This window comes from Halichoerus grypus, chromosome 3 (assembly GCF_964656455.1).
Source record: "Halichoerus grypus chromosome 3, mHalGry1.hap1.1, whole genome shotgun sequence".
In the NCBI taxonomy this organism is placed as follows: domain Eukaryota; kingdom Metazoa; phylum Chordata; class Mammalia; order Carnivora; family Phocidae; genus Halichoerus; species Halichoerus grypus.
The window spans coordinates 132,424,072-132,496,160 of record NC_135714.1 but is presented as its reverse complement, the minus strand read 5'-3'; the positions used below and the strand labels follow the sequence as shown (position 1 = coordinate 132,496,160).

At 40.1% G+C, this 72,089-nt stretch overlaps 1 protein-coding gene across 3 annotated transcripts; it reads right to left on the bottom strand.

Moving 5' to 3' along the window:
* Window positions 1-36,065: 36,065 nt before the first annotated feature.
* Window positions 36,066-47,559, bottom strand: LRAT (lecithin retinol acyltransferase). 3 transcript variants are annotated; one of them, XM_036086982.2, is made up of 3 exons: window positions 45,627-47,559; window positions 43,640-44,180; window positions 36,066-39,820 (listed from the first exon to the last, which is right to left on the bottom strand). In XM_036086982.2, the coding sequence occupies exons 2-3, from the start codon at window positions 44,177-44,179 to the stop codon at window positions 39,668-39,670; spliced, it is 693 nt and encodes a 230-aa protein (XP_035942875.1). In that variant the 5' UTR covers window position 44,180; window positions 45,627-47,559; the 3' UTR covers window positions 36,066-39,667. The 3 variants fall into 3 exon arrangements, with proteins under 3 accessions (XP_035942875.1, XP_035942872.1, XP_077925466.1); XM_036086979.2 differs by lacking the exon at window positions 45,627-47,559 and adding an exon at window positions 44,423-45,604; XM_078069340.1 differs by lacking the exon at window positions 45,627-47,559 and having other exon boundaries at window positions 43,640-44,404.
* Between the last annotated feature and the right edge of the window lie 24,530 nt (window positions 47,560-72,089).

The window sequence follows — 72,089 nt, the reverse complement described above, 5'->3', positions numbered from 1 at the left end:
TGTGAGTTCAAGCCCCACACTGGGTGTAGAGTTTACTTAAAAATCAAATCTTTAACAACAACAACAAAGGAGAGCAAAAGTGGAAGCAGGGAGACCAATGAGAAGACTATAATTAAAACTCAGGTGACAGATAATGGCAGCACGGACCAGAGAGGTTGGTGAAGGGGAAAAGAAGAAAAGTAGTCTCTGATATGAGATATATTTTGAAAATATATCCAACAGAATTCGCTGACAGACTAGATATGGATTGTGAGATAAACAGAGAAGTCAAGGATAAGACCCAAGTACTGGCCTGAGCAATGAGAAGAAGAAAGATGAGGAAGACAGAGTTAGAACAGATTTTAGGGACAGGATCAGAGTTCAGTTCTGGACATGTTAAGTTTTTGTATCTACTAAATGACCAACTCAAATGCCTACAAGGCCCTGGGAAAAAATGTTAAATGAGCAGAAAGGCCAAGGATAAAATTCTTAAGAAATGCTAAGCACCGTCTGAAAAGGGCATTGACTACCCAATTCTAGCAAACTGTTACCATGATCAAATCCAGTTTGCCAAATTTTTCAATTTTTCAGGAGGGAAGCCAGAAATCTGCAGATTTTTATGTGAAATCGCAATTTTTAAAATTTGAGAACCAAAGAGCTGCTTTTACCTACTAAAACGGCAAAACTGGTGGGAATGCAATTTGGTGCAGCCACCATTGGGGAAAACAGTGTGGAGGTTCCTTAAAAAATTAAAAATAGAATTACCATATGATTCAGTAATTCCATTACTGCGTATTTACCCAAAGAATACAAGAACACTAATTTAAAAAAGATATATGTGCCCCTGTGTTCACTGCAGCATTATTTATAATAACCAAGAAATGGAAGTAACCTAAGTGTCCACTGATAAATGAATGGATAAAGAAGATGTGGTACAGTGGAATATCACTCAGTCATAAAAAAGAATGAAATCGTGCCATCTGTGACAACATGGATGAACTCAGAGGGTATTATGCTGAGCAAAATAAGTCAGAGAAAGACAAATACCGTAAGATTTCACTCATATGTGGAATTTAAGAAATAAAACCAAATGGACAAACAAAAGAGACAAAACAGAGACCCTAAAAAATCCTCAAAACAAACTCTTAAATACAGAGAACCTGGTAGCTGCCAGAAGGGAGGTGGGTGAAACAGATAAAAGGGATTAACAGTATACTTAGTTAGATAAGCACTGAAAAATGTACAGAATTGCTGAATCACTATATTGTACACCTGAAACTAACATAACACTATATGTTATACTTTAATAAAAAATAAAGTAAAATATTGCAAAGCTACATAAATGTCATTTCTTTTCCATGTGCAAATACTCACAGGCATTAAAATGGCATGACTAAAAAGTAATCTGGTAGAAAATCATGTTCAAACTTAGTCCTGGGTATATATTAGTTCTAAATTCCAATTCAAAACTTAATGAGTCAAATTCTCACAATTCAGTACAATTCTCTTACATTTATTAAATGTTTTCTATGTCCGAGTCACTTTACTGGACTTTCAGTCATACTGATGACCCTGAAGGGTAGAACTACAATCATGAGTGTTTGGTGCTGGGGATAGAGAGTATGCCTTAATATAACTTTCTACTAAGCAGACAGAACTGTACTAAGTTAGAAAGGACTGCCACAGAAGGTAACTTCCTGCCAAGTGGAAGTATTCAAACATGGGCTAAACATGCTGTAGAGATTCAAGCAAAGGGGGCACTGCTGGACCATGTGGTTTTTACCATTCCTTCCAAAATTTAGTACAGAGTTAAAGCAATAGATGCTGCCTTAAAAGAACTTATAATCCAGGATATAGTAATATCATCATCATCCAGTTAGATGCGTTCTGTTTTAAGCCTGCATTTTCAAGAGCAATCTCTCTAAGAGATTCATGGTTCCTTAAAAACAGAGTATTGCATAGCCAAAACAAACCAAACAAAAAACTGAAAATTATTTCAAATATAAAAACAGTAACAAAAACTATACAGACCAAACAAAACACCTACAAATTTTCTATGGTTTTAACTCTGGGCTGCTTAAGGGCAGAGATTCCACCTGCCTTGAACACTTTGCCTGTTATCCATTACAGTGTTTGGTACACAGTAGGTACTCAATAATTATTTGTTGGATGTGGAGTCTAACAGAAAATTCAGAAAAATCCTTACCAGGACTTCATAGACTGTTAAGAGGCATGTATTTCATTGGAATTATCTTTTTAGAGGGAAATTTGGCAATATTTGTCAAAATCCAAAATGTTTATAAACTTAGTAATTACTAAAAAATTAACTACAGATATAGTTGCACAAGTATGCAAAATATATATGCGCAAGCATGTGGACTGAAACAATGTATGTAAAAGCAAAAATCTGGAGGGGCCCCTGGGTGGCTCGGTCCATTAAGCATCTGCCTTCCGCTCAGGGTCCTAGGATCAAGCCCCGCATCAGGCTCTCTTCAGCAGGGCATCTGCTTCTCTCTCTTCCTCTGTGCACTCTCTCGCTCTTGCTCTCTCTCAAGTAAATAAATAAAATCTTAAAAAAAAAGCAAAAATCTAGAAAATAGCTATTTGTCTATAAATAAAGTATTCAAAAATTATGGTATAACTACATAATGGAATATTATGTAACTGTCAGAGAATGTCAGATTTTTATGTACTGATATGGACAAATACTCAAGAAATATATGAGGAAAAAGTACGTTGGAGAACAACTGAATGCTTTGTTTAAAGATATTCACATATACATTCCCATGTTTGTAGAAGCGTAAAAAAATTTTAGAAAAATTTACAAGAAACTTTAACAGTAGTTATCATTGGTAAGTAGGAATGAGGAATCAAAGCACCCTAACTTCTCACTTTTCTGTGACTGTCAAGAACATGTGCTACTTGTATTGAAAGCAAGAAGCCTTTTCAGGGGCTTCCCACTGTTCCTTAAATATAAAATCTAAACTCTTTAAAAAGCCATAGGGGCGCCTGGGTGGCAGAGTCGGTTAAGCATCCAACTTTTGGTTTCAGCTCAGGTCTGATCTCAGGGTCTTGAGATCAAGTGCATATCCAGGGCTCTGCACTCAGCGAAGAGTCTTGCTTGGGTCTCTCCCTCCTCCTCTGCTCCTCCCCCTCATTGCAATAAATAAATCTTTAAAAAGAAAGAAAGAAAAAGAAAATAAAAAGTCATAAAGCTCCTTTCATAATCTGACCCAGCCTACCTCTCTAACTTCATTTCTTACTATATGTCAACAATACTTACCTATTTGCAATTTGTCAAATGTGCCAAGTTCTCACATACCAGCCTTTGTGTAGCTTGTTCCCACAGTCCTTTCTCACTCTCTTTGCCTTTCCCATTTCTAATATCCTTCAGGAAAACCACCCCGCGACCCTCCCTTCTCAATGCTAAATTAGGTATTCCTCTATTTGTACTACCATCACAGAACCCATCTCAGAGTGCTGGTCTGTCAATCCCTTCTACCTCCTCCTCCCCTAAATTCTGCCATCTATCAAGAAAGGTCTAGTCTTTTATTTCCAAATCTCTACCACCATGTACACTCCCTGGTATGTGATTACTGTTCAGTGAATGAGACAGAAAGGGAGGGATACTGTGATTTAGAAATAATAGGCTTGGATGAGAGAAGACCTGAGTGCTATGCTTAGTCAAGAGAACTTTGATGAATTACTTTACAACCTTTACCTTTCCTAATCTGTGAAATTCCATTTTATGTTTATTTCTGCATTCAGCTATTTATGCCTGCATAATGCATCATGCCTGCATGATGACAGGCACTTTATAAACATTATTTCATTTAGTACTTAAAATAACCCTGTGAGGTATTATTCTATTCCGTTTATAGTGCTAGTAAATTGGTAGAGTAAATATTCAAATCAGAGACCTGTCTGCCTAAATATTGGGCTCCTAAAGCCCTACTTTAGATTACCTTCATTTTAGATATTTAATAATCTGAGATCTCCAAAAAGTGATGTAATTTGCCTGAAATCATATAAATTGTGAAACTGAACCTAAATCCAGACTTTTTCCCATCAATAGTTTTCTTTAACACGACTATAACAACTATTCAATTACTCATGCCTCTTTTGAAAACTATAGCATCATTTAAAAAAAAACTGTATTAATTTAAGAGGGGGAAAGTCAATAAAAAAAACTTTTTGGAAAAACTCTAATAAAATAATTTCAGATTTATTAGAGACCTTAAAAATAATTTCATTTTATCACCCACCTGATGTTTGCATTTCCTTTACAAAATTGGTGCAAAGCAGTCACCTATTTTATTCTTGAATTCTTACAAGAAACTCACTGTTCTCTAGAACAACTTAACTTTGGCTAACTCTTTAAGAAAGTTCTTCCTTATAATGGATAATTTCTTCCTTTGTAACTTTCACATATAGATCCTCATTTTATTCTTCTGGCCAAACTGAACATGCCTCTTTCATAGAACTGCACGTGAAAAATGATTCTCCTCTTCTTCAAGCTAAACATTACCAGTTCCTTAAATCCAACATTTCCTAAAATGTTATGTCCCTTAGAATATTATTCCAGGAGCTATTAACAGGCCTCAAAAATGTGTTCCATACCTAAATACATCTGAGAATCACTATACCTCTCTCTTAAAAGTATCACAATGAGGGGCGTCTGGGTAGTTCAGTCGTTAAGCGTCTGCCTTCGGCTCAGGTCATGATCCCAGGGTCCTGGGATCGAGCCCTGCATCGGGCTCCCTGCTCCGCGGGAAGCCTGCTTCTCCCTCTCCCACTCCCCCTGCTTGTGTTCCCTCTCTCGTTGTGTCTCTCTCTGTCAAATAAATAAATAAAATCTTTAAAAAAAAAAAAAAAAAGTATCGCAATGAACATCAGCATATTTAAGGCCATGAAAAGTTTCAGTTAAAACAAACCTTTCACCTTTAACTCCTGTTTTTCAAACATTTCAACACAATACCCTAATTTTCCTTGCTACTTCTATTAACTTTCTATAAAATTATTTGGAAAATGCTGCCTTAACTGCTCTTTACATGGTAACAGTTTCATGTTCCCACACTATCCTGTCTCTTTTTCCTTTAAAAGCATAGTGGCCAAAATTACAGAGGAAAGATGACATTAGTGTTCTACACAGCTGCATGGCATTGATGGTTCAAATCAAGCACACCGTCAACAAAATACCCAAATCTTCCCTAGCCTATGTCAAAGTAACTGGATTTTAAAGCCATACTGAATTTCATATTAGATTCAACCCACAAGTTCTTCTTAACCTCCCCTGATCTTTTACCCACTTGTGTCCCAGCTATGAAATGGCCTGACTTAATCCCCTTTTTCAAGACATAACTTTTTTTTTAAGGGAGGGAGAGAGGCAAGAGAGGGGAGAGGGAGAAGGAGAGAGAGAATCCTAAGCAGGCTCCACACCCAGCACGGCCCCAAGATCATGACCTAAGCTGAAATCCAGAGTCGGACATTTAACCAACTGGCCCCCCAGGCGCCCCCAAGACATAACTTTCTTATTCATGCTTAATTAAGAGCAATCTTTCCAAATATAATCAGAAAATACCTAAAAACTGCCCTAGTTGGACCAGTGAATAGTAATGATTCTACATTTTCTTTTTAAATAGTCAACGTTCTGTCATCCTTGTAATGTGACTGATTATCCACCCATTAATACTATTTGGGTCCTGATAATCCATTTTAAAAATGTATTTACATCTGAAGAACAAGTATATGTGATATTCTGAAGAAACTTTTTTTTTTTAAATAATAAAGCTACCTTTCTCCATTTAAGATTGTTTTTACTAGGTTTCGACATTATACTATCATTGAAGATTTTCTACTAAGAGAATATTAGAATTGCAAGTGGACCTTAGACCACCTCCAATTTTACACATAAAAAACCAAGAGCAAATAAAGTAGAGACTTGCTTAAGGTCACAAAACTACTAACTGAAAAGACCTGTGGCTTAAACCCTCAAACATTTATAAACTCTGGCTCTCTTTCATAATTTAGTCCAGAGGGACCTTAATGGTCTAAACATCCCATGGGACACTGCACTAGGCCCCTTACACTAAAGACACCATGTTGATACAATGTGGAGAATAGGAAAATATGAGATTTATATATTTTATTTTTTTTTAAGATTTTATTTATTTGACAGAGAGAGACACAGCGGGAGAATGAACACAAGCAGGGGGAGTGGGAGAGGGAGAAGCAGGCTTCCCGCTGAGCAGGGAGCCCGATGCGGGGCTCGATCCCAGGACCCTGGGATCATGACCTGAGCCGAAGGCAGATGCCTAATGACTGAGCCACCCAGGCACCCCGATTTATATATTTTAAACATGCTACTAGTTTAATATGCTACCTTACATATATATTTACTGCTATAAAAACAACTGATATACCTTTTGTTTCCATTTTACCCAAAATGTAGAATTTAACTAATACACAGTTTTGTTTTGTTTTTCTGTAACTCATAGCTTACTCTAAATGGCCGATTTGTGCAATCCAACCCACCCCTGCAATTACTTACAGACATATACTTTGGGTCAATTCATGTCTCTAAAGTTTTATTTTTAAAGATATTACCTAGGGTGTCATGCTGAAATTGGTTAATCTACACATTAAAGACTCTTTTTTTAATAGATAATGACTAGAAAAATATGCTAGACTTAGTACATTTAAAGAAATCTCAATCAAAATATTTTAAAAACTTAAAATTACAGAAGTATAAGACATACAGAGAGTCACTAATCTCACCCTATTTTTTTTTTTGTCTCACCCTCTCTTTAGAAAGGAATGTGTTTTGGGGCACCTGGGTGGCTCAGTCAGTTAAGCATCTGCTTTTGGCTCGGGTCATGATCTTGGGGTCCTGGGATCCAGTTCCGCGTCAGGTTCCCTGCTTAGCAGGGAGTCTGCTTCTCCCTCTGTTCCTCCGCCCCCCAAGCTTGTGCTCTCTCTCTCTCTCTCAAATAAATCTTTTTAAAAAAAAAGAATGTAAAGTTTTATCTTAAAGCCTCCACAACAAAAGTAACATATACACATATCTAATTTAAAAATCTAAAAATATCTACCTTTAATACCACACTTAATTTAACAAAATACACTTCTAAAAAAGCCAGAATTCAAGAACCTCAACCAGAGAATTAAAAATCAAATCTAAAACAGGCATATAATATCTTTATATTTATTCTAAAACATTCCAGAATCAATCTGAGAATTACCAAAATTCCAAGGAAGCATAGCAGTCCTATACATTATAACAAAACGGACATACCACTGAAGCTTCTAGGCTCAATTAGTCTTGCTGAGCCAAGGAATCTGAGTAAAGGAAGGAGGGTCCTGAGCAAGAGAATGACATAAACAGAAAAAAAAAAAAAAGAAAGAAAAGAAAAAGTGGGGATGGCAGATTAAAAGTTGTCATACCCACATATAAACTCTAGTTGTCACAGATAAATCTTTTTTCCTAAACTTTGGACTTTCCTCTCCAGCTCAGTTTCAAAAGGAAAATTAGAAGAAAAGTTAAAGAAAAAACCTAAGCTATAAATTAGAAGGCCAAATGGCATAACCAATCAAAGGATAGGTATTCAAGGAACAGTTTGAATCAAGCCTTTAGCTTTAAATGCTAACTATATCCTCATTAATTTTAAGCATCTTAATAAGTTGACAAAAATACAAATTTTCAAATTCATACTTTCAAAATAGAAAATAATAAAAAAACTACTAGCACAATTTTAGCAAAATATACATGAAATTAATCACTTATCTAAAGGAATTTGTGTCAGCCGAATTCAAACTACTTAAATTGAAACTTCATCTTATGAATTACTGTAAAAATTTATGAAGTGAAAATGAACATTTTTATAAATTTTACTATAATTTTTAAAAAGTGAATGCAATAAGTGAAGAAAACATTAATTTTTAAGGTATCAAAATGCTTTTATAGAAAGCACATTAGATCTTTATGGAATTCCTTAAATTACATGGTATTAAATCCCTATTTGTTAGTTCAATTGTTATTGAGTAGGGTATGCTGAGACCACGGTTGCCAAGTCAGTGGAGGTTTTTTGGTGGCAACTCATTTTAGTGACAGACTGCACTATTTTCCACATGGTTGGAAACTGAGAAGGATTACTCAGAAGTGTATGGATTTAGAAGTCTAACATTGTTTCAAAATAAAAGGGTATAGATGGATCAATTCAATTCCATTTTAAGTTATTTTTATTAAAAAAATGAGGACACATTTTTGTTCCTAGAAGTTAAATATATAATGTATAAAAAGTGTTGGTACAGGGTGTTTCACAACTTTTAGTAATACTGTGGAAGGCAGTATTGTTTTTAATTATATAATTAAAAATAAATTTTTTAAATATTTTGTTGAACACAAAATTCTCTGAATTTAGGATAAAGATATCCACAATACAACCAAAATTCTTGTATGCCACTACACAATACACTGCTATTCCCTACATAAGGTCTTCTATAAGCTTTCATCCAAAATGTTACAATTTGAACACAGAAATCATATTTTCTTTCCTCATTTTTTTTTTTTGTTTTACCAACGATCAGACAGTAAAATAAAATAAGACACAACCCAGCATTAATATAGAAATCTGGACAGATTTTACAATTATTTGATTTGTATTCACAAACACTCCTTAAAACATGTCTGTTTCCTAACAACAAAAATGACAGCATTAAAAATACGAGGCTTAATTTCAGTCCATAAATTCGGCATACTCTCATAATTGTTAACTCATAATATATCCAATAATGCACGTTTATATTCCAGATGTTGATATGTATTATAATCTTTGGCAATAATGTTCAAGTCCAATACTCCACCCTCTAAAGTGAAAATTAGTAATTAAAGCAGTGTCTTAAACAGAAACTAAGGCGCTGCTAGTATTTAGCAATTGCAGCCATCTTTATGTCTATTATGGCATATAGGTGCAAACAAACAAATTTTTAAAAAGAAACTTTTAGATGTGTACCCTGGAAAGAAGGCAATCATTACAGCTGAGAAGGAGCTTTAATTCTGAAAATCTCTGAATGGAAGTTTGTCCAACTGCTCAACATCTGGACATTGTAGTGATTCTTGAAATGAAAATATCTTCCTATTATTCAAATAAGGAAAATTCTACCGACGTGTGCGTATGTTATTTATATATTAGTGTACTTAAATATTCAATATATCCTGCTTCCTGTTTCTAACGCCAGTCTCAAACACAAAGTGGAACAGATCTGTAAAGAGAAGCCAAGTCTTAAAAAGCTCCTCCTGATATTCCCTCGACAATACTGGCCTATATTAAAATCATCGTATATTATAAAGGCTACGTATTATTTGTCAAGAATCTAAAGAGAGAGCTTAACGAAACTTCAACATTAACTAAATTCACAAAGGAAGAAACTGGTGCCCAATTAACTGGTCCTGGCTTCCCAAGGATCTTAGAATTAACATCAGTGCCACGATTAAGTCCCGGGTCTCTGACTCCAGGTTTCGTGGTCTTTCCAGGACTCCAAAGAAAATACTCTAAAAAGTTTGTAATTAAAACTATCTGATGTTAGGAAACACAGATGATACTATTTCGTGTTATTACCGTCCATGGCTGCCTGCCGCGCGTGTCGGGGGAGAGCGGGTCAGTTATCTTTCCCACACACCCGCAACCTCCCACTGTTCAAAACCCTACACACGAGAGAGCACTTGGGGAATAAATAGAGTCAAAGAAAGTTCGAGGCTCATCCCCAGTTAGAACTCAGTGAAAACGACCTGATTGCCAAATCTCACCCAGCAGTCGGGACGCCCCGGACGTCGTCCCAAAGCCTCTAGAGGGGACGCGCGGGCGCGACAACGGCCAGACGCCCTTGACGTGTGGCGGTCGACGGACGTAGTGTTAGAACATGGAGGGCAGCAGGTGGGAAGCAGCCGGAAGGTGGCGGGGGAGAGCGGAAATAAGGCAGAGAGAGGGCAGGGCGCCGGGGGGCGGAAGGAGCCGCCAAAGGGCCCCCGACGACACGGGGAACTGGGGGCCAGACGGCTGGGACCACGCGACGCAAAGGATGACAGCAGGAGCTATCCAGTCAAAGATGCCCTCTGGGGCCGGGAAGACGAGCCTATGATGCTCGTCGGGGCAGGGGAGTGAGAAGGGCGAATCCCGCAGACACTGCCTCCAGTGGGGCGTGGGTCCCCACTGCGTATCTGGCGTGACAGTGTGTCGGACAGGGCCTTTTGCGGCCGGGAGGCAGGGTCTCCAGCCGTTACCAGAGGTTTGGCAGTGACCCCGCTGTCCCCATCCCCTCCTCACCCCTTCGGGTCTTCAAATGTTGGTCCTAAATCCCTGGGACCAACGACCACAAACCGCCACCACCGTATCGGGGACCAGTCGGTCGGAGCGGGAGGCGGGGGCGGGGGGGTTTGCCACAGGGGGAGGGGAGCCCACGAGGAGGAGCTCGCGCCGTCCTCGCGCCTAGGTTTGTCTCCCAGCAGGCGCTGCGGGCAGCGGCCTAGGCAGCCCCATGAGGAGTGGAGCCTCAACCAATCAGTGACCAGCCCCGGGGAGGAGTCAGGGAGGGGAGAGTGGGCGGGACCAAGGTTTTAATTAGAATGAGGCTCTCGAAAGGGGGTAAAAGCGGTTGGAGTGACAGGCACTTTAACCAATTGGGATTAGGAGAACGAGTTTTAGGGGGTGGGCGTACATGTAATGATGCCAAAAGAAAATCCTGCGTGTTTTGTTAAGGTGTTTAAAAACAAAGGCTATGATTTTGACATACTTTTTTTACATCGGGGAAAATATAGATACATGGTCATGGTTTTCTAACGACTGAGCCATGGTTCTTCTCATTTGACGGAGTTTTCAAGTCTTAAACTCCTAATTTAGACCACTTTTAATAAGGGCGTAGGGATGGAGGATGGGAAGGTATAAGGCTAACAGGCGGATGTGCAAACAGGACTAGACACATAAAAGTTAAGTGCTTTAAATGCCTAGGAGAATGGGCTAAATCAGGAGACCTCATAATAGGCCTGATTCCACCCGTAATCAGTTTGGGGGAGAGATGGCGGTGTCGGAGTTGAAGAACCAGGTATTATGCTTGTGTAAAACCAACTTTCGCAGATACAGTTGTGTGTTATTCTGCATACACGCCTTGAATTTTGCTTACTTTGAAGATAGAACATGAGTTTAAATTGCAAAGAAAATAAAAATGGCTTTAGGGACCTATTCTGTTGACTAATAGAAGAACAGGGCTGGAAAGAACCTCGATCACGTGCTTCTGCTTTAACAAATGAGGGACTTGATGCCCAGAATAATTCACTGGGTTACACAAAGACATAGGTGCCCTCATACCCAACCTCGAGGTGCTTTCTTCCACATTAACTAGCGATTTCAGTTTGTTGTCTCCATATGTTCAAGACACTAACAAATGTCTCAAATTTTAACAAGACATGCTTATGTACTTTTTACCCCTCCTCTCGTAGTAGGAATTAACAAGGACTTTGGAGTCTGACAGAGCTGGACTCAAACCCATGTTACCATTTTGTGGTTGTGTCATAACTTCTCTGAGCCTGTTTAAAATGGGGATTGGGAGGATTTTTTTTTTTTTTTTAAGATTTTATTATTTATTTATTTATTTATTTGTCAGAGAGAGAGAGGCAGAGGGAGAAGCAGGCTCCCCGCCCTGATGCAGGACTGCATCCCAGGACCCTGGGATCTTGACCTGAGCATAAGGCAGATGCTTAACCAACTGAGTCACCCAGGTGTCCCAGGGATTGGGAGGATTAATGATGAATAATGTTAACAAATACTGAGCACTTGGTTATGTGCCAGAAACAACTATAAGGTATTTTCACATATTAGTTCATTTAATTCTCACAATAACGTTGGCAAAGGTACTTGCCCCATGTAGCTGCACGTGTCAGATGAAGACAGCCAGACAAAGAGCTTGAGTAGTTTGTTCAAGGTCATACAGCAAGTAAGTTTATTTCTCCTCAGAACCCTGCAAACATAACCACTATGCTATACTGTCTCAAAATATGTCCAGAGAAACAAGTGGCATAATGCCCAGAGCATGTTAAGTAGAAGTTTAACAAATATCTTCCTAAACTGTCTGCCCTTCAGTCCATGAATACCACCAATCTCACATATATAGACTATATGCCTATATAAATGATAATGATATATAAAACAACTAGAAAATCTAGGCATAGAATGTAACTACTTGGCTGTTATTTTGTTTTGTTTTTTTAACATGTCAATTCTCTACCTCAAGAACTGCAAAGGTGGCAAGCTCTATCATACTGATTACCATTAGTGACTAAACTATTTCTAGGACTTGCTGTAACAGTTAAAGTATTTCTAGGAGTTGCTGTAAGATCCTTAAAACCTCACTAGGTGGAGATGTCACCTTGTGAGGTGCAAAAGATAGTTCCTGGAAGTGGCCTGAAGGGTTATTTTACATTTCTATCTTCCTTTTTAACTTCCACCAGACACCCTCCCCCACCCCCATATAAAGAAAACCAAATAAACAAAGGCTTCTCAACTGGCATTAGCCAGGCCATAGAACCTTGTTTAGATGAAGACAATGCTATTTAAAGACCCTTGCAGTACTTACATTGTATGTCCTTTTGGTCAGATTTCTTCTAAATTTTTTTACTATCCAAAATCTATTAATAGATGTATTTTTCAAATGCTATAAAAACTATATTCTCTGTATATAAAAGTAAAGGAATGACTTTTATTTCTCAAGGCTCCTAGAAAAGAGCCTCTTAAATACCTTTACCAACTAGAATTCTTTTTCAGGAATAAATTCCAAATTAGGGTTTGTTATAAGTTTGCAAGTTTATGGGGAAAGGAGATCCAAATTAATAGGAAGAATGAAGATAAGTGATATGGAGGTATTTTTTTTACTGAAAAGAAGCTTAAATTTGGATACTTGTTGGTAAGGGAAAAAAATAGAAAGGGAGCTCTCTCCATGACTATGGGACCTGGGAAGAAAAGTTATCAATAAAAATTGAAAGGGATGTAAAAAATATAGTTGGTTCAAGTAGTCTAGATATCATGTAAATGTGTTTTTTCTCATATGAAATGCAATTTTTCAGAATAAATATCTTCATATACCTTCTGTAAAAGACAAACCCCCCAAAAAGGAAGAAAAACAATAGGAAGTCTATATAAATGTTTAAAATCCAACTTAGTCCTGGGGCGCCTGGCCGGCTCAGTCGTTAAGCGTCTGCCTTTGGCTCAGGTCATGATCCCAGGGTCCCAGGATCGAGCTCCACATCGGGGTCCCTGCTCAGCAGGAAGCCTGCTTCTCCCTCTCCCGCTCCCCCTGCTTGTGCTCTCTCTGTCGCTGTGTCTCCCTCTGTCAAATAAATGAATAAAATCTTAAAAAAAAAAAAAAAAAAAAGCAACTTAGTCCTAACAAAAGAAATGGTGAATAGTTTCGTACAAAAAAGAGCATTGTATAGTGTTAGAGCTTCCTCCCTCTGTATCTGGCAGTGTTAGCACAGATCCACCAGGAACATAGCAACTGTTTGCGTGTTTATAGAATTAATGATCTTTCTACAGGACACAGCTTGGAAGCTAAAGACCATCCTTTAATCTGGTGACTCTCCAGTCTAGATGATATCTCAAAATGCTTTCAGAAGTATGGGGGCTTTTAAAAAAAAGTCTCAGAGTAAATATGTGTATTTCAATTCACTGACCCTCATTTGATACTTTCTGCTTAACAGATTAATTTGAACTTTTGATGTCTCCGGGGTGTAAATGTCAGCACCAAGATGATTATAAGGTGGAATAGGTGCTTTTTCCAATTGTGTGATAGGCTATCCCGAGCCATCTTTACATTCAGTCAGTGTACCTCCCGTGATTAACAACCTATCTTCCCAAGGCAACAAATTAGAAACAGAGATCTTTGTACATAAATTAATGGTCTCTACAGGGACCAAACCTGTAACTAAGGCCTCAGTTAACATAGGTGCTAACTAAAGGAAGCAGCAGTAAAGCCAACTTTTGCTGATTGGTATTAATTGTTAGTTAACATCAAGATCCAGTCATCCAATGGTTATTTTTTTAATCAACTACAGTATTAGAAACAGTGCTTGACAATCCTATAAAAATCATCTTTTTCCCCCTTTGAGAAACATAGACTTAACTCATATGAAATAACTAGCATATGTAAAAAATAACTTTCTCTCTCTCTCTCGCTCTCTCTCTCTCTCTCTCTCTTTTTAAGTAGGCTCCACACCCAGTGCAAAGCCCAATGCGGAGCCCAACCCCGGGCTTCAGCTCATGACCCTGGGCTTGGACTCATGACCCCGGAATCAAAACCTGAGCTGAGATCAAGAGTCGATGCTTAACCGCCTGGGCCACCCAGGCACCACTAAAAATTAACTTTCTGATTAAAAATTTAAACACTTGGTTGGGGAGAGAGTATGATGAACTCTTTCCTGTCTTATCTCACTGGAGAAGCTTTCTTAGGTAACAAATTACTGTGGAACTACGGCTGACCGTCACCCTAGCAGTTGTTCAGCGGGGAGAGCCAGAAGGGCTTGCCCCAAATCACAGAGCCAGGTAGTGGCAATACGGGATCTCCAGCTTCTCTTCTGACTTTCAGTCTTAACACGTGGCTCTCACAGAACTTTTAAATTGTGCTTTAAATTCTACAGTGGTTTAACAAACCCCATCATAAATATATTCAATGAAGAAAATTATTTTGGCTGAGGACAAGAGGGTCAGCTTTGGCTCAGGGATATTAATGCACCTGGCCATAAAGGATGTGTGAAGTAAAGCAGTTTCTTGGGTATTGACATTTCTTTCTTCACACTGCATGGGTGGTACCCTCCCAAGGTGACTCCAGCTACATCTATCTAACTCAGTTATTGTCTTAGCAAAAGAGGCAGAGGGAGACTCCCTCTCTTTGCCTAGGAGAACATTTTTGCATTTTCTCAAATGCAGGGAATAGAGTCCATGGAACTCTAAGGGGGAAGTAGAATACCATTACAATCCACAATCCAGCCGGTCAGTGTTTTAAATTAAAGCATCAGATCTTTCTAATAAATCATTATATTTGTTTTAATTTGCATTGATCTGCTTATATGTACAACCTCTAGGGCATCCTTGAAATCACTGACCTTTTAAGTTTCGCCAACTTTTACTTATTCCATTACAATCCTCATTCTTAATAAACGGGATACTTTCCCTTTTCATCTCAACCCACATCTTAGCACCACCGAATTACTAAGCCCTTTCAAGTTAAAAAACAAGAACAAAAAAAAACCCGAATCTTGTTCTGTCGAAATAATATATTTAAATGTAAACTGTGGAAAGAACTACAATGTGTAATTCTGATTTTCATCAGGACTGTCCTGTATATAAGAGGCAGGCTAACCAGACTGGGTTAGAACTGCTTCTTTGGTTCAGTCCAGCAGCCCTGTGTAACCCAAAGATAGGGCTTTAGTACTACAATAACTAAGAGACACAGGAAGTCCGTAGTATGTGTTTAGAGGGCTGGGAAGTGGCTGAGTAATATATACATCAATTAGCTAGATGTGGAGAAGTAAAGAAGGAATAGGTGTAGAATGACCATAAGGTCTAAATTCGTAATGACTGCTTTGTTTTAAGAACAAGTATTAATAGCATCAAATCATATTAAAATTTTACACAGGTTTGTTTTTCTCACTACTTATTTCTTACATGCAACAGTTAAATATATATCTTAGTTTATCTTTGTAGAAAAGCCTGTTTTTATATACATCTCATATGTAGGATGGTTTAAAAAACAAACAAACAAAGAAAACACTGGAATTAGAGCCAAAAAATCTATATGCCAATTTCAGCTCTTCTTTTTCCAGTTGTATATGGCCTTGGTCAGCTCAACATCTCTGAGCTTCAGTTTTCACGGTTGTCCAGTGGACAAAACACCAACTGTCTCACAGGCGGGTCATATAAGAGGAGGGAACAAGTGAGAGGCCTGTAGGGCCCATTTCATTTGTGGGATGTGAGATTTTTGAGTGTCATCTTTTGTATTGTTGGTTGTGTGTTATTGCAATTTTAGCAGTTTAAAAATAGACATTTAACAAATTAAGTGCAATGTACTTTCTCACAACTCAGAATTGATTGCTGTTAACATCCAGTCATCTTTGCTTTAATTCTTCTTTTATTAAAAAAAAAAAAGTGTATACATATTCACACGTATGATAAAAATTGAATCTCCTTTGGCCTCCCATTTATTCCCTTTGCCCATTGATAGGTTCCTTTATTCGACATACGTTTATGGAGTGCCTACTACGTGTCAGCCATAATGCCAGTTGCTAGGGTGGGGATTCATGGTGAACAAGACAGACAAATGTCCTTGCCTTCACTTTACTACAGCCACACTGACTTCCTGATTGTTCTTGATTATACGAGGCAAACTTCTGCCTCAGGGCCATTACTCTTGCTAGTCCATATTCCTGGAATGTGCTTCCTATACATGGCCAAGTAGAGGGCTATTTCATCTTCTTTAAGGCTTTATTCAAATTCCCCTTTCTCAGTAAGACCCTCCAAGGCCATACTATGTAAATTACATTCTTCTTCCTCATCACACATACAAGCTGTATCTATCTCTGCTTAATTTTTCTCCACAGTGCTTCTCGCCATCTACCTCTCCATATTTTATCTTACCATTATCTGTCTCTCCTCCTAAAATATAGGATTCAGGAAAGCAGAGATTTTTGACTATTTTATTCCTTGCCCCATCTCCAGTGCTTAGCACAGTGCCCCTAACAATTATTTGTCAAATGACACAAAGGAATGAATAAAAGTTTAAAAGTTAGAGGCAGCTAATTTCTTCTCAAATTTGAATGCTTAAAGTGACTGAATGAAAGGAAAGTATAATTCCTATGTGATTTACCAAATTCCTAAAATGTTCATAGACATTATCTCCATCTCCCTGCCTCTATAGAAAAACTAAAGTACTTATTTTCAAAATATGAGTGAAATGATTTTCATAATGTCAGGGTTTAGAGAAGTTATCGCTGAAGTATTTTGAAACTGATAGAAATGGGACTCCAAAATTAGCTTTCGCACAACTTAAGCTGCTCTGTTTATTTATCCCTGGATTTGAAATTACAGTGAAGCTTAAATTCCTGTAAACCCCAAGGGAAATTTTATAGTCAGCCTTCTCTTTGGCCTCTGGAAGTAGACTTGGCTGGCCCAATAGAGGACTCCCACCACAAGCATCACTGCAAGAGTAGTTCAAGGACCTAAGCAACACTGTTCAACAAATATTTGTCTACCGCCTACTGTTCTCTAAGCACTTAGGAAGTCTAATGAGCTGTGTTTCAAAATATTTTTTTAGTTACAGTAATAAAGCGGAAATACAGCGGGCTTTGGAATGACAGTTCAACTGCTGGCTGTGTTAAGTTTGGACACAAACAATTAGCCTCCCAAAGTCTCCATCTACATATCAATTACGCATACAGCAATCCTGGCCGCCTTGGATGTTGGTAGTCTAGATCAAATAAGATACTCTATCAGTCAGGATGAACTAGGTTATACTGCAATAATAAACAATCCCGCAGATCTCAGCTGAAAGTAACAGAGGTTTATTTCTCTCTTGAGCTACACTAGCTGTGGTTTGGTTCCCATGCAGTCATTCTGCAGCCCTTTACTCAAGAGCCCGGACTGATGGCGAACGGCTAGCTATTACATTGCAGGCTGCCATGGCAGAGGGAAAGGACCATCTCACACGGGCAATTAATTGCATGCCAGATGTCAGACTGACACATAGCCTTCCAGTCACATTGCATTAGCTGCGACTGGTGACATGGTGCCACTCACAAAGGGGCCTAAGAGGTATAATGCTAGGGACCCAGAATGTGAGCACCTGCATTTTGGCTGAGCAGCAAAATCAATGACTGCCATTCATGGTAAATATAAAGTGTTTAGTATAGATAGCATTCACCTCAGATCTGTCCCTTTCCTCTCTCAAGGTGACATCCTGTATGCCTTCTTGTTTACTAAGTAGAGATACCCGCATTTCAAAAACAGTATCTTTGAATTCACAAACCGTGTTCAGTACAATGCTTGAACTAGAAAATGCTCCATGAAAAAATAATAATGTGATCAAATTAATTTGAAAAACACCACTCCCAATACATCGCCCTTCTTAAGAATTCTTATTGTCTAGGAGCTTATTAGAAGTTCAGAAATGTCCTATGGTAAAGATAACTGTTAACTTCTGTTTAACCCAAGGTTTAACAAACTTATTTTTTCTAAAGATTTTATTTATTTGAGAGAGACAGAATGAGAGAGAGAGAGGGCACATGAGAGGGGGGAGGGTCAGAGAGAGAAGCAGGCTCCTCGCTGAGCAGGGAGCCCGATGCGGGACTCGATCCAGGGACTCCAGGATCATGACCTGAGCCGAAGGCAGTCGCTTAACCAACTGAGCCACCCAGGCGCCCCTTAACAAACTTATTTAATTACCAAACAGGTTCATATTGTTGGAAAATGCTACTCCAATGACTGTAAATTTAGCCTCACTAAATTTCCAGATGACAATGAAAAGGTCTTAGCATTTAAAAACAAAATGTCTTATTCTGAAATTTATTATAGATTTCCTAGTGTGTTAGTTGTTTAAAGTAGTTCTCTATCAGTATATCAGTAAAAGGATGTTAATGACTTTATTCAACAACTATTTATTGAGAATTTAATTCTACCTCCGGTACTACCAAGACTAACACTACTGTTTGCATTTATTGAACACCTCCTATGTACCAAATTGATATTCGACCCTCAAGAAACAAAACTGAAAAAGGCAGACAAGATCCTTGCTTTGATGGTGGTCGTGGTCTAAAAGAGGAATATCAGTCAGCATGGTTCTGAAGATTTTGCATGTGTTCATTCCTTTAATTCTCCTGACAACCCTTAAAGTTGGCATTATTATTGATCTCATTGTACAAATGAAGAAAAGAGAGGTTACACAGCTAGCAAAATGTCCAAAATCCAAGGATTGAATAAATAAATTGTAAAATATCCATATGGTGGTGTGTTTGATAGTCACTAAAAATTCTGTTATGGAAGAATATCTAAGAGGTGGAAAACACTGCTTATGATTTTAATGGCAAAAGGAGAGTCCCATTTTTATTAAAAGTAGAATATTCTTATGTAATATTAACAGAACGTTAAAAAAAAAAAAGAAGATAGCAGGAGGGGAAGAATGAAGGGGGGGAAATTGGAGGGGGAGATGAACCATGAGAGACTATGGACTCTGAGAAACAAACTGAGGGTTCTAGAGGGGAGGGGGTGGGAGGATGGGTTAGCCTGGTGATGGGTATTAAAGAGGGCGCGTTCTGCATGGAGCACTGGGTGTTACACGCAAACAATGAATCATGGAACACTACATCAAAAACTAATGTGTAATGTATGGTGATTAACATAACATAATAAAAAAAACTATATTCATTTTATTCTGCTATAGTGTACATGTAATATAATTCTTTTGTTAAAAGAAAAAAGATAATGTGATTTTTAAGGAAAAAAAATCGGATAATTTATTTTTCTTCCTGCACTGTGGTGGCAGCCGTTGAGTATGTCTGGGGTTCAGAAGAGGCTGGCTTCCAGCATCCTCCGTTATGCCAAGAAGAGGATCTAACTGCACTCCAATAAGACCAGTGAAATAGTCAATACCAACTCCGGTTGGCAGATCTGGAAGCTGACCACGTGCAAGCCTGTGACTGCCCGTTCCTGGGCTTAATGCCAGAAAAGGGCAGGCATCTGGGCATAGGTAAGCCAAAGGGTACTGCTGGTGCTCGAATGCCGAGAAGGTTACCTGGATGAGGAGAATGAGAACTCTGTACCAGCTGCTCAGAAGGCACTGCAAACCTTAAGGCTGGTGGTCACCTGTGTCACAGCCGGTACTTAGCAGTGAAGGGGAGCATGTCCGAGAGCAGGTGGATCCTCACGCAACACGTCACTAGCTGAGGGTTGAAGAAGCCCACAAGAAGCTCCTGGCTGACCAGGCTGAGACCCGCAGAGGTAGGCCAAGGAAGCACCCGGTGCCCTGAGGAGTCACTTCAGGCCAGGAGGAGCTCATCGAAGCTATCTGTCCAAGAAGAGACCAAGAAATTAACCTTCCCCTCCTTTGTGTGTACACTGTGACCAAGGCAATTATATAGATCAATCACTCAGTAAAATTAGCCTTCATCTGCCACAGAAGAAAAGAGAGATAACTTAGTAATCCGCCAAAGAAATATGTGTTGCATTTAGTTTTAATAAGGAATCTGTTACTTGATTATGCACCATTTGTCTTGTCTGAACACACCCTCCTGATAAATGTAAAGTTAAAAAAAAATCTAGGTACTGCTTACTCTGAGGAGTAGAATCACCATGGATGGGTCGGTTTCTTATTATGAAGTCTACGCTGTCAAATAAGGTTAACACGAGGTCAGCTAGAGTGTTATGTTGCACTTAGTAAATATTTAATGCTGGATTCCTCTTTACAGTAGAAATTTACCTCTTTAATTCAGATCAAAAGAGGGGAAAGAGCTTTTAGCTTAATTTAAGAAAAATTCAAATGTTTTACATGTCCAGACTGACAATAAGCATTTATTATTTTAATAATAGAAACTTGAGCATAAAATACTGACTGAAAGAATTCTTTTGAGAATCGACTTAATGAATACATAAGAGTGATTTATTTACCTTAGCGTATTTGCAAGTAAATGGGTGTGAGTAAATAACTGCTTTAGAAGTATTTGGGATCCTTAAAATGATTGTCTCAAGCAATTTAAATATTCTCCCTTGTAATCTTGAATACACTACTAGTTTTCTTAAATTCTTGCAGAATTAAGCCTTAACCCATCCTGTTAGTAGTGTCAAGGAATACAAAGTGTAGCTCTGAATTAATGAGGTTTTAGGTCTACTGGTATATAATTTAGCCTCATTTTATCTGCCTTTTGCAGCAACAAGGGAAATAACCAAATCGAGTATGTGACCAACTGTTAACTACTAATGAGATTGGCAACTTGTGCATGGTGAAATTAAGAATAAAGGAAGTAGGGATTTAACATGATGGACAAGAAAAGGATGGGGTTCTTTTATTCTTTCCCTTTCCCAACTTCTACTATAGATTATTTTTCTGTTGATATGAATATTATACATTCTATATGCCTAACTTAACTAAGACCTATACTCATCAACATTTTTATTTTTTCTATGATTAAGGCAAGGACTCTAGAACTCTCTCAGCTCCCTCTTTTCTTTACCTGCTCCCCAGCCAAACCACACACACATGCTTTGTTGCTGTTACATGGAATTTTCACTTTGGATTATCAGACATGTGTACACATGCACACATACACACATTCCTTTTCTTATCAATTATTTAATAAGTTATTTATTCACCCATTATTCCCATATATCTTATGGTGACTGGTTAGATTAATTTCTTTTTTTTTCTTAGGGTATTTCCTCCAATAGTCTTTTCAAAGTTGTCCTTTGAATACAATCTTTCTGAGCCCTGAATGCCTGACACCATCGTTCTTGCTCCATCATATTTAAATAATAGTTTTCCTGGATATAAAATTTTACTTTCTCAGCTCTCGTATTTCTTGAAATAGTACTTTGTTTTCTTCTTGTATCCAGTGTTATTGTGGAGATGTCTGATGTCAGTCTTGTTCCTTTGAAGGTGTTCTAGTCTATAAGTGCTTCTTTCTGGAAGCATTTATAATTTCTTTCTTTGACCTTAAATTTTATCATAATGTGTCTACATATAGTTTTTTTAAAAGATTTTATTTATTTATTTGAGACAGAGAGAGAGAAAGAGAATGAGCAGGGGATGGGGCAGAGGAAGAGGGAGAAGCAGACTCCCCGCTGAGCAGGGAGCCCGATGCGGGGCTCGATCCCAGGACCCAGGAATCATGACCTGAGCCGAAGGCAGACGCTTAACTGACTGAGCCACCCAGGTGCCCCTCTATGTATATTTTTTTTTCTTATCCATTTTGTTTAGCTCTCTCTGAGCTCCTTCACTCAGAGATATTTCATCTTTCTTTCATTCTGGAATAGTCGTAGGCTTTTCTTCAAACATTTTCTTTTTTCCACCTAATTGTTTTTCTCTTCAAGGATTCCTATTAATTGAATGTACTTCTCTCCTACATTTAAAATTGTTCTTTTATATATCCTATCCCTTAATAATAATAATAATAATAATTTATATTTATGTAGCATTTGCTATGTGCCAAAGACTCTTCTGTCCATTTTGCATATATTAACTAATTTAATCTTCACTACAAATCTATAGGGTAGGTCCTATTACTCTATCCATTTTACAGATGAGAAAATGGTTACAATTAAGTGACTTGCTCAGGGTCATTCAGCCAGTAAGTGGCAGAGCTGAGATTTGAACCTCTGCGTCTAGATCCAGAGTTCACATTTTTATTTAAAATCACTATGCCTTGGGCGCCTGGGTGGCTCAGATGGTTAAGCGTCTGCCTTCGGCTCAGGTCATGATCCCAGCGTCCTGGGATCGAGTCCTGCATCGGGCTCCCTGCTCCTTGGGAGCCTGCTTCTCCCTCTGCCTCTTTCTCTCTCTCTCTCTGTCTCTCATGAATAAATAAATAAAATCTTTAAAAAAAAAATAAAATAAAATAAAATCACTATGCCTTGAAGCTTGTCTTTATTTATCCCTAATGCTGTGGGTAGAGTTTTTTGACCTGTTTTATCCAGCTTCTTGTTAATTTTTAGTTATACGCATTGTACTATTTATCTCTCCCATTGAATTTTTATTTTAGATCATGTTTTTCATACTTAGCTATTTTTCTGTTTTTTTCTTCGTAAGTACTAGTTCTTGCTTCACGTTACCATTAGCCTCCCTTATTTCTTAGGGAATATGTATGATGCTTATTTTAAATTTGACAGCTATTTCATTAATGTAACTTCATCCACTACAGCTTGTCCAGTTCTTTGGTCGCTGTTGTGCTCCTCAGCTCTCTAATGTTCCTTGTGAGCTCAGGGTCACGTTGACGCTCTTCATTAGTAATGTGAACTGAGGCCCAGTCCCTATATTGTACCCTTGCTGGTGAGTTTAGGGGGTTGGCAGCTGGCCAGAGGCTCCCAGAGTAAAGGAGGAAGCAGGGAGAACTCCAGGACCCCCTCTTCACTGCAGCCACTACCGCCCTGATACACTCCTCCCACTAGGGGCTGCCATTTTTCTGCATCCCAGTGTCACAGTAGGGGTTCTATTCTTTCCAAGAGAATTTGAATGAATGAAATGATGCAACACTAACTCTTCCAAAAATTGTTCCCATGTTCTCCCAGGAACATAGGCGATATTAGGTCACCATTCTGTTAGTAATTTTGGAAATGTTAGAAGCGGGATCTGCAAAATGTCTGCATTCAAGGAAAGTGATTTTGGTTTTCCCTTATTAGAAACTTCAGAGAAGAGGTTTAAGAGAATATATTTAATAAAGTCTCACAGATGTTTTATCATCTAGTCAGAAACACACAATGAAGCTGAAACATTTAATAGAAGGAAAATTTACCAATTACAGCTAACACTTACTGAGCACTTACGTTGTTTTGGCACTGTGCTCAGAACTTTAAATGTGTTATCTTACTTATTCTTCACTACAATTTGATGTAAAAGTACTATTTTTATCTCTGTTTCATCAGGGAAGAAAACCAAAACTTAGAAAGTTTAGTTGTTCTTCTTTTTTAAAGTTTTATTTATTTTTTTAAGTAATCTCTACACCAAAAGAGGGCTCAAACTCACGACCTTGAGATCAAGAGTCACATGCTCTGCCAACTGAGACAGCCAGGCACGCCCCCCCCCCCACTTTTTTTTAACTTCAGTGTTCCTGATATGTAGAGATAAGAATTTAACAACCGGGCGCCTGAGTGGCTCAGTTGTTAAGCAACTGCCTTCGGCTCAGGTCATGGTCCCAGGGTCCTGGGATCGAGTCCCATATCGGGCTCTCTGCTCCGCGGGAAGCCTGCTTCTCCCTCTCCCACTCCCCCTGCTTGTGTTCCCTCTCTCACTGTGTCTCTCTCTGTCAAATAAATAAATAAAATCTTTAAAAAAAAAAAAAAGAATTTAACAACCACTTTATCGTCAAGCATTGCCTTGTGATAATAATTATGAAATCTCTGGCACTAGATCTCAGTAGCATATTCCAATACTCACAGAGCAAAAAGAAAAGATAATAACTTGGGTAAGTTGACAGATTCAGTGTCCGAGGGAATATGGAAATACAAACTAAAAGCTGGATTTTTTACACCCTTTTAGAAACGTTGGATAATCAATGTCTTGAAGCATGAGGTGGATTATTTCCAAAAATCTTGGTGAGAATCCCGTAGGTCATTAACATGCATCATCCTTGACTCCCTAGCACCACAGTTCTAAACGAAAGACATAACTTCTCATTCATATAACTGGCATTTTTCACTAGGGTGATTATCACAGTTAATAGTTACCATAATATAGGAGACCATAGAATGCCCAGGAACTTGTAAGTTTATTTTGTTCATAAAATGATGTGTGTGTCTATATAAAGATATAGATCACTAAAGCAATATGGTAAGCATTTAACTGCTTTGTGTTTAGAACTGGATTTACTCCTCATGGGGCTAGCCTCACTGAAGGACTAAGTAGGATCACCGGGCTCGTGCTATCCTGGGAACAAGTTCTGGAAAGGACTCCAGGGGCAGAAGAGGCACCACGCCGAGAAACTTGTCACTGCAAAGCTGTTCCTCACTGTGTGGCAGTGAGGTAGTATACTTCGGACTTTCAAAGCAGTAGAAAAAGATTTGACCTCCAAGTATTTCTTAAGTATTTCCACAGTAAAGAAGTATTTTCTCCGGTAGCTAAAGGAAGAAAATTAGGGGTGAAACAGAAGACAATATTCATTCTGTAGGCTTTGATGGACCATCTCCAGTATTTGTCAGAGTACTAAACCCTGAACGATAAGAGCGAAGGTGTCATGTACACCATTCCTGTCTGGTTGGTCCAAGAGGTAATTGTAAAACTATTGATGGACCTTATATATCATGGCAGTGATTCTTAAATTCAACTGTGTTTAAGAATTGTCTTGGGGGAGGGTCATTAAAAATGCAGATATTCAAGATCCCTGCCAAGATTTTGAATCAGCAAATTTAGCAATAGCAATTAGGTCAACTGCACCAAACAGAACATTCTAAAATAATTCCAACTGCCTGAATACATTAACAGCTTATTTGCTCTGAAGGAACACAGTCCTTTGGTCATCACAGGGACTCATGGTTCTTTCTTCCTGCTTCACCATTTTAGGTGCCTGGCTCCCATCCATAGAGTCACCTCATGACCCAGAATACCTGCTGGCCCTCAACCCATTATGTCCACTTCCAGGCTGGCAGTAAGAGAAATGGAAAAGAAAAAGAGCACTCCTTCCCTTTCAAGGTACCTTCCTGGAAATCCTACACAGCACATCTGTCTTCATTAGATTGGTCAGAACATTGTCCCGTGGAAATGGCAGACAGGAAATGTATTTTAATAGGTGTTTTGCTAGCCCCAACTAAATAAGGATCATGTTACCGAAGAGGAGAGGAACAATGCTGTTGTGATAGCCGACTAGGAATCCCAGCTCCACTGTATGGGGAATGTTGTCCAGGAATCTGCAATTTCAACACATTTCCTGGGTGATTCTGATGCAAGTGGCCCATGGAGTACACATTAGAGAACAGTACTGTAGACAATCATAATAAGGGAAAAAGTAGAATTGGATGATATTAAGGTTTATTTTTTTTTGGATGATACTAAGGATAAAAAAAAAAAAAGCAGTCCATTTAACAGAGGCACTCAGGCCTAATGAGATGTATACCTTGAAAAGAAAACTGACATTTATTAAGAATGCTGGAAATGGGGTGTGAGTGTTAATAAAAAAAAATTAGTTGGCTAAGTATTGTCATATTATTATATATGGACTATTATTCCCAAGTATTTGGAATAAACGAGAACACACACACACACACCCCCTCCCCACCCCGCATCCAGAGACTGATCGTAATCAAATCTTTCTTTCAGGTGGAATCTTGAGTTCTGTAAAATCCCAGTTATCAATATGATTGCTAATGAATCTGAACAGTTATTTTAGCTTTCCTAGGTTCCGATTTTAGAAAAGAGGTGCCCAGTGATGACCCAAGCTGTGGTTCACATTCATGGCCTCTATGTTCAGGCCACCCTTTCATTTTCCCTCCCTCCTCCTCTCCCTGGCTGCTTCCAGACTTTCTCTATTACCCAGATTCGACTTAAAAAAAAGCTTTTCACTGGCAGTAGCCCTTTCTCTTCATGAAAGAGCCACGCCAGCCTGGCTTACAGAATCTTCATGAAAGAGCTAGGCCAGCCTGGCCACTGCTGGGATTTCCAAGAGGTCAGCAGCTGGGTCACGTCATTGGAACGGGCAGACCAACTAAACAACCATTCGGGGACCTTGGGGCCTGAGCGCCCTGCTGGCCTAGAAACCTCATGCAGCGCCCCAGAACCTCACTGGCCAGGCCCTGCTCCACAAAAGCACCTCAGCAGGGGAGACAAACAGCTGCTTTGCTCCCTAGAGCTAAGGCGCAGAGCAGAAACTGAGAACAGAAGAATCCCTGTGGTAAACATTAACAGAAAGAATTGGTGTGTGGGTCCCAGAAGGAACTGTAAGCCTAGAAATTAGAGCTTACAGCTTAGAGCATGGAACTCTAGCCTCTTGGTTACCATGTTTTAAGCACATCTTTGGACTAAGCCCACTGAAAGGCTCGACATGCTGTAACCTTCACAATAAGCTTGAGAAGTACGAAATATCATCCCCCATTTGTACTGGAAAACATTAAGAATGAGCTAGTTTGCCAAAGACTCTCAGCTGGTCAGGAGCCAGACCCACAGCCCGACCTTTCCATTTTACCCCAGAGGATCCTTGATGAAGACTGAACACAATTGTGGGGGGCAAGTGAAATTACGGTGGGGAATCACAGATAAATGTGATAATGTTTATGAAACAACAGAAAAATTAAAGGATTAAAGGACACCAACATTTCCAGGATGAATACATGCTCTTCCCATGAAATCTAGAAATACAATTATACTGACAGTCTCCCATAGATTAGATGGTGGACAAACAGGAACACTTGCAAGACAGAACAGGCATTTGGCAGCTTCTCAGAGTCATTAAGGGAATGCGTCATGGAGCCAGTCTGCAAGCCTATGCACCTCGCTGACAGGTGCGGTGTGTCTGCTTGGGGCAGCGAGCTGGGCAACCGGCCCACGCCCTGGGAAGCAGAGCCAGCCAGAGACACTTGAAATCAGTGCGTGGCCCAGACTCTTTCTTGTACATTAGTTATCTGGGCAACAGAAGAAATTTAGCAAGGTGGAGAAAAGAAAGGCCATTTGTACCTTAAACCCAGAACCAAGTGCTAAGAAGCAAGATGTTAAACCATGGAATGAGAGGAACAAAGGATTAAACAAGAAATTTACAACAGTCATGATGTACTATATGTTGGCTAATTGAATTTAAGTTAAAAAAGAAAAGAAAAGAAAAAGAAAAAGAAATTGACAACACTGAGGGATAAGTGCCATGTTCATGCCTATAAAACCCAGCCTGATTAATATCACCATTAACACTGCCAGGCACCAGACTATGAGAGACAACACACGGCCACCCTTGGCCTTCTGGTGGTAAGGAAGACCTAGGGCCTCATCGTCCACATCCAGAGCACATAAAGCACCTTGCACTCAAATACTCAATGTATACTTGTTGAAAGAAAGAAAGTAAAAAGAAAAAGAAGCAAAGTGTGGCCGGTTAGATGTTTGAATGTAAGTCTGCTGCGGATCTAAAAGTGAAAGAATGCTCTTCCTTTGGCTGAATGTCTGTAGGGGGAAAATAAAAACATGGGAGACAGTGAAATCATACTCATTTTTTAGAATTTATTAAGCACTATACCAGACACTCAGAAACACTTTAAAAGAACTTATAATTTAATGCAGGAGCCTGGCAAACCAGCTGTCAACAAGGCACATGCATTGATTTCAAACCTGCAGCATGTGATGTTTTGGGTCATTTTAGCCTCTTGAACTTGGCCCTAGGCCCCATTTGAGAATCACAAAAAAGGCAGCTGCTGGGCCTGCATCCACCAGTTCACCTCGTGCACTCCAGGTGTAGTCTTTCTGTTTTTTCCCCTCACACTGCTACAAACATTCCGTCTGGGTCCTAACAGGTGCGCAGTGGGGCCACATGAAGCTGGGAGGCCTATACTTATGAGACCAGGCCAATCCTGTGGCTTTCCGAGGGGTGCCATCCCACATCGGGCTCCTTGCTCAGCGGGGAGTCCGCTTCTCCCTCTCCCTCTGCCTGCCGCTCCCCCTGCTTGTGCTCTCCCTCTCTCTCTCTCACAAATAAATAAATAAAATCTTAAAAAAAACCCAAATAAGTCAATCAGAGAAAGACATGTATCATATGATCTCACTGATAGGAGGAATTCTTAATCTCAGGAGACAAACTGAGGGTTGCTGGAGTGGTGGGGGGTGGGAGGGATGGGGTGGCTGGGTGATAGACATTGGGGAGGGTATGTGCTATGGTGAGTGCTGTGAATTGTGTAAGACTGTTGAATCACAGACCTGTACCTCTGAAACAAATAATACATTATATGTTAAAAAAAAAAAAAAAAAGAAGAAGATAGTAGGAAGGGAAAAATGAAGGGGGGGAAATCGGAAGGAGAGACAAACCATGAGAGACTATGGACTCTGAGAAACAAACTGAGGGTTCTACAGGGGAGGGGGTGGGGGGATGGGTTAGCCTGGTGATGGGTATTAAAGAGGGCACGTTCTGCATGGAGCGCTGGGTATTATAGGCAAACAATGAATCATGGAACCCTACATCCAAAAAATAAATAAATAGGAAAAACAAAAAACAAAAAACAAACACCTAGGAGCTCTGGCCCTGGGACATTCTTGCTTCCCACCTCACCTTACCTTCCCTCTCCACAGCCTAAGGAGTTGGTTCACCCTGGTTACCAATCTAAAAGATGGTCTTTTAAAGAAAAAGCAAAAACAAAAACCTGTCTCTCCCCCCCACCTGTCTCTCACTTTGCCTTCTGACACATGTCCCTCTCCTAAGCTCATCCTCTATAGGGCCTCACCCTTCAGACCCATCACCTCTGTCCTGCTTATCCAGTGGTGCCGTCAGCAAGGATTCTAAGGCATAGTTAGTAAGAATAGAGACTGGAGGAAAAATGTTTAGAACTATAGGAGGATCTTCAGTCCTGTCTGTTCTCAGAAAATGGCCAAGACAGATTTCTGCTGAATCAACAATATTAGATATATCACACATGTAAATAATGTCCTTCAATCTGTAAACTAGGCCTGTCATTATTTGTGATTCTACCACTCACGATAAACCTCTTGTTTGAAAAGGCTTTTCACCATTCCCCACTGGTGGAGAGCCAGGATGGTTCATTTGCCACCCCTCTTTCTCAGCTTTTCAATATTCACCAGTTGAGCTGGTCTATAATTTGGAATATGAATCGCATAGCCCAAATAATAAGTCCCAAATAAGATGTGCAGTTTAGGGAACTGTGTGTGCATCTGTGTGTTTACCAACAAACAGATGGTAGAGGGACATACCTGTTGTTATTATTGCAGGCTTTTGTTTTATCTTTGTATCTGCCTTGGCATTGCTTTACAAAGGGAAGCTGCCTTATAAATAGCTCGCTATGGAATTTAGAGTGTTCACCACGGTGTCAGTTTAGAAGCTCTGTATTGCCCACATCAGAAGGCTGCTGAGCACGAACAGTACCCCGGCTGTAACTGGGTACACTCAGCATACCGTAACAGAACTAACACCAGACATCAGCTGTGTTAGTGAAACTCTCCCATTCCAGGGACAGGGACCAGCTTGCCTTTCCATATCACTTTCTTGTGAGGATTTAAGATCTTCAGAACAGTTACATCATATTGAACTTTAAGCTCTACAACCAAAAAGCAGAGGTGAAGGCTAGGCAAGTAAATGCGCCCCCTTCTCGTGACAAGACTGCCGGCTAGATGCCTCAGTATGATCTCGGAAAAAAACTGATGACCTCGTTTACTTGGTTGCCCACAATTAGGGCAATGGGATATGATTCTACAGAATTTAGAGTAAAAACACCAAGGCTCGAGTCCTGATACTACATTGCTGACTACAGGATCATGAACATTGAACCCGCTTAGCCTCAATTTCCCGGACTATAAAACGAGAATAACACCTTTGTGGTTAAAAACGAAGTCATTTAATATTTATAGGCCCTGTTTCTTCTTTATGGGGTAATAGTTATTAAATAAGCAAATGTGTGTCACAGCACTTTATAAAATAATAAATGAGAAAAATGTTAGGTATTTTCTCAAGCCACCTTCGACTCAGATAGTTCTAAGACTATGGTCACAACATGCCTTCTCATTTGAGAGTGAAAACTTTTATCTTTCAGCTCTGTAGCCCCTTTCCAAGCTCAGTGATTACTATATGATGGACACTCAGTACAGGTGAGCTGAATGAGAGGAATGCAGCGGAATCCGAATTCTCTGCCACGGGAATGAGTTGACTGCCTTGCCCTGCCAAAAAGTAGTTAGTATACTAAGCCCATAAGTAGAAATGTGGAGTGGTTGGTAAGTGAGCCCCCAGATGCTGGGTACCTAAGAGAGACCTCCCTGACTGCACCCTGTCGCCCTCATACCAGGAAGAAAAAAAATGTGTCCTTAGGAGCACATCCTAACGTGCTGACTTCAGAGCACATGTTGTGAATGAGGTGCCGTGTTGGTCACTGTCACCGCAGGTCAGTTGCCACATGGAGGCCGTCTGACTGCAGATCAGCTTGCACAGACGCCACGACATACCATCGTTTCAGCATACTACTTAAATAAACCTTAAAACTTTCATGTTCTGGTCTCTTGCTAAGTGTCCGTTCTGCATGTCGCATCAGGTCACCTTGCGTTGAAAAGTCTGGATGAGCAGGTGAAGCCACTGAGATCTGCAGTGCCTGAGTCCAGACACGATGGAAAGATGAACAACTCCTACATAGGGAAAAATAAAGATGAAGCGCCAAGAATGAAAACGGACTCATGTCCCTAAGTAAAATAATAATAATAATAATGATAATAATAAATAAATAAAATAATAATAAAAGATAAAAAGGAAACCAGCAAATTTACAAATTATATTTAATCATACTTAATGACACAGCAAGGGGGTAAACTCTGAAACGCTCACGCGAAGCCAAGATTATGACTCCTTCAGTTCATGCCCATTCAAGCCACATAGCCCTCTCGCACAGTGACTTAAACTTTTATTTCTGCCTCGTTATAAGAAGACAAAGACTGCAGTTCATCAATCCCACCCATTCCCACTTTCTAGTACGAACCAATGGATGGACCTACTTTGGGGGGGATCAGTTTGAGGCCTGGCAGGAAAACCAAGGAAAAGGCCATATTCAGAGAATCACTGCTCTGAAAGAAAGTCTTCTTGTTGGTTCGTCCACCTATTGCTGAGGTGTCTAAAGAATAAATGCAAAAAGTACATTTTCTCAAAACCTCAAGATATCCATAGCTCTTGGTTTCAGAGTGGTCAGGGGAAGGAGCACCAGCAATGTGGAGAAATCGAAGCTACGGAAGGAGGGGTGCCGGTCCCCCACAGCAGCCACAAAGAGAAACACGGATGGAGTGGCTGCTTACCTCCTGAGGAGCTAGTCCCTCAGACGGCTGTGGTGCTCTAAAGCCATTTCCTTCATTCTCCTTATTTTCAGTTTTTCCTGTCTTATGTCTTAAATTCCTTTATAGCTTTTACGGTAACTGTGGCAAATAATGTTATTGACATTTGAAGTCCTTTCCCTGGAAAAATTAGATGTAAGGACGAAACAAAGAGAATTGACCACTGTTAATTTCTCCGACAGTCCTTTGTGACTTGCCAGAGGTGAAGTGGAGAGAGATGTGTGTGCACTTGTGGAGTGTGGAGCTGAGTTGGGGAGTCTCAAAGAGGAAATAAATCTTGATGATGCTTCAGCATGTAGCAATTGCTACATTTTGGTTTTCCACCCAGCAGTGAGGCACCTGGTCAGATCAGGTGTCTGGACCAACAGGGAGCTTACAGCTCTGGTTCTTCTGCTTGAGCAGATCCTTAGGGGGCGGCTGCAGGCTGAGCCAGGCTTAGCAGACAAGAGCGGTTTAGCTGATAAATTTTGGAGTTTCAGCTCATTGATTTACTCAGTACAAACAAGAAGATTTACTTAGGAATACTAACACATTCTTCTTCAAAGAATAGATGATTCAGCCAAGTAGCAGACAAAATGATCTCAAAACTCTACATTCATTGAGATCAATATAGATCTAATGGATAAGAAACCATTATTTTGTATAATATTCGTTGAACATGTTAGCAGCTTGGATTGGTTTAATCTTCCATTATGGTTTTTATGACTTTTATTTTTTATTTTTTTTTAAGATTTTATTTACTTATTTGACAGAGAGAGACTGCGGGAGAGGGAACACAAACTGGGGAAGTGGGAGAGGGAGAAGCAAGCAGGCTTCCCGCTGAGCAGGGAGCCTGATGTGGGGCTCAATCCCAGGACCTTGGGATCATGACCTGAGCCGAAGGCAGACGCTTAACGACTGAGCCACCCAGGCGCCCCTGACTATTTTAATCTGTAGAGAATCTGAAGTACCTATGAGGTTATGATGCCCCCCAAAATTCCAATAGCATTTGAATCTGAGTCTTACACTGTGTCTTAATCTCTCCATCATTCTGTGAGAGAGAAGAAATGGTAATGGACTCCCCTCGACAGGTTGTTTGAATGAGAGCCCAAGACTCTAGAGTCCTATGCCATATGGTTTTTGTTTTTACTCCTTCCCATCCACCCCCCTCCCCGACCTTATCAGACTTTCCATCTGAACATGTGTTCTTTTCAAAGAAGACAATAGAAATGGGAATGTTCATTGATTTGATCTCTGATACTAATCACTGCTCTGAAAGAAAAGTGCAGTTCTAATATCCCAAAAAGAGTGTTTGTTCCTCAGAAAATAATTATGAAAATTAACTTGATTTATGCTTCTTAAATGAGGCATAAAGCAGTTCACAGTATGTTCCCTTCTAAAGAATGCTGAAGGGGAAACAGAGATGTCAGATATTATGCTGTTTTTTGAATCGTTGGGCTTTATTTGTTTACTTCCTTTTCCCACCAAGCTATGACAAAAGGAAGCCCACACTCATTTTCCATTTACATTTCAACCCATAATTTGCCTTCTCCCTTAACCTCCTGAACACCCCCGTACCTAACAATAGTGGGATACTTATTCATCAAGGCCACTCAATCCCCTTATTGGTCAAATCCACTGTGTGATGAGAGTCCCTATCTCTCTTCTATATCGCGATGCTATTCAGATTTTTAGCTTCTAAAACTCACTCCTTCCTGGCCTCCTCACACAGTCTCTCCTTGTTCTACTCTTAACATTTGTTCCACTATTCCTCAGTCTTCTTCTAGAACTGTTCTTGATCTTTCTTCTTCCCTCTTATATTTTTGTGACCTTAATCTCACCTCCTTCCACTTTTGAAAAATTCTGCATAGACTCCTCCAGATGGTCTAATTCATATCCTTGGCTTCAACCAGCACCGTTATGACTCCTAAATATATCCCCATCCCTGAGCTCTGTCTTGAGCATGAGACTCCAGTCTCCAGTTGTCTACTCTGTATTTCTACCTATGAGACCAGAGACTTCTCAAACTTATATATCCAGACCAGGCTTGTCCTACTTCTCCCAAGGCAGACTCCCCCAAATTAGCCAGTATGTCACATACAACCAGTTACACTTATCCCAGTGCCCAATCGCAGGCTGTTACGCCTCAGACGCATTTCTTGCCTTTCTTGGCAGGCTCTTCTGCCAGCTGGCTTCTGGCTTGGTTGGCCAATGTGAGGCCTTTGCGGGAGATTGGACGGTGAGAAGAAAGGGGAAACCAGGGTATTACACGCATATACATATACATCCTGCCCGACAAGACTTAGAATGGTTTCTGTTTTCTTCATTGGACTTGTCTGAAACCCCCTCCTTCTCACCCCTCAAATCAATCCATTCTCTCTTCTGCATCCTCATTGCCATTGAATTACTGCTGGTCTTCATCATTTCTCTCCTACATTTTGGTGATAGAATTTATGTCCTTTAAATTACATCTCCTCATCTAATCCACTCTCTACATACTTGCAGAACGAGCTGTGATGATAATGAGATGTTACTCTCTTCTTTAAATTAAAACTGATAGCTATCTTCAAAGGAAAATCAGTCACAAGTAGCCCCGTTAGAATAGATCGCCATCCCTTGGAGCATGTCATTGTGCAACTTGGCAACAACTGATTGGCCCAAGGATGTCATCTGATCTGAAAGGAACAGACCTAAAGGATATGGGCCTCAATGGCCATGAGGTAGCCCGGCAGAGAACTTTGTTCATGACCACCAATATTGCATAATGACTGGTCAGCTTAATTAGATCCTTTGGAAATTTTAAATGAGAGAGACAGAGGCCCAGCAGAGTGGAGAAGTAGAAGAAACACAAAATCAAGGTGTAAGGAAAACCATGAGGCAGCAGAAGCGTCAATACACCAAAGGTTAGGAGCAGTAGGTGGGCAGCAATAGGAGTAGCAGCCATAAGCTCAGCGGAATGATGTATCTGGGACAAAATCTGGATTCAAGAGGAGGGTGGCACCAGGGTTGTTGTTGGAACGTGGGAGCAGTTGTGAGCTGATTGGGGAGATGTGACCTTTCATCCTTTGATTCCTATATTCCCACTTCTCCATGTACCCTTAAATAAACCCCCGTCCATAAACCTTACATTTCTCTTCCTAACAACCTAATCCCACCCCTATTCATCATGTGTTTGACAAAACTGCATGCTCATAAGGCTCACCTGAGGTACTTGGAAAGTTTAGGAAATGCTTTCTTTCCACTTCAGACTCTCAGTGTCAAGTTCTCCATGATCTTGCCTCTTGTCTCTAACATCACCTGAGGCTAGTGTTGTCTTCCTCAAAGGAATGGTGGAACAGTAGGGGTACTTTTCTCTCAAAGCAACAATATAAACACAGGTACTTGTTCTCAGGGACTGGTAGTAATCCAACCATGCTTTGGATTCTCCTGGCTCTGTCCTTTGTATGTGCTTCTCCAGGTGCCTGTACTGGCCTGGAGAAAGGTCTCTTTCACTTCAAATGTTTGTACTCTTTACAACTCAATTAAGGTATCATTGAAAACTTGTTTCACATCTCTCTCCTCCACTGGCCCCCAACGGACAGGTATAGGTTTTGTCTCTTCCCTTCTGACACTTGTACAAGCTTATCATTGTTTTGAAACCTATTTGCTTGCCATTCTTTCTCATGAGACTGAGTAACTATAGGACTAAGATTCCAACTAGTTCATTCTTTTGTGGCCCTGCTTGGAGCACACAAAAGGTCTGCAAGAAACTAATACATTCACTGGATGAAAGCTTGCCTTATTTACGGGAGGCCACAGGAAGCCAAGGTCATATAGAGGAAAGAAAACTGGAGTCAAATTGTGGCTCTGCCTCTGGTTATTTGTGTAATAGCGAAGTATCTCAACCTCTGTGCCTGATTTTCCATGTCTGACACGTGGTTAGATGTTTAAGGGTTTGGCTCAGTAACCTCTGTGGTTCTTTGCAATGTTGTAAATGTATCTCAAGACTGACCCTGGGATTTGCTGCTACTCACATTGCATCCCTGCTCGACCCATAGCCAGAGTAAAATGGCAGGCCACACTGGTAGTGTTAAATATCTGGTGATTGAGTTCATGCGCAGGGCTCTATGCATTGTTGCTGCTTGGCTTTGTGGAATGGAGAGGAGAATTGTTATTTCCTATCATGCAGAACCTTTTTCTACATAATCAAGGTCAGCTTCCAGATGTAGATAACATAGATCATATCAATGTGAAGGCAGATCCACATAGTTTTAATTTCAAATATGTAAAGCTAGCTATGTTCAGTAAAGGAAGCCTTGAAAGACAAAATTCTTCAGGCTACCATGTTTAGAAAAATATTTATGTATATCAAATTCAAAGACAAGAGAGGATAGTATATAAAATTGATTTTATTTCATGCACATATATACCAAATATAAAACTAGTTGAGCTAACAGATCTCGGTTAGATAAAAATCTCTAAACAGATTATATAAAACACAATATTGGCAATCAGCATTTCTTATATGCTTCTCATCTATCACAACAAGACTTTGCCATTGACATAACTGTGATATCACTGGAAAACTTTTTTTTTTTTTAAATATTTGACAGTAATAGTATAAAACAGAAATGGAAAAATAAGAAATACATCTCTATTCTGAAAAAAAATTTTTAAACAACAAATCTGTAATTCTTTGCTTGTCCTTGCAAAGACAACAGAACTAGCAGAACAACGATCTGGAATATCCAATATACATGCAGTCACCACATGAAGTTATATTTCAGGAACTAACTTTTTGGCAGGAAGGGATGCACGACTCCTCCCTGACACCCTACCAACAGTTACTCATGAGTCAAATAGAAGGATTTGGCTAGTCTGCTGAGATTTCCTTGACATGTTTGCTCCCCACCCTCACAATTACAGGCCCTGATTTGAGAGATTAAGGACCATAACTAGTCTCCTAAGAGAGCCCCTTGTTTTGTCTTGCCCCATGCCCTATCCTTCCTCTATACTTTTGGGAGTTACCTTGCTGAACTCAAACCTCCACTGCCTGTTCATAAAGTCTAAACTTCTTGGTCTGCACAAAACTTGTACCCACCTGATCATTTTCTCTTTTTCCAACCTCTCCTTATCAACCTTGCTCCACTCTAGCCTCTGAACCACTTGCCTCTGCCTGAATGCCCCATGCAGTTCCATGCTTCAGTCATCAGTCGAGTGCCTCCCACTTGTGTGCTAGGCATGGTGTGGGTAGTTTTCCTGCATTCGCTCATACTGTTCCCAATGTGTAGAACGTCCTACCCAAAATCTGTACCCCTGGAAAACATCCCAGGTTTCCAAGTCTCAGTACGCAGTCGCTATAATTTTGGCCTTATCGGTTAAAACTAACCAGGTCATCTTCTGTGCTTTACACCAGCTCTGTTGCATGGTCTTAATGCCTCTACATCAGTGCGGCCATAAACTGTGAGGTCCACGTCTCCTTCTTCTTTTCATTCCTATTACCTGCATGGTACTTGACACATTATTTCATCTCAGCCCCAGCTAGTTCTTTGGCCTTCATCTACATATGACAACAAAAGAAGCAACAAAAAGCTGCCTTAGACAGTAATCATTTCACAAGTTAGAAGGGAAATTTGGAACTGTAAGGAACTTGCAGAATCCTAAGGATGAATCTTAACTAATGAAGCCCAGAAGCATTCATCAGAGACACAGGAATGGCTCAGTTTCTTCCACAACCACAATCAGGGATCTGTGCTTCTTCTACCTTGTTAAGCAACTAATCAAACTGGGCACAACAAAACAAAACTTTCCTTTGTCCTAAGTTCAACAAATTCTAGTGTTGTGGAATATTGGATAAATAAAACCTTCCTTCCAGTTTCCTCTTCCTGTAAATAGTAGAACATCGGTGTGATGAAATCACCTCCTACTGCTTCTCAACCTAATGCCAGATTGCCTACTTCAGATTGCTCTGACCTTCGGGAAGATTTAATTGCTTCTCCCTCCGTATTCCTGCAGCACTGTATACATTCTATTATAGGTAGTTTAGAAATAAGAATATTAATTCCAGACCATGAAATTACAACAGGTCAGTGCCTGGCATATAATGAACACTCAAATGAATGAGGAATCGGATCTTACTTTAAGGATATGAAGTAAGACTAATTATGTTAATTCTAACCTTAATACTTCCCTCAGCATTTAATAAGGGATTATTATTGTGAAAACAGATTTAACATCAGGCAGTGCTTTTTGCTACCTGAAATACTGAAATCTGCAAAAAAGGTATTTATTTAGGAGGACACCATATGTTTAAAAAAATCGATTTATTTAAACAGATGCTACAAAGGTAATATACAGTAAGTAAAAAACCACTAATACAATAGAATTGTTTTCATGTATACATACTTAAGATAATTTTAAGTGGTTGGAATAGGCCCAGAGAACCTTTATTCTGTGGTGTTGCCATTTTGTGTTTTGACTATTTAAAAACATTCTAAATGACTAAACACAAAGTTCAATTATTATTAAACTCCAACTGAATTTGTTGTAAATTAGTGGCAGTAAAACATCAGCTACACTAAAATCTGCTCTTAAATTTGTTCTGGTTAAATCACTGAGTAACCGACTCTAGTCTCCCCATATCACTCATTATGTGACTCATTATCTTGTGATTCCTGATAGTTTATAAAGCAATTTTAGTACTTGAAATGCAAGTCTAGCTTATGACCTAGTTTTTATAATTTGGTAATTCTACAAAAGTATTTGAAGCTTGCTTTAACAGTGCTACATCTCAACCCTGATATTAAAACAGCCTCAGTGTAATCAATTTACACGCCTGGTGGCACTAAGACACTCAGGAACTACTTCAGACAGTTATTTCCTTGTGGCATCCTTCTTTTAAGGATGGAAACTATACTTTGCAATGAAATGAAGAAATCTGTTAGAAGACAAATCTGAGGACTTTTAAAAATTATACAGTACATTAGTAAGTGCTTTAAAAGGTAAACCATCCAATGACATATATGAAAGTTATACCATGGATGCAAGGTCATAAGAAAACAGATTAAACTTGTTTTTACATTCGCTTCTACAAATGCTCTCTAGTAACCACACTGGTATTATAAAGCAATCAAGAACAACGTTTGTCTCTCATCAGTCCGTGTATATGCAGACATTTGCATATTTAATTGGCACATACACACTCCAGGTATACAAATTACTTCAATCCTATATCCATTTACCTCTCACAGTGGTTTAATGTCACCACAGTGACACATAAAAGGAAAAAAAGAAAACATGAATGCCAGGCTTCCGAGTAAGTAAAGCCAAATCAGATTGTTCAACTGATGCTATAGTAGCTTATTTCTGCAGGAAAACACAGATTTCTATAGTTCTGGTCAGTTACTTTATCATTAAACTCTAACTTCGCCAACGTGGTTTCAAGTAATGAAAGTATTTTTGACTTATTGGGAATTATATGTAATACATGGGGAAAAAAAACAGATCATGAATTTTTTTTGCCAATCATCAAACATGTTCTCATCTGAACGAGGGAAATTCTCTTAGTTTAATATAAGTTTTTCAATGAAACAAAAATTTACAACGAAGTTAGTGGTCTCATTCAATAAGTCTTCTAATCTTCAAATTCAGGCCTAAGAGAGAAGAACAATGATTACAGGAGAAAAAAAATAAATAAATACTCTCCTGCGGCCATCATCTTAGGGGCCGGTTCTCTTGTAATGATGAATTCTATCACAAGTTGTCACGTTTCCAAGATCTGCACAGGGCTTTAAAATGGAACTGCCTGAGAAGATTCAGAAAGCCTTTGTTCTTGGGCTTACACAGTAAGCACTTTGCGTGATTCTTAGTCACATTTTTATCCAGAACACAGTGTTACAGGTCACATTTTTCTCGACGATGCTTATACTGACTTGTGCTCTATAAATATAAACATATTTATACACAGAATACAACATGACACGGGGATATGAAGTTAGCCAGCCATCCATAAGAAGAATGGGATAAAAATTGCAGGAAGGGTAGTATAGGATGCCAAGCCCAGACAGACTATAGATGCCAATCCCAAGACCGCTGAAGCGAGAACACTTCTCTGATCACGAATAATTATCTTCACATTCTCACAGAACTGGAAAATAAAATTTAAGAATATTAGAAAAGGGGGCTGAGTCTAAAAAGAATGACATGTACCAAATAGTAAAGCATAATTTTCTCACCTATTTTCTGTCTAACAGAAAAACCAGAATTTCTCTTATGACTTCAGAAAGAATTTAAGGTATGAATAGTTCAGTTTCTTGATTCCACATCCCATAGTAACTGAAATGATGCTTCAGGCAACTAGGTTCACAAAGGCAGCTGCCTTTGTAAATACAGACTTTTTATAGAAAACTACAGAGAATGTAACCACATAAAAGTTATTCAGGATTAAAGGTTAAAACTTTAAACTGCCTGTCAATAACAATAACATATTCTACAATTTCATAAGCAAAGGAATCTCTAATCTTGAGTGATAAAATTTAGCCTATTATTATTGGTGAATTCAGTTCCTACAACTCATCATTTGAAAATTTGATGATACCAATGAAAACTGTCCTCATAGGTCTCAAAATCTAAAGGCATAGAAAGTCTAATTTTTTGGTCATATCCCATTCTCTGAGTAAATTAAATTCAATCAATTATGTGACATAAAACTGGCTGCTGGAGATAAAGGTAAATTAAATATGATCCCTACTCCTGAGGAAGACATTCTTCTAATATGTGAAATTGTTCTTCTTTAAAAACCAAATTTACTCAGAAGTGATGGCTTATATTTGAGTCCTGGTTCACCTCTTACTAGCTCCAGTAAATCTCATGTAAATCATTTAACTTGTCCAGACTACCCTCTTCTCTTCCATGGGAATAAGAAGGTTGCTGTGAGGATCAAATGAGATCTTTAATGCAAAAGTATTCTTCTACATGCTGCATAAATGTAAGGCATTACGATGATTACTATTACTGCTACATCTGTTGACAATTAGCTCTACCTCATCACTGTCTGGGCAAAATTTAGCAATGAACTGCTCCGTTTTTGTATGTGACTTGTGCTACTCATACTAGTTTTAAGCTCCTTTTCTAGACATGACATTGTATATGCTTTGAGGGTCTCCTCCAGTGGCCTATACGGTCCTGGACAGCTAGGTTTCTAAATTCTTAATGGGCAGAGTATACAAGCCCAGTATATTTTAATGCACTATCTTGACTGTAAGGTTGTCTCTATCCATACTTTTATACAATTTCTAGACAAATTCCTGTTCCTGTTAGTTATCCAGATGTTGTTTTCTTACATGTCAAACAAATGATTTGTCTCTTTCTGCGAAACAAAAACATTGAGTCCCAAATACACAATCTTAAAGTGGTGAAGATCAAACTAAATGAAGTTTTCAGGACACTGAGAAAAGGTGCTTGGCAAATAATGGGAAGATATGCCTTTAGGTAAATGAGTAAGCTGTCTTCGTACAGTTACGCTCTATTTGTCTTTTTCCCAATAATTGTTAATTAAGGAAAACGGAGAAGCATGGTGGACTCCTTTCCCCAAAAGCAGATTTTCTCAAGGAGCATCTTATTTCTAATGTCCTGTTCTTGTTCACTTGGCCATTAGCCCAAGGAGGCATCTCTGGTGGTGCTCAACGGGAGGGAATGTCCTGCATTGCTAGAAGGTAGCCTGTTGGGGCACTTTTTGAGTACGGAAACCCCAGAAATTAAAAGGGGTATTTGCATTCATTTTTTGGCAATAAAAAGCAGTACCAGCAACATTAAAAAAAAGAGTTGAAAAAGCATAAGGCATAATAAGAGTAATTAAGGGCTTTACAATTTACAGAACACTGAAATTGTTAATAGTAATATAAAACTCCCTTAATTTTAAGATTTCTAAACTTGTTAAAAAGAGCTTCACATCACAAAAAAGCAAAATGTTTTCTTCCAATTTATTTTCAAATCAGTTGCTGTGCTTTCATGAGGGAAAGTGCTCTTCAAAGTGTTTATAAACTTAAATTTAAATTTAAGTAAGAGACAACTTGCAACTCTCAGTGTTAGGCTTACAATAGTATACATAGATGGAGAACTCAACAATCGGACCCTGAATCAAGTAATTCCTTACATCTCTGAAAAGTAGAAATCAGTCCTCCTTCAGTATTAATGACCTACTTCTCTCAAGGCATGTTCAAAAAAACAGTTCTTAGAATTGGAAATTTGGGGATGGGGATTTTTTTTTTTCCACGGGAAATCTACTCTGGCCAAATTGTTTGTTACACCATTCAAAGTGAAGACAAAAACTCAGTTTCACAAGAGGTGCTATGCAGCAACAGCAATTAAAATATTTCTCTACTTCTGTAAAACCTTACAAAGTTTCCAAAGATGAAAAACTACTCCAGCTAGTTATTTATGCAGATTAAGTATTTTATTACCTCAAAAAAGCACTTGTGACGTGTTTTTTGTTTGTTTGTTTGTTTGTTTTTGGTCAAAATACAGAATACAGCGCTATATGTGTTCCATGAAAGGGTAACTGCTAATTACTGGATAGAAGTACAGTTTTTCCTTAGAGAAATAATTTGCTTGGTTCCTAAGTAAATCTGACCTGCTTCCTTTTGTACACTTTTGGAGCCAGTGTTTGTAAATGTAGTGAAGTTCATTTCTAATCAGGCCTGGACTGGGGCTGTGATTCTTAAATCATTGCACACTGCTCAAACTATAGTTTTATCTTACTAAATTGAGTCTGTTGTGGCTCTATAAATAATCTATAAAAAGTTTCATATACTGATGTATAAAAAGCATAGTACTTGTATGTTCTGCCACAGAGGAGAAAAAGATTTTCCCAGATGGGTCAAAAAATTAATCAAGATGTGGAGCAATACAAAATCGGTTGCATGGACTCATTCTTTTGGTCCAAAAAGTATCTGAACATGAAGGCTAAAATGTGAAGCTCATTAGGTGATGGCCCAGGTTTCAGTTAAGAGTGAACATTAACAATAACCTCTTTAACAACTACAGTGAAGCCTGAGAAAGCTACTAATTGCAAATGCAGTTGCAGGCTTAAAAAGTTAATTATCTTTAAGTTAAGAGGTTTCAAAAGGAAATAAAAAATCCACCCTCCCCCCCCCCCCCCCGACCCCTTTGGATTTGTGGCTAATTTAATCATCTTCAATGCTAATACTGTTTGTTCGGTTTTTTTTAAGTGCTCATAAAAATTACAACATTGAACGGACCTTCTTGAAAACCAATTGTTTTTATCTCTGAGGGACCCATAAACAATCCCACCTTTGGAGCTAAGGGTTAAAGGATGCCTAACGATGAGGAAGTCTAGATGGGGATTAAAGCCTTCAAAGAAAGAATTCAGAATACCAAGGAAATGACTTCTCTGAAGCCAGACACCGGAGTAAGGGATCTACCAGGGAGGTCTTCCTACTGGGAATTTTGATAGTTTATATTAAGCAAAGGGAATTCACTCTGCAGCTTACAGACGGAGAAACCTGCATGCTTCCTTAATTTTAAAGGCACAACAATTTGTACACAGGGTTATAGATAAAATACAAACTCTGAACGCCTTTCTTCCAATTGCAATTCTTGGGAAAATTTGCAAGCACACAGCGACAGATTTTCTCTTGACCCCCCCAACCCCCACCTGTCCTTTTGTCATTTCGATGACGCTGGGTGGACACCCTGACGACCTCTGCAGCAATAACTGGGTAGATTTGGAATCGCTGGCAGCGGTACTGCATTGTCATACTCTTTAATCCCGCATTTTGAGGTTACCTTGCAAGGGACAACGCTATTTATTTACTTGGCCTCCTTTAGGAACACCAGAGAGATCGTTACTCATTCTAGAACTCAATCCCTGATCCCAGAGTATAGAAAAAGGTTAGGGATGGGAAAGGGCGTCCCCACCGAACCCACCGGCGAGTCACACGTGTACCTTGTCGGCCTGGGGGCTGATCGAGGTGCCGAATCTGCAGTAGGTCACAAAGTGCTCACAGTTGTTCCACAGTAGGCTGTAGGGAGTTATGCCCAGCAGCTTCTCCGCCCTCTGCGCCACCTCTTCGTTGAGCAGCGCCTTCTTCTTGAGGGACTTGTCCAGGTGATTGACCAGGATGTCGGCTCCGTAGGCGAAGTCCTCCACTGTGTCCACACGGATGCTGGCTACCCTGCCAATGACGCCCAGGATGAGACGCTTATTGGAGACCACCTTCTGCGTGCGCCCCTTGTCTTTGGTCAGGGCCAACAGGATGTCGGGCATCATGTGGGCGACACGGTTGTCGCCCAGGTAGATGCCGTAGTGGGTCAGGTGGGTCCGGGACACTTCCAGCACGTCGCCGCGAAGGAAGGAGCTGATCTCATTGTAACTATTCCTCGTCTTGTCTTCGCCCGGGGTGCCCGAACTGAAGAACTTGAAGTTGGAGATGAGCAGCAGCTTCTCCAGCAATTGGGACAGCGCCTCCAGCATTGGGTTCTTCATCCTGCAGGGGAAAGGGAGCGTTGGGGGGACCGCCGCTGCTCGGGCACTGGCCGGGCTAGGTGAGGTCGCCGGACTGGGGCGCTGCGCTGCTCCTCACCTGCAGGCCGGTAGCCCCGGAAAGGAGAGAAGCCTGGATATTAGCTTGGCCGCCCGCCCTGGGGACTGAGGAGAATGAGGACCTGACCGAGGCAGACCGCGGGGACAGTGGCACCGGCGCTGAGAGCAACAAGCTACGAAACCCACCTGGGGTCCGTGTCGGGGCGCAGGGCCGCGCGCGGAGCTCCGGGCTGAAGCCTTCTCCGAGGCCTTTTAGCCCAGTCAAGGGGGCGGGGCCGAACGCCGTCACAGACCCGGCGAGAGCGCTGATTGGGCGCCGGTTACCAGCGCCGCTCGCCGCGAGGGGCGCGCGGGTCCGCGGGTTCTTTGGAACGGGGCTGACGGGCCCCCCGGGTACGGTGTTCTTCCTTGAGACCCGCTTCCAGATGCAGGTTGCCCTTGGCACTCGCGACCTAAGCTCTTGCGGCCTCTAAGCGGCCGTTTAGAGCAGTGGCCGAGGCGCGGCCGCGCAAAAGTTCCTGCACCTGTCTGGACTGGGGCGCATTCTGGACAAAGTTTTCAGTGGAAAAGTCCCCTCCGGCGAGATTTCTGAGCCAGACCACCTCCCTCTAAAGGGTTGGATACCCAGAGACCTCGGTTTACTAAAGTGTTTGCATTTACTCTGCGAAGCGTGCGCACCTCCAAAGCCTGCGGAGTCCTTCCTAAATTCCCTAGAGACGTAGTCCCACGCGCCGCGGATCGTCCTCCCTTTTACAGGCCCCGAATCCTCTCTGCTCTCAGCTGGCGCGCGGGTCGGCTAGAGACCCGCGCGTCCAGGTCCCGCGCTCTGGCGATTGGAACCCAAGGCGCCTCTGCGCTCGGACGTACCAGTGACCGTTGAGCGCGCGGCTCTCAACGGTCCCCTGAAAAACGGCGAAGCCCCCAACGACCGCCTGGAAAGCCAGATTAATGTCAAGTTTATTCCTTAGGCTTCAGGGTCAGATGGACCCTGCGCGGTTCACCCCCCAAAACGTTGCCGCCTTCAAAGCGCAGCCGCCCGGGCTTGGCCAAGAACGGATGTGGCACTGCGTTCCTTGCCAGAGCAGAGCGCCTGCAGCGTGACCCAGGCGCAACGGCGAGGGTGGTCCCCGGGAGCAGCCGGGTGAGGGAGCTGCAGACGCGCGGTCCGCGCCAGGCTCGGCACGCGGTGTCCCGACCCTGCGCGGAGTTCGATGCTAATGCATTATGTAAATGCTTAAATTCCGCAGACAAAGGCCACAATAGAGGGCCTCGGTTGGCTCCACAAAGCTGCCCAATTCGGGGCTAATAGGTTTCTTCGGGAAGCAGATTCTCCGCTCGCCTGGGGGAGGAGGCTGCCTGTGGATGATGAATGAAGGGCCATTCATCTTACCTGGAAGAAGAAGGGGACCATGGAGACCAGGCGGGGAGGAGGCTGGCTCCCAATTATCCTCGGAGGCCCGGCCTTTGCTCCTACCCCGGGTCTGCCATCAGCGTTCTGCCCCAGTCGTCCCGTTTGCCCGTGACTTTTGTTCATCTCACAGATGATCCCGAATCACATTAGAGTCCCAGCAAAGAGAAGTAAACTCCATTTCCCACAACCGAATCGAAAGAGGACGATGGCGAAGGGGAGAGAGGCAGTGCACTGGAAATTTTAAATCGTTATTTCCCCAGTCTGCCCCCAAAATTTAAAGCGCAGAGCTACGGAGTTGCTGAAATTAATCAAACACCTCCGCACGTGGGCGTCTGTTAGCTTCCAGCCACACACCAGCTCAGCCGCTGGATTTAAAATCTGGGGAGTCTGTGGAAATTTTCAAAAATCTGATCCAGATCTCCGCGCACACGTTAAACTGCAGATCCCACGTCTGACTCTAAGGCTCTGGACACACTAGGCTGGTACAGTTCTAAGAAAGCATAGATGCCGGAACCTCCAGTGTCAGGAGCCAAACGGCTGGGGGGAGATCAAAGGAGACTTAGTAATTAGTGATTTCCGTCTCTGGTGGTCACTAATGCGGCTTATTAACGCCTACGACTGTCTCCACCTGGGGAATTTGCGGAGACAAAAGTATGGAGGACTGCCTGCCGGCTCCAAAAGAGAACTCTTTTAGAGCAAAAAATATTAAGTAAGAAATCACCTCTAGACCTTCAATAGCCTCATCCCCACACAGGGTTTTGTGAAAAATAGGCAGTGCCAAGCTGATTTGCATTTCCCCTGCCCCGCCTGAGGAAACTCGGCCTTGGATAACCCAAAGGAGGCTGTAGAACATTTCCGTTTGTCGTGTTTTTGAAGTCGTCTGAGACCTCTTAAGCGGGGAGTGGTTTAGGGAAGATTAGGCTGCTTCTCAACTGAAAAAATGCAGCGTCCTCGAATGAGCTCTTGTAGGCTCAACTGATTTGCCCTCCCCATGGTAACCCTACCTTACAAAAGGCAACTCTCGACGTTCTCAGACTTGTATATATTTTTGTGGCTGAGCGGTCAGTTTTTGATTGCTCCCTAGAGGTACACTTCATAAATATGCTTATATGCTAATAGTCACACTCCCACTAATAGTCTGCATCAGTTTTAGCTAAACTGGGAAGGGACAATGCCGTTAGAAGGAAAGGCCCAAGAAAAATCTAACATTAGAAATTTCTCCTTGGGGGTGCCTGGGTGGCGGAATCGGTTTAAGCGTGGGACTCCTGGTTTCTGCTGGGGTTGGAATCTCATGGTCCTGAGATGCAGCCCGGTGTGGGGCTCGGCGCTCGGTGTGGGGTCTGCTTAAGGCTCTCTCTCTGCCCCTCCCCCCTCACTTTCTAAACTCTCTGTCTCTCTAAAATAAATAAATAAATCTAAAAAAAGAAAAGAAAAGAAAAAAGAAATTTCTCCTTCCTAAACCAGAAACCGTTCCTTTAGAAGAAGGAGCAACCCCATGGGTTGCTAGAAAGACCTCCTGTTTTCCAGACTGTATGAAAGTCAGCTACATTCAACAAGTCTCCATGTGCAAATGCCTTAAATGTGCGCAAATGGGTCGCCAGGTCTGGCCTGGGGATTCTAAAAGAGCTGAGGCTTTCCAGGTCAACACACAGACTTCACTGAAAGGTCCACCGACTCTCACCTCAGCCACCGCTTCCCTATCCTCCCACTAGACAGTGATAGCATCCCCACCTGCAGTTCTCAAACCTGGGTCCATTTCTCCCAGCTGTACAGGCCAAGACTCTGCTAGGTTTCTGTGCAAAGGAGGCTGAAATTGGGCTCGTAGAGCCCACCTGACTTCTGGGCTTCATCTAGGAGCCCTTGATCTCATCATGGGTCCCAGGAGAAAGAGGTCCCACTCTCAGAGACAAGGTGCAGAGTCCAGCAGAAATCTGGAAGGCTAACGGATTTCCTACCTGCACACTTCTTGCCTCTGGAGACTCCTTGTTCCTCAGAGGAGTCTTTAGAGTAGAGGATATGATCACAAAATTCTGTGCTTCTTATGTGCTGGGCCCTGAAAGCATTTTCTCACTTCATCATTACCCTGTGAAGTATCATCTCCATTTTACACAGGAAGAAATTGATGCTTATAATTTTGCCTCCATCACTGTGTTGGTGTGGATCAGGACTCAACCACATGTTTCTTTGCCCCCAGGTCCATCACCACTGGGGAAGGACTGACCTTCCATTGGTCCATCCACCTGTCATCCATTCATTTATTCAATACCTTCTGTATGTCAGGTGCTGTGCTTGCCTTGGAAGTTCAATGAAATACCTAACCCTAAACTGAGATCCCACGCCTTTTCTTTTTAATTTGGACTTCATTTCCCTGCTTCTCTAGTGGGGGTCTAATTTTTAGCGTCAGTTATTTTACTGCAATGGTGAGGAAGGTCTGATGAAGATTCTGGTTAATAGCATTCTCTCGCCAGTAAGACCCCAGCACTTGAGTGGCCATGTAGTTCCACACCCTCACTAGACCTAGGTGTTCAGGTCTTGCCCAAGGGCATGAGCTCAGAAGCAGCATCTCGGTTATCCCAGACTTCTTACCTCTTACACCTTCTTTCCCCTGGCCCCTAAGACTGATAAATGCGGTTTTCTAAACTTCATGTTTCAAAATTATTGCCCTCCTTTAGGATTATTTTGTTGTTGTTCTTAGATTTTAAAGATTATTAAATTTAGGGGCACATAAATAACAATAATCTTACCATTTGTTTTTCTTCTGAGCTATCCTTCTGCCTTCAGTTCATTTACAAAATGCTCAGGTCTGGCCCCATGGACACATAGGCCCTGACTGGCTAATTCTAAGGGAGTGGGGAGAATAAAGGCGTTGTGCACTTCCCTCTGGAAACAGGGGGAAAGAGCAGACACCTTTTCATGGAGCCTCCAGACTCAGTGCTACCTAGAGTGTTAGGAATTACCTCCTGGGAGGAGGACTTCCTTCCCCAGCTTCCTTCCTGGTTGGCTAGCACCTTATTATGAGGGCCTCAGTCCTGCCTATTGTCTTTAGAAAGATTAAAGGCTGCAGTTCCAGCCAGACAGGATTTAGGGGTTTTTTGTTTCTTTGTTTTGCTAACCATAAAATAAGAACATTGAGCAAAAAACGAAGAATGTACATTTACTATCAAGAATCATGACCAAAGTAAATACAGCTTCATATAAATGAATAACAGGTTGAGGCAGCTGTGACATAGAGGAAGAAGGCAAAAATCCCAAGTTGAAGGCCTTATAGTGCCATTTACAGCTAAATGAACTCAGACAAGTCACTTGTCACCTCTGAGCCTCAATGTCATTTTCTAAAATGGGAATCCTATTTCAAAGGGATGCTTGGAGGATTAAACACTATCAAATATACTGTATCAATATATGAAGATCCATAACATAATGCATCATCTAGCATATCATTTGTATTATTCTTCAGAAAAACAAAATAAGGCAGGGGTGCTTTTCCTTTCTGCTTTGACAGCACAGTTATCCAAGAATGCAGTGCAGACAAAGAATATGCTTCCACTCAGAGGCCCTCCTGATGACTCAACCCAGAGCCACAGTGTGAGCAGAAAGTAGGCACATAAGAGCTCTGGCGTTGAGCGCAACCACAGAGGGACAGTCAGTATGACAGTGGGCCTGGGGAGAATCACACTGGGGAGATCCGGAAGCTTCCACAGAGCTCGGCTCCTCCAGCTGCTCACCACCAACGAAGTCGTTTATAATTCATAAAAACAGAGACAAAGGCCAGTCTTTTGTTTGAAGATGCCTCTCAAAACATACAAACCCCCCAAATGTCCATGTTTGAAACGATCAAATGACATAATACCAAGGAATGACTAAAAATTTCGAGATGCCGCACGGCATGTAAAGCACATTTCATTTCAAAATACAAATGATAAATGGCAAGTCATGGGACTTCTTCATAACTTCTTCTTGCTTCCTTTCAATTTTAACTTGTCATTGTGAGGCAATAGTAAATATCAACATTTGGTGACCCACATTTGTTAACAATAGACTTTGGCTGCATATTTGAAAGGCAAATACACCACCACTGTATTCATATATAAAATATACAGAGAAATGAGGGATTGCTATCACCCAAACAGGACAGTATTGGCGATCACCAGTAATGCTAAGTACTAGGAACAGTGATAAATGCCATGTTATTAATTATATTTCAAAAATCCTTTGTAAATGCATAGACATTCTAAGGATATAAAGACAGGTAACTGAATGCTGAACTTTCTTAATATCAGCCTTAGCTTTAGATGCTCCTATCTGATGGTGTGTGAGATCTCAGAGGCTCCTGGGGCCTAGAGGGCCTCAAATATAAAGTGTCCTGAACTAGAATAGAATGAGATGCTCTCTAAACCCTCCAAGTGTGAATGGTCCTGGGGCTTATAAAAATCAGATTACTCAGGCCCTTCAGAGAGTTTTAACTATTGTTCTTGGTGAATTTTCACAGGAAGTAATTACCAGAAAAAGAAGGTAAATCACTGTCCGGTACTTAGAAAATCTAAATAGAATTCACAAATAACTGCTTTAAACAATGCAATGCCTCATTGAATTAAAAAAAAAAAAAGTGAGAGAAATCACTCATACTCCAGTGAAGCAGTCATTCCATAAGAAGGGCAGGAGACAGGGCAAAAGTTTGGTCGCAGTTGGTGCTGATAATCAGTGGCTCCTTTGATTACGTATGTTTGATCGTACAGAAACTTTAAATGATATAAACACACTGCTTCATCAATATTTTGTAGCAATATATATTACTGATATGTTCTTGAAAAGAATAATATCTCTTTGATTTCTAAACTGAATTTGAAGGGAAGTAAGCATATCATTCTGGTATTTTTGTAATTACATTGACTCTTAACCCACCCCACACTAAAAAAATTCAGTGTGGTTCAGCTAAAGCTGACTCATACCTAAATAGCTCAAGCAACTATAAAAAAAAGGGGGGGGGATTTGATTTTAAATTGTTGCAAACTTCTTAACTGAAAGACGTCCAAGTGGATAGATCTCTCTTTAAGAACCAGGCTGCCTGTGTTCTCTGTAGGTACAAACCTTCATGTTTGAACTAAGTTCACTTATTTTTTTCCGGGTTGCCCTCTACAGTGACTTCCCATTAAGTTAGATTACTTGCATTTTATTTACACCATTCTTTACATGGAAAGCACAGGCGTGGGGGGTGCCTGCCTGGCCCTGTCAGTAGAGCATGAGACTCTTGATCTCCGGGTTGTGAGTTCAAGTCCCATGTTGGGTGCAGAGATTACTTAAAAAAAAACAAACAAAAAAAGCATATGAGTGGAGCCGAACTTGGATCACACAGAATTAACACAGAAAATAAATTCAATAAATTTTTCTTTAAAAATGAATTAAAATCTGTGTAATTGTTTTCATCCAATAGAAGTTTAAATCAGAAATCACTGTAATTTTAATGTTCAATTAGTTTAACTTTCAAAAAGAATAAACCAAGATATTTGCCCTTTGGTCATATCTATTTCGTGTTCTAACACATATCTATTACACTTTCTCTTTTCCTGTTATTCTTTTATCTCTCTTATTTAATTCTGGAAGGTGCTAATCTTGAAGGGAGGGTTCTGATATTTTTCTATGGTATCCTTTAAGGGCACCATCCCCACTGGCTCTAATCTTTGCGGATCAGATGGCATCCAGAAAATCAGAATCCTAAATGCATTCTGGAACCTGAGAATGCAGGCTTACAGTCAGCATGAGAGTGGCCTGTGAGATGACTTGTCTTTTCCACTGATGACCTTCCTCCACAGAAGGGTAAATAACCAAACCAGCCATGCTGTGAACCTCAGGGTGTCAGGCCACAGTCAGCAGGCCATACCAATGGGGGAGCCATTAGAGAGTGATGTTGGTGCCAGACCCAAAGGTTTAGCCAAACTTAGACATCCTTGACTTCATTAGATTTCCTACATTCAGTCCAGTTTCACCCAAAATATTGTCACAACTCACTTTGTGATTCTAAGTAAATTGGTTCAATTCCTGTCCTGTCACCTCATGTACAAAAGTGGTGACAGTATCCATTTACCCTCCCTGCTGATGACTCTCATTGTCTCTTCACCTCCTGAACTTTCTGGAATTCAATCTAGCAATAGCTAGAGACAGTCATTCTCCATGCCTCACTGCCAAGTCAGATATAAGATGACAATCTCAACTCTGTTTCCTCAAACGATGGCTCTTCCAGCCCTTGTTTTTACTTTTGATTAGAGGGACCAGATTTTCTTATACAGTGCCCCCCATCTGAGTTTTGCTTCATTTGGTTTCAATTATTCACCCACAATTCAATTATTCAACCACAGTCTAGAAGCAGATGATCCTCCTTCTGACATCCTCAGAAGGTTATTAGTAGCCTAACACTACATCACAGTGCCTGCGTCTTCCACCTCACTGCATCTCATCATGGAGGCTTTTTATCATCTCACCTCATCACAAGAAGAGGAAGAAGAAGGGTGAGTACAGCACAATAAGATATTTTGAGAGAGACCACATTCACATAACCTTTATTACAGTTTATTGTTATAATCGTTCTATCATTAGTTATTATTGTTAATCTACTACTGCACTTAATTGTATAAATTAAACTTTACCATAGGTATGTATGTATAGGAAAACAACATAGTATATATAGGGTTTGGTAGTATCTGTGGTTTCAGGCATCCACTGGGGGACTTGGAACTATCTCCCAAAGATAAGGGGGACTCCTGCATGTCTTTATGGCTGTACCATTTGGTTTTCAAATAACACTTTCTGGTTTTTGTCTTTCAAAAAAATGACAATTATAATTTAACCAAATATTTGGGGCACCTGGTTGGCTCTGACTCTTTTTTTTTTTTTTTAAGATTTTATTTATTTATTTGAGAGAGAGAATGAGAGAGAGAGAGAGAGCACATGAGACGGGGGAGGGTCAGAGGGAGAAGCAGACTCCCTGCTGAGCAGGGAGCCCAATGTGGTTCTCGATCCTGGGACTCCAGGATCATGACCTGAGCCAAAGGCAGTTGCTTAACCAACTGAGCCACCCAGGCGCCCTGGCTCTGACTCTTGATCTCAGCTCAGGTCTTGATCTCAGGGTTGTGAGTTTAAGCCCCATGTTGGGCTCCACACCCGGCATGCAGCCTACTTCAAAAATAATAATAATAATAATTTAGCCCAGTATTTTACTTTATAGATTAAATGGAAGAAATCTTCAAGATTTTTCTCTGCTTATTTAATCTTTCAATGTAGAATAGGTATCAATTTGTTCTTTTTTCAGAATGCCAAATTCAGGAAGAATAAATAAGAAAGAGTAATTATTGATATTGTAAAAAAAAAAAAAAGTTTATTTCCAAGATTATTGACCAAAAATGTGACTTAAAACAACCTCATTTTAGCAATATTATCTAGAAATGCATCAAAACTAAGTATTCCTAAGTGTTCTGAGTTCACAGTGGGCATTCAATAGAACTCCCATTTAAATTTTATCTAACATTTACAGTTTTGGTTATGAAGTTACACTTATTTCAATTAGTTGAGAACCTTAAATCTTGTTGGTTAATATTTCAAAATTATTCCTGTTTTTAAGATTGTATTACTTTGGATCTAGAGTCATCTTTCTGAGTGAACTGCAAAGTCCTTTTGACTCTGAAATTCCATACATACCTTTTTGAGAAAGATGAAAGTAGTATTAGTATTTTCTCATTAGCCAAATGTCAAATTTATAAAATTGTCAAATGTCATAAAATAATAAAATATTAGCATAATTTATGTTGTATTTAACTAATTTTAAATTACAGATTATATGTCCAAAAATTGTACATATCAATAAAATGTTTCCATGTTTTTATAGCCTAATAGATTAGATGAAGTGTACCTACTTATAATATTTGCCTAATTCTGAAGAAGCCTACATTTGTTTCTCCCAAATAATTAAGAACCCAGGGGGAAGCTGGATCAGACCAAGGGGTCAGAGTCAGGCAATAGAAAGGGCTAGGCAAATCTATTGAGTGTCCATAGTTCTCATGTAATGGGAATGAAAATGGGAGGATACAATGTTCAAGCATGTCTACTCTGTAGCCAAATTGCCTGGGTTCAAATCCTGGCTCTTTTATTTTCATAGCATTGTGACCTTGGGCAAGTGGTTTAACTCCTCTGGTCTGAGTTATCTCCACTTTCAAATGAGAATACTAATAAAAATGATGGACACCTCATAAGGTTGTTGTAACGATTAAAAAAATAATATGTATATGTTCTTTGAGAACATATACCTAGGAAGAACTCAAGAAATGATAATTTTCTTTCTGGAACACATTTAACAGTCTACTGATTGCCCATAGCGCTCATGGAAATTTGTAAGAGGCAGCAAAGATCCGTAGGGTAGTAGGAAATTCTAGAAATGGAGATGGAAGAATTCTAATCTCTAATCCACTTCAACAAATATTGTCGATCTCCAGGTGAGTCTCAGGTTCTGTGTGCGCACCCAGAAATACAACAGTAAGTGAGATTCAGTCCCCTTCCTAATGAAACACAGAGCCATTCGGTAGGGAGCAGATGGACCTAAATAAAGCTTCCATAATTCAGTGTGATGTGCTGAACAGAAGCAGGCACTAACAGTCCTGGGACACTTCTGAGGGAACAACCATTTTTACTTGGGCAAGAAAAGGGAGAGAAGGGGTAGCACCTAAGCTGTACCACAAGGAGTCAGAGTTTGCCAGGTACACGGGTGCACCTGGTTGGTGCCAAGAGCTCAGGCAAAGGCACAGCATGAATAAAGCAAGATTTTTAAAAAGCCTTTGGTGTATTTTGCAAGTTCAACTAGAATATAAGGTGTATGCTTCTCTGAATAGCGGTTAGAGCTCCCACTGGGAGTTTGTGGTGGCCAGCTGGCGAAGGCCTCCCATGCCGCGCTGGGAATTCAGGCTTTACTCCGTAGGGAGCAGAGAGCCAGTGCAGGCTTAGAAGAAGGGGAATGATTTGCTCCAAGATAGCTCTGAGGGCAGGATGGAGAATGGATTGAAGGGCAAAGAGAGAGAAACTGGAGGCAGAGACCACTTGGACAGACACGTAGTGGTCCAGGGAAGAGAGCTAGAATAAGGCGAGGGGGAAAGGAGATGGAGGGGCATGGAAAAAAGATGAAAGATATTTCTGGAGACAAACTGCCAAGGCTGGTAACCTGGACGTAGTGGTGGTGGCAGGAGTGGTGAGAGGAATAAGGTGGGTCCAGCATGACTCTCAAGTCCTTACTGGAGCAATTGGACCAACAGTAAGAGGAGGAGGAAGGGAGGACTAGAAACAGGTTTATGCGAGGAAGAAAATGAGTTTAATTTTTTATATTTTCCTTTTGCTAAGGATATACCATACGATGACAAGTATCTGAATTTCATCATCGGGTAGGTTATGGGCTTAGACAAGAAGCACAGCTGAAGAGGTGTGTCGTTTTGAGCAACTTTACAATTCATTCCTTTAACCAATGACGGAATCTTTAACTTCATGAGCTTCCAGTAATTCCAACGATGGATTGAAAAACAGCAGAGCTACAGAGAAGCTGCATTTAGGATAATTTATGTACTTCTAGCCTCCTAAGATTTAGATCAAATAAAATCATTTCCATGGTTTTTCATGTTTGAGATATTAATATGTGATGTGGTAAAAAATATGAAAGAGATGTAAAAGAGTATAAAGTACATTCACTGTTACAAGTTTCCTTTCAGGCAAGTTTTACTGAGAATGTTTTTCCCATGTAAGATACCTAAGGATCACTTCCTGGAGCCTCCCATCAACAGCCTCTGACTGAATAGGTCTGAGGTGTAGGCAGGAATCTTCATTCTAACAAGCACCCCAGGTGATTTTCAGGCAAGTGGCCCTCACACGTTGAGAACCACCTTGACTGAAGCTGTTCTTCTTTGCAATTCTGCCCAACCCCAGGTCATTGACAAAAGGTAATGGGGCTCAGTGAGGTTGATAGTGGAGTCCTCATGGAAAGGCGACTCATACATATATATGTGAGAACTTACGAGAAACTCCCACTACGCAAGATTTTGTAACACTTTTATTAAAAATTACATAGCTACACTAGTTGTCAATGATCATTAAGAAGATCTAAATGTAGCAATGTTTCAAAGTAATAGGCAAATTTCACTTAGTCTAATAGGCAAATTTCAAGACTAAGTGATACACTGAACTGAGTTAGTTACTGATTTGAGTTCCTTCTCAGGATGACCCAGTCATATTTCAACCCAGTTCCATAGTACATGGGTGGCTTCAACTGGTTCTGGACAACAATAATACATAATAACTTTCTTTACCTCAAATAGTGGCTTTCCTTAATCTATAGAATACCAAATACTCTTTAGCTTCGAGATTAAATCATATACGAACTGTTTTCTTAAATCTTGAGATCTAAGTTTTCAAAGCAACATTCATAATGAAGATAACTCTTTGCACTAAGTTCTCCAAAGAGACTTCCCTCCTATTTTCTTCCCCATTCTGAAGGGAAAATTCTGTAGTATTAGTGCATAGTTATATTTTATAGAATGTTGTCAATACAAGCTAATGTCAACAACACATGGAGAAGACACAAAAGGGAAAACATTCAGTGTTTAGGTGCTCACTTATGGATCACTCCTCAGTGAGGTGGTGCTTCTACCACCAAGAGAATTTTTCAAAACAAAGTTCAATACATATGTTCCTAGCAATCCATATCTATACAATTAAGAAAAGATGAACTATAATAAATTTTACCAAATATAAGTGCTGCTAAAGGAAGTGGCTACCTCCCAAGGAAACCCCATGCCAGCCTTATTATAGCCATAAAAAATTAAGAAAGGAGGGGCGCCTGAGTGGCTCAGTCGGTTAAGCGGCTGCCTTCGGCTCAGGTCATGATACCAGTGTGCTGGGATCGAACCCCGCCTCGGGCTCTCTGCTCATCTGAAAGCCTGCTTTTCCCTCTCCCTCTGTCTCCTGGCTTGTGCTCTCTCTCTCTGTCAAATAAATAAATAAAATATTAAAAAAAAAATTAAGAAAGGAGATTTAGATGTAAATATGCATATAAATAGATCTTTTACTCAAGAATGCCCTGAGTGAGGGGTGCCTCAGTGGTTCAGTCCGTTAAGCTGCCGACTCCTGATTAAGGCTCAGGTCATGATCTCAGGGTTGTGAGATCAAGCCCTGCGTCAGGCTCTGCGTGGAGCCTGCTTAATATGCTCTCTGTCCCTCCCTGCTCATGCTCTCTCTCTCTCTCTCTTAAAAACAAAAAAATGCAGTAAGTGAAACACCAAGGCTGAACCTTACCCAAGATAACCTTTACTCAAAAAAGAAAAGCACTTGTAAATGGAAAGAGAAAGGCATTTTTTCTTTTAACTTTTGATATAATTACAAATAGTTGCAAAAATTATGTAAAGAATTCTCATGTATTCTTCACCCAGATTTTCCAAATTTTGCTTTATCCTTTCTCTCTCTGTATACACACACACACATATATACACATACATATATATATGCATTTTTTTCTGAACTATTTGAGAGTAAGTTGTAGATATGATGCCCCATTACCCCTAAATTCTTCAATGTCCTTCCTAAAAGTAGACATTCTCTTAAATATCACAGTATCATTATCAAAATCAGAAAATTAACATCACTACAATGATCTAAACTACAGATTTATTTAGGATTTGCCAATTATCCTAGTAAGGTCTGCTATCACGAAAGAAAATTCCAATTCATTGATTAGAGTCAGTTGTTATAGTTGGCTCATCTCCTTTAGTCTAGGACAACTCCTCAACCTCTTTCCTTTGACAACATTGACATTTTTGAGGAATGCAGGCCCGCTCTTTTGTAGCATATTCACCAATTTGTGTTTGATATTCCTCTTGATTAGGTTCAGGGTATGCATTTTTGGCAGAAATGCCACAAGAGTACTGTTGTTTTCCTTTTCATATCAGTAGGCCTGTGATGTTGATCCTGTTGATTCTGGTTAAGGGGTTACTATCGAGAAAGAGAAAAGCAGTCCCTGACACCTGGCATCTGAGAATGCCACCAGCCAGGCCTTGGGATTGCTAGGAGATGCCCTGACAGCCAGAGCTTGGTGTTCTTGTGTTGAACATAAACTGTTTCACAGAACATCAGTATTCGTCAAGGCCACTCTGCGACCTTGTGACAAGACCCCTCCATTATCATGTCTGAACACAGACAAAACAATGAACGCTGTCATCATTGCATTGCACAAAAGGCCAAGGCTCCTCCCTCTCTCCTGGCTAAAATATGTAACCCTGGGGCTGCTTTGTCAATTACAGCTCTGCTTCAGCCCTACTCTTCCTTCCTTCTGCCTAAGATTTCCAGAGATACCCAACGATAGGATTACCCACACTTCCTGACAGCTTCCAATCAAGAACCACTTTCTTTACCCCCTCCAGTTACCTAACACCCTCTCACCGAACCACCCCATGGTTTCCCAGGGGGTGCATTCTTCCTTACTGCCACCGTTCATAATCCCAGCTTGTTCAACTCTAGGCGTGCTCCCAGTTGGTCTCAGCCTGCAAGGCACTGATGCTAGTGATGCTAACTTTACTCAGTTGAGACTATTTCTATGTCCTGGTGGTATCTAACTTTCTACCACAGTTTTAGCATCCACTGCTGATTCTTGCCTGAATCAGTTCTTACCAAGATGGTTGCCTATAATGTTGTGATTTATAATAAGAAATATATTTGGTCTTCCTCCCATTTCTGACACAAAGCTCCTAAAACGTTTGGAATTTCTTAAGTGATGAGAGCAATAAAGGTGTCTTTTGTTATGTTAATGAGGTGACTTTTGCAATGCCCCTAGATCACATAAGGATGGGGGCTGTCACCTGAGGAACAAACCATGTAATTAGAAGGTTGGAAGTTTCAGTCCCATCCCCCTGACCGCCACTGAGGAGGGAATGGCTGGAGGTTAAATCAGTCACCAATGGTCAATGATTTAATCAACCATGCTTATGTAATGAAGCCCCCATAAAAACTCCAAGGAATAAGGGTTCCTAGAGCTTCCAAGTTGGTGAACACCTGGAGATGCAGGGAGACTGCCATGCCTGGAAGGAGCCCAGAAGCTCTGTTGTCTTCCCACACACTTTGCTCAATGTATCTCTTCCATCTGGCTATTGTTGAGTTGTATCCTTTTACAGTAAGTAGGTAATCTCGTGAATAAATGGGTTTCCTGAGTTCTGTGAGCCGCTCTAGCAAATCAGTCAAACCCAAGGAGGGAATTAAGGGAACCTCTGATTTATAGCCAGTCAGTCAGAAGTACAGGTAATGACCTAGGCTTTAGACTAGCATCTGACTTGGGGGTGGAGGGGAAGAGTCCTGTAGAGCTGAGCCTATAACCTGCATCTATCTCCAGGTTGTTGTGTCCTGGTTTGCCATCTCCAGGTAGATAGTGTCAGAATTGAGTTGAATTGTAGGACACCCATTTGGAGTTGGTGTCCAGAGAATTGTTGGTGTTTAGGGAAAACTGTACTCTGATCTTGCCGCATTGAAATTGGATCTAGGAATCCAATATATTGTCAATGGTAATTTTCCTATTTTCATTTCCCTTTCTACAGTAAGAAATTAGATTTCTGTCATAAGGAAAACGTTTCCATTCTCCCCTACTTATTAATATTATTTTATACCTCATTGTATTCTTATTTTATTCAGTGGGTTATAATCCATTAATATATTATTTATTTTGATGGTCAAATTATTACAAGTTTGTCTTGTGGGAGCTTCTTCAGATTGGCCTGTGTATTCTTTGGATTTGTCTCTCATTCTTTGAGCATTTCTCCACTTTCTCCTACCATAAGATGTTCCAAGCTTATCTTTTTCTTTTCTACCCAAATCCTTAATCAACCATTTATCCACACAGCCCTTGTTCCTCCTAGTGTAGAATGATATTTAGAAATAAAAATCTGGATACTTGGTATATTCATTACTACTGCTTCTAGGCCCTCTCAGCTGACAAAAAAATTGTGGTATGCATATATATATGTATATACATGCCCACATACATTGTAATCTTTATTTATTTCCATGTCTGTCTTTACATATTAAAAACCATGAGTTTATCCTGATACCTCTAATCTAACCCCATAGGGGTCCTTGTAGAATTGGAAGGCATTTTAAATACACGCATGCATCATGGATGAAAGGTAAAAAGCATGTCCTTGACAACAGCAGCTTTAGCTGAAGAGCGTTTTACAGAATGGGTATAGTATGGTTCTTATGGACACGTGTGTCCGGTGCCATATATTAGCAATCCCTCTTTCTAAAGCTCTGATTAGAGTCTAGCCATAGGTTCTTCCAGCCACCATCCGACAGTTATTGGTCTATCCCCCCATGTATCAGCAGTAGTAATGATGTCAGCAATGGGCTTCCACCAATCCTAGGTTGATTTTCCCCACTGTTTCATTGACAATTAGCTGAAGAAGACTTACGCCATGGTGAAACTTGCATTTTAACGTACAGAAACATCCTTCCAGTTTCTTTGCTATAGCATCAGCACTAGCACTGGCAGACTGCTATCAGCCTTAAAATTCAAAACTGTTTGCCAGGGTGCAAAATCGGTGGTAGAAAGCAAGAAGTCTACACACAGCACATATTATGTTCATCATGAGGCTGGTATCAAGATGTTATTTTTTTTCCCCTAAGATTTTTTGCCTTCAAGCTTCAGCCTTTGAGCATGGACCAAACCATATACCACAAAGTATATGCTGAAGTCAGAATATCTCAACAGATAGTTCATGAGAGTGTAATAGAAAAGAGGAAATTAAATGAAAAGGGAAAGTTAGATGAACTGCTTGGATATGGTATAGATACTGTCATCTAGTAACGAAATATTTTCCTTATGATATTTTAAATATTGTTTTTGTTAATTTCTTGAATAATAATGTGGAAAAAATGAATATAATTGCAATTATGCAAGGATGTATGAAAGCAATAAAATTATTAAGGATATAGAATAAATATCATGATTGATTATATAGGCACTGATATAAGAATTTACACATTCAATATTTGTCCTAGCATTAAGACTGACAGAAGATAGCTTGATGGTCAATGTTTTAAAATAATTTTTCATTTTCTTCATATGTTCATTTTGTAGCATATATTATGTTAATCACCAGACTGGTATCAGGGAGGATTATTATTTCCTCTTAGACTTTTTACCTTGAGGAATTGAAACAACTAGCCTTTGATTTTGTTTTTCCACTGTGCAATTTCAGCTACCAATTTTACATAGTACTGAACACATTCATGGGGTGCCTGGGTGGCTTCTTGGTTAAGTATCTGATTTCAGCTTAGGTCATGCTCTCAGGGTCCTGGGATCCAGCCAAGTAGGGCTCCATACTCAGCTGGGAGTCTGCTTGTCCCTCTCCCTCTGCCTCTGCCCCTGCCCCCCTGCTCCTGCAGGCTTGTGCACTCTCTCTCTCTCTCAAACAAATACATAAAATCTTTAAAAAAATACATTTGTTATTACTCAAATGAATAAAATCCATGTTTAAGAGCAATTTCTAAATGTGTTATTTTAAGCAACGATTAATTTTAAATAAGAGAACCTGCCTAGGTTACTATTTCCTTTGTAAGTTAATGACTGTCAATATAAATTTGACCTGGGGTGTCTGGGTGGCTCAGTCGGTTAAGCGGCTGCCTTCAGCTCAGGTCATGATCCCAGGGTCCTAGGATTGGGCCCCGCATCAGGCTCACTGCTCATCGGAGAGCCTGCTTCTTCCTCTCCCTCTGCCTGCCACTCTGTCTACTTGTGCTCTCTCTCTCTCTCTCTCTGTTAAATAAATAAATAAAATCTTTAAAAAATATATACATATATAAATTTGACCCATTTTTTCCTTCTACATATAACCAGGTGGGATATGGGCTTAATGAAGAGATTGAACATTATGTAAGAACTGTTATTAATCATACTTTTATAATTAATGCAATTATATTCAAAAAGAAAAGTCCTCTCATGAATTTCAGGGATACAGAATTCTCCCCAGACTTCTTTTATCTATTTCCTGATTTCCTGAACAGATATTTCTGCCCTACAGGATGTAGACCAGTCTTCTATAACAATCCAGGGCCACGTGTGACAAGAGAATAATGTGAGGTCCTTTAGTAGCTCAAAGGATGAAATGTTGGCCAAGATTGACTCACATTTTTTAAATATCAATCGCTTTAAGTGTATTAGAGCTAGAAGAAGGTGAAGCCTCAAGCCCACATGCACCACACATCCCATTATATCTTGGAAGCAATATTGTCCAACTCTGAAAAAAGAAATATGCAAGAGAGGGATACCTTGTTGAAGACAGGGAGATTGTGAATAGGATCAACAATTTATTTACAAAAATAACCAGACTTCAGATAATAAAGAATCAAGATATTAATCTTAATATTTAAAAACTATAAAAATATTTTACCGGAGACTTGAAAAGTGTTTCAATATCCTGTTCAAACCAGCATCAAACTAGGCTCATGATATTCACAGTATTAAAATTTGGATCACTGTAAACATATCAATGCTAGATCAAGGCAAACCCTCAAACCCACATGTACCACACATCCTGCTACACCTTGGAAGCAAAAATGTCTGACTCTGCCAAAAGAAATAATGCAAGGGAGAGTGTCACCTCGCGGCAGAGATGAAGACTGTGATGGGCACTGCTCTGAGAGGTAAGGTAATGTAGTGTCATCATCAAAAGCACAGATCTGGGAGCTACACTGCCTGGCCGAATCCTGGCTGGACTACCATGACTTTGGGTAAATTATTTCTTCACTGTGTGCTGTACCTCCTGCCCAGTATCATTAGGTTGTGAAGAGGAATAAGTGAATTAATAAGTGCTGAAAGACCCTCGGTAGGTCAGTTAGACTTCTAAAAAATAATGCTCATTGAATGAACTGATATAACTCAAAATATGCTAATGTGGTCCTTCTACATGCAGGACACGGTGCTTGGGCTTAGATGCTACCTCCTACAAGGATCTTTAATAGGGCTGATGTGAAATTACCTGGCAAGCTTTACAAAACTGATTCAATAACCCTTGTATATGCCAGCCAATGTATGTCCTATGTTCACTTTCACTTATTTAATCAAGAGTAAGTTGGGAATATATGTTATAGTAAGTGCTGGAAATATGAAGAGATGTGAGACATCATCTCTGCCTTGGAGGGCCTTCAGTGGTAGTTGAAGATAGGACATATGCAACCAAGGATTACAAAAAGGTGGCACGTACCAAGTGATGGCATAGACAGAAACTATGTATGTATGGGTACAATACTCAAGTGAACAGTTATTATCAGGGTCATTCTTTTCTCAGTTAAGCATCATTGACTCAACCATTTTCCCTTGAATTGCTGTTTCAATTCTGTATTGCTACTCCAGGCTTGATGTTTATTTGGTCCGCTCTGGTTCTAAACATTCTATTTCTCTGTGATTTTGTTTTGTTGTCATATTATTGTTTTGTTTAATATTCCGAAAGAGCTTCAAAGCAACTCAAGCACTAGATCCATATGTTAAATGTTTTGTATCACTAGCTCACTTTGCACAGTACATTACATGTTGGTGCCGCACACACATCTCTTGTATATATATTAGTAAATATAATACATAGAAACCAAAAGTTAACCCACATACCAAAGTCTAAATTAGACAAGTCTCTTTTCGATTGAAACACTGTATAGATTATTTTTTTATTTTTTATTTTTTTAAAGATTTTATTTATTTATTTGACAGAGAGAGAGATAGCGAGAGCAGGAACACATGCTGGGGGAGTGGGAGAGGGAGAAGCAGGCTTCCCGCTGAGCAGGGAGCCCGATGCGGGGCTCGATCCCAGGACCCTGGGATCATGACCTGAGCTGAAGGCAGACACTTAATGACTGAGCCACCCACACTATATAGATTATTAAGTTCACTTTGCATATCTACACCTGGAGGATGATGCAAACAACTAGTAGGAGAAATGAAAGAGAGCAATTAACAGTGATGAAAGATTTACAGTATCAGTTTTATAAAAAGCTGAAGAGATTTGTATCTAGCCACAAGAAAATAACCTAATGACTGAATGTCACTCCATAGGGATTGTCTAAAGCTCATTTCCAAAGGAAGAAGGATACAGGTACTTGGCCTTGGAGTGAAGCCAGAATCGTTTCAGTTAGAGATTAGAAAAATGAAAAGAACTGCAAAGCAGTGCTCCTCCAACAGTGACCTGTGGGCACGCAGCATCTGCATAGTGGGTCAGAATTGCAAATGTCCAATTTCCACCGCAGAAGGGGGTGCACTTAGCAATCTGTTTTAACAAGCCCTCCAGGTGCCTGATGCAAGCTCAAAATTTCTTAAGCACTGCTCTAAAAGATCTTTGCTGGGAAGAACGTACTTGAAATACTCATCAGAGAGGGTGGGCTTTTATTTCTCACAAAATGGCAAATCTGAATAGCAATCTAACTGACTGAGTGATTATCTCTGGACCTAAACTGGCACGGGGCACCATTTATTGCAAGTGTTACTTGCAAGCCCATTAGATTTCTGCTCTCAAAGAGATGGGAACAAGTGCTTGGCTCAGGCTTGGGAGTGCTGAGCACTCACTCTCATACCTTGAGAGCTCAGGGCCCTGAAAAGACTGCCAACTAAGGATTTTAGGAAAGGTAAACATGCTGGAAAAAGGGGAAAGAAGAGGGGGGAAATGGCAGAAGACAGAGTAGTGACCCAAACAGGGGACTAGGGCAGAAAAAGAAAAAGAGTAAGAAGAAAGTATGGACATAAAAATATAAGAAGAAAGAGAGGAGATTCTATCTAAAGTCAGAGTTGAGTTCAGTGAGAAGCAAGAGAACAAAGGAGTTTAAAGGAATATTCAAGAGAGTTGCTCTAAGGGTTACAGGAATCAATATGTGAAAAGTGCAGCAGTGCTTGGCAAATAGCACTACAAAAAGGCTAGTTATGACTAAGACTGCAATAAACAAAAACAAAGTGTAAGAGCAAGAGATAAGAAAAACATTAGCTAACCATGTTCCAGGGGTAATAATAGGAGCAGCCCTTTCTGAAGTGAGGTGATGAACCAGATGACCTCTACAGTGTTTCACAATTAATGGTTATTACGTGGCTGGTATGTTATATGGCCTGTGCATGCACGCACACACGCACACACACACACACACACACACACACACTTAACTGGAAAATACTTGTGGTATTTATTCTTATTATTTTTTTGCAAATTGAATAGGTATTTTACTGGCATATCTAGGCCATTTGTTTCAAAAAGTCATCTTTAAGTGACATGAAGAATAATTAAAAATATATATTTATAGAGTAGTATTGCTACTAACAAATTCTTTTAAATTTTTGTTTTAAAATGTAACATACTTTAAATTTGACAAAAGCTCATAAAAATAGAAAAATCCCCTGTTTTAGCTGACCTAGCATATCTAAACACAATGGGGTGCCTTCTTAATTACTTCCTTTAATATGCTGAGCTTAGTTTCAGAATTCATTAGAGATCAGACTTCCAGAAGAATTTCCTGTTTGTTTTGGCTAAATTATTATTGGTGAATTTTAGAGAAAAAATAGAACATATCAATTGATTATTCTTTGGAAAGTATGAAATGAAAATACAAGAAAGAAAATGTATCTGCACAGAACCTAGCTGTAGAAACAACAGATGATCAGAGCACATCTCAGAAAACACTAGTGAAATTCAACTCTCATTGGCCGGTATTAGTAACGACCAGCAGCATATGGGTTTGTTCAAAGCAACTAGAAACATATTTACTCCTTCCTTCTTAGGTTACCAGATGGCCCCAAAGAAAGGATATGATTTTTCTCCAATTTTACTTATCCAGAAAATAAAGATCTTAAATTGAATGTATTCTAGCTTTCATGATTTCCTTGTGATTGAGCACACCCACAAAATGATGTTATATAAAGAAAACCTTAACCCTTTACGAACCAGTCTAAGCATGAAGTCACTCAAAGACATTCAAAGAGGTGCTTTGTGTGGTGTTCTCTGGTACTGATAGGAAACATGAGTTTATTAGGAAGAATGACAAAACAGGCTCTTTGTTCTCAAGAAAATTGCAGCAGTGTGTGTGTGTGTGTGTGTGTGTGTGTGTGTGGTGTGAGGGAGCTGGTGAGTGGCTGTATTACTGACCATGTGGTGGCCACATGCTTCTCTGGCTAACAGAATCAGAAAACATTTCTTAGGTCTACACATTTCCTAGGATTTGGTTCTTCAAGTACAGATTCCATTATCCAAATACTGATAATGGCCATACTATTTTAAAAATCTTCGTATTCTGGAGTGATGTTTAAATTCAACAACCCATGCTATTGGTGCTAGTTAGTCCAACTGATTAGGGAAATTTTTTAATGAGTACTAAATTGGAATTACACATTAATATTTTAGTCCCTAGTGCAAATGGCTCTTTTTAGGACATGCTACAAATAACACAGGGGGTAGGATGAGAGGGTGAGGATGAACTGGAAGATCTAGCAACATCCTTAGAGATCAATGAATATATCACATCTGCTTAAATATTTAAAATGTGGGTGGGTTTAGGTGGTGCATGCTTCAAAATAACCATCTCCTATGGAAAGACATATGTGGCCATAGATCTAGGACTGTGCCTGACTCACACACACAAGATTAAACTTGATTTAATGCTGAATATTTAAGGAGCTATTGCATTCTTGGGAAATATTCTTTATTACTTTATTCAAATATTGAATATTCACTGAAATAAACTGAAGAGCAATAGAATATATAAGGCTTGCTTTTTCTAAATGCTTCCATTATGATGCAAATTAATTTCTTGGGGGCAAAAGTTTTGTTTTGTTTTGTTTTTAAGACAAAACTAAAAAAATTTAGAAACCTGAAAAATGTAAATTTTCCTAAAATACTTTTATTTAATTATGTAACTATTCATAAATGACACTCACAATGAACAAACAGCTGACTGAATCTTTCCACCTACATAAAACTAACCTAAAAAGTAAACTTTTAGAAACTAAGACATCTTAACATAATCCTTATAATTCTCATAAATTAAATAAAAATTTTTAACTGTTCCTCCAGTAGCTTTTACTTTCCATTCTCAAAAATTCATTCTAATACCAATAAAAAACAGACCCCAAATTATACAATTTAATAATTCAAGGTATTTTTAAATGCCCCAAAACAACTCTCAAAAAAAAAGTAGTTTTAATGATTTCCTTTACTAAAGATATTTTCTTATTGAAAAAGATGTTCTGAAAAAAAAAGGTATTCTGTTTACTACTAAATACTAGCTTATAAATTGATATGGAAAATCTGAAAAAGTGATCCAAGGGTCACAAATATTTATTGAGCATCTGCTATGCACTTAGTGCCCAGAACGAAAGAATATAAGGACATAATAGAGGGAGAACAAAACATACTCCCTCTCCTTCAAGGAGCTGATGGTGCCAGAAAGGGTCTCCAACAACATTAATACAAGATAAACAGACACATGCCAAAGCAAAGCAGGAAGGGGATTAAAGAGTAAAAGTGGAGATTTTTTCTGCTTGGGAGAATTAAAGACAGTTCATAGGGTTAGAATCACTTGAGCTAGGGTTTATAAGGGTAATAGGAATATTTGGTTGTGAAAAGATGGACAGGAAGAAGAGCAAGTTGATGGAGTACTGAGATCCAAGACATGGGGTTGGGAAAGCAGAGATTGTATATTGGGAATGGTAAAGTCTAAGCTCTTTAGTGTGTCAAAGAGGCCCTCCATTTCCTGACTAAAGCTCTCATCCTCAGACTCATCTGTTCCTATTCCCTACTTGCAAATTCTCTCTGTTCCCTGAGCTTGGAATGCCCTTCCTCCCATTCTCTCTACTACACTGTAGGTAGTCTATTAAGTATGCAATAGCATTCTGTCTAAAAAAACAATGTACATACCTTAATTAAAAAATAATTTATTGCTAAAAATTGCTAACCATCATCTGAGCTTTCAATGAGTCCGAATCTTTTTGCTGGTGGAGGGCCTTGCCTTGATGTTGATGGCTGTCGACTGATCAAGGTGGTGGCTGCTGAAGGTCAGGGTGGCTGTGGCACTTTCTTAAAATAAGACAACAATGAAGTCTACCACATGTATTGACTCTTCCTTTCATGAACCATTTCTCTGTAGCTTGCGATGATGTTTGATAGCATTTTACCCACAGTAGAACTTCTTTCAATATTGGAGTCAGCTCTCTCAAACCCTACCCCTGCTTTATCAACTAAATTTACATAATATTCTAAATCCTTTATTGTCAGTTCAATAATCTTCACAGCCTCTTCACCAGGAGTAGATTCCATCTCAAAAAACCATTTTCTTTGTTCATCTGTAAGAAGCAACTCACCTGTGAAAGTTTGATCATGAGCTTGCAGCAATTCAGTCACATCTTCAGGCTCCACATCTAATTCTAGTTCTCTCACTATTCCCACCACATCTGCAGTGACTTCCTCCACTAAAGTCTTGAACTCCTCTAAGTCATCCATGAGAACTGTAATCAACTTCTTCCAAAGTCCTCATAATGTTGATATTTTTGACCTCTTCCCATGAATCACAAATGTGTTTAATGGCATCTAGAATGGTGAGTCTTTTCCAGAAGGTGTTAGTTTACTTTGCCCAGATCCATCAGAGGAGTCACTATCTATGACAGCTACAGCTTTATGAAATGTATTTCTTAAATGTTAAGACTTGAAAGTCTAATACTCCTTGCTCCATGGGCTACATAATGGAAGTTGTGTTAGCAGGCATGAAAACATTAATCTCATTGTTCATCAGATCTCCTAGGTGACCAGGTGCATTGTCAATGAACAATTAAAGCACTTTTTTCTGAACAATGGGTCTCAACAGTGGGCTTAAAATATTCAGTCAACCATGTTGTAAACAGATGTGCTGTCATACAGATTTTGTTGTTCCATTGTAGAGCACAGGCAGAGTAAATTTAGTATAATTCTTAAGGGTTCCAGGCATTTCAGAATGGCAAATGAGCATTGGCTTCAACTTAACATCACCAGCTACATTAGCCCCTAACAAGAGAGTCAGCCTGTCCTTTGAAGCTTTGAAGCCAGGCACTGACTTCTTCTTTCTAGCTCTAAAAGTCTTAGATGGAGTCTTCTTCTAATAGAAATCTGTTCCATTTACACTGAAAATCTATCGTTTAGGGGCACCTGAGTGGCTCAGTCGTTAGGCGTCTGCCTTCGGCTCAGGTCATGATCCTAGGGTCCTGGGATCGAGCCTCACATCGGGCTCCCTGCTCTGCGGGGAGCCCGCTTCTCCCTCTCCCACTCCCCCTGCTTGTGTTCCCTCTCTCGCTGTGTCTCTCTCTGTAAAATAAATAAACAAAATCTTAAAAAAAAAAAAAGAAAATCTATCGTTTAGTGAGGCCACCTTCATGAATTATCTTAGCTGGATCTTCTGGAGAACTTGCTACAGCTTCTCCATCAGCACCTGCTGCTTCATCTTGGACTTCATGTCATAGAACTGGCTTCTTTCCTTAACCCTCATGAGCCAACCTATGCTGGCTTCCAACATTTCCTCTGCAGCTTCCTCATCTTTCTTAGCCTTCATAGAATTGAAAAAAGTTAGGGCCTTGCCCTGGATTAGGCTTTGGCTTAATGGAATGTTGTAGCTGGTTTGATCTTCTATCCAAACCACTCAAACTTTCTCCATATCAGCAATAAGACTGTTTCCCTTTCTTATCATTCATGTATTCACTGGGGTATCACTTTTAATTTCCTTCAAGAACTTCTCCTTTGCCTTCACAACTCGGCCAACTGTTTGGCACAGGAGGCCTAACTTTCAGCCTATCTTGGCTTTTGACATGCCTTCCTCACTAAGCTGAATCATTTCTAGTTTTTGATTTAAAGTGAGAGGCAGGCAACTCTTCTTTTCACGTGAACACTTAGAGGTCATTGTAGGGTTGTTAATTGGCCTAATTTCAACACTGCTGTGCCTCAGGGAAGAAAGAGGCCCAAGGAGAGGAAGAAAGACAGGGCAATGGCAGTCAGAACACACACAACATTTATTAAGTTTGTTGTCTTATATGGGCACGGTCTGTGATACCCCAACACGATTACAATGGTAACGTCAAAGATCACTGATCACAGATCTCCCTAACAAATATAACATTAATGAAAAAGTTTGAAATATTGCAAGAATTACCAAAATGTGACACAGAAACACAAAGTGAGCAAATGGTCTTGGAAAAATGGCACCCACAGACTTGCTGGACACAGGGTTGCTACAAACGTTCAATTTGTAAAAAACGCAATATCTGCAAAGTGCAATAAAGTACAGCACAGTAAAACAAGGTATGCCTGTAAAAGGGAATATTTAAAATCTTTGAGGGAGACTTACCAGACTCATTGGATTTAGTGACTGTGGAAGGGTCAGTGAATACTGAGGTTTGTAACTTGGGTAAGTAGGAAAATGCTAGTATCATTGACATTGATAGGAAAGAAACTAGAAGGTACTGGCTTGGAAGAAGAGAAGGCAGATTCACTCAAAAGGTATTTGTGTAGTACCTACTCTGTGCTAAGCACCGGCCCAGGCCCCGGACCACAGATATGAAAGACACCATCTATTTTCTAAGGAACCTCAAGTCTTCACTCACTCATCAGTTTCCTTACTATCCAATTAACATTTCTGAAGCACATATTAGGGCAAAATTAAATAAGAAACCATCCTTGTCTTCAAGGAGTTCCTAGGTTGGTAGGGAAGACAGTCACCTATAAAAATGATCACCAAATTTAAAGTGCTGTAAAAGAAACACACCAGAATGTTTTAGATTTTATTATTTTAAATTTAGAGAGTGGTAGTGGACCAGCCAGGTGGAATTATCTGTCAGGTAACTAATAGTCTGGCCTGAAGTTGAAGAGTGGCGTTATGACTAGGAATGTTGGTAGATTTGAGGATCATTCACTTGGTTGCGAAGAAGGCCAACGACACTGAGTAGAGGGTGGCTGACACCTGCATTCAGTGTATGGCAAAGGGAGGAGGAAAAGGAGCCCCAAAGATGGGATAGCCAGAGTCCTGGACATATACAAGTAGGGGAAATACGGAAATACTAAAAGGGAGTGCAGGAAAATGAAGACCCTCATCTTGTGTGGCTGGCCCTACTCTTATTGGGACCAATCAAGTGGCAAGCTGAAGAAAAGTGGGGAGTAATGATCTTTAATAAGTGATTTATCAAGGATCTAATTCTGTAAAGAAATCCAAGGAATTTGAAGAGTGAGTGGTCTGGCAACTGGCCATTGAAGTAACCTTTAGGAGAGCAGAATTAGGAGAGTGGAAATTACCTTATGAGCGTTTTAGGAGCCAGTAGATGGTAAAGAAATAGAACCAGTGAGTGCTTAAAATGCTTTATAGACACTGGGCCCTATGTGGAAGAAATGAAGTGGAATGTTAATTTAAGGGGTAAGTAGTAGGTTTAAGAGTTCTGTCTTTGCTTTTATTTGATCTTTGGGACAGAAAAACTCAAGTACTTTTCTAAGGCGAGGAAAGGACTGGCAAGGCATTAAAGATGCAAGAGACAGAGACAGAGTTGGGGATGGGGTGGGGTGTGGGGGGATGGGAAGGGACCGAAGGCTTGGGTGGAGCTGTTGTGATCCTTGGAAAGGAGGTGAAAAATTCCTTTTTCTGAGGGGGCAGGAAGGAGAACAGGGTGGGCACAGAGAGAGGAGTAAAGGGAAGAAGGAGGGAATTTGAGTAAGTTTTTGTTGAGTGAAGAGTCTGAGGAAACAAGAAGATGAACTGAGGGTGGTAACTGAGTGGTTTTGAGAAGAACAGAAATAGTTTGGGACAGTCACTAGTGGAAATGCAACTGGGAGTCAACTAGAGATCACTCACTACAAGTATTGTCAGTCCTGTGTGTGTTGTGGGAATTTTGTGCAGGACTGTCGTGTACATTGTAGGAAGCTTAGCATCACTGGCTTCCATCCATTCAATGCCAGGATTGCTCCCCTGTCATTGTGATAACCAAGGAAATAACCCAATTCTTTTCTAAATGCCCTGGGTTGAGAATCACTTAGCCCGACACTGCAGCAGAATCAAATCACACTAGTATATAGCTTTCCCAAGTAACACTTAGGAACCTGAGATCAGAAGTCAGTAGTTTTAAAAGCTTTGACAAGGAGACAGTGAAAGAAATGTTACTAGATTATTTTCCTCCATTGGTTGAGAATGTTTATATCATCCCTAATCCAACCTTGGTAGATTTGGTTCCAGTAAGAGCAATTGCTAAAGACATATAGCATTTTAAAGCCAAGTACAGTTGCACAGGAGATTATTGCCGATTCAGAGACATTTTTATAGGCAATGTATGTCTAAACCCTGATCCAAAGTCTGGGGTTTTATAAGCCTGGCCCTTGGCCCAGAATGTAGGGGTGAGGAGGAACTGGAGTAAAAGTC

Bases quoted from the DNA above. Each gene is read 5' to 3' on its own strand.
- LRAT (XM_036086982.2), bottom strand. From the start codon at position 44,179: ATGAAGAACCCAATGCTGGAGGCGCTGTCCCAATTGCTGGAGAAGCTG. The intron at 39,821-43,639 runs GTACACGTGTGA...TTTATTTTCCAG, and splicing joins TCAGCCCCCAGGCCGACAAG to TTCTGTGAGAATGTGAAGAT.